This window comes from Taurulus bubalis, assembly GCF_910589615.1.
Source record: "Taurulus bubalis genome assembly, chromosome: 8".
NCBI lineage: Eukaryota > Metazoa > Chordata > Actinopteri > Perciformes > Cottidae > Taurulus > Taurulus bubalis.
Genome location: NC_136596.1, coordinates 2,855,873 through 2,913,372, shown reverse-complemented (window position 1 = coordinate 2,913,372; position 57,500 = coordinate 2,855,873). Strand labels below are relative to the sequence as shown.

At 44.7% G+C, this 57,500-nt stretch overlaps 3 protein-coding genes across 3 annotated transcripts; 2 read left to right on the top strand and 1 right to left on the bottom strand.

Annotated features, from left to right (window-relative positions):
• Positions 1 to 4,031: 4,031 nt before the first annotated feature.
• gcnt4a (glucosaminyl (N-acetyl) transferase 4a) lies at positions 4,032 to 5,324 on the bottom strand (the record flags this gene model as incomplete). The annotated part of the gene is made up of 1 exon (XM_079222258.1): positions 4,032 to 5,324. One exon carries the CDS (start codon positions 5,322 to 5,324, stop codon positions 4,032 to 4,034), a length of 1,293 nt encoding a protein of 430 aa, XP_079078384.1.
• Positions 5,325 to 22,565: 17,241 nt separating this feature from the next.
• LOC306739647 (3-hydroxy-3-methylglutaryl-coenzyme A reductase-like) lies at positions 22,566 to 38,622 on the top strand (the record flags this gene model as incomplete). The annotated part of the gene is given in 20 exon segments (XM_079221685.1): positions 22,566 to 22,730; positions 24,166 to 24,277; positions 24,369 to 24,456; positions 24,548 to 24,632; positions 25,171 to 25,276; positions 26,079 to 26,185; positions 26,281 to 26,400; positions 26,491 to 26,645; positions 27,222 to 27,426; positions 27,428 to 27,482; positions 27,559 to 27,725; positions 29,683 to 29,877; positions 29,962 to 30,120; positions 30,336 to 30,493; positions 30,577 to 30,682; positions 31,172 to 31,342; positions 32,783 to 32,923; positions 33,024 to 33,182; positions 34,716 to 34,870; positions 36,519 to 38,622. Coding segments are annotated over 20 exon segments (2,664 nt in total). The 3' UTR covers positions 36,574 to 38,622.
• Positions 38,623 to 41,606: 2,984 nt separating this feature from the next.
• fxn (frataxin) lies at positions 41,607 to 48,366 on the top strand. Its single transcript, XM_079221669.1, has 6 exons — positions 41,607 to 41,769; positions 42,902 to 42,973; positions 43,072 to 43,163; positions 43,275 to 43,395; positions 47,316 to 47,413; positions 48,076 to 48,366. Exons 1-6 carry the CDS (start codon positions 41,656 to 41,658, stop codon positions 48,212 to 48,214), a joined length of 636 nt encoding a protein of 211 aa, XP_079077795.1. The 5' UTR covers positions 41,607 to 41,655; the 3' UTR covers positions 48,215 to 48,366.
• Positions 48,367 to 57,500: the final 9,134 nt, after the last annotated feature.

Below are 57,500 nucleotides of genomic sequence, written 5' to 3'. Positions count from 1 at the left end.
CTCTCTTTCTTGCTGAAACAGAATCATAAAAACTTGGAGGATGACATAGCACCTCTTTTGGGAAAGAGGTCTTAATGAGCCAGGGGGAAAAGAAGGTTGGACCCCGTCCAAAATACCAGACCACAGAGAAAGAATGACGCTTTTTGTTCACCGTGGACCCGCAGATCGACAGACATGTCGGAGGCGGGGGGGCAGGTTTCGTGTTCACCTGTCCTCTGCAGCCCCTCTGCGCAGCTTAAGAGGGCCATGAATTGGGTTTATTGTGAGGAGCGGGGCAGTATAGACGAGGAGAGGCAGACAGCGAGGCCACTGGTTCACTGTAGCCGCTCTGTGTCCGCTCACACGATACCTACAGTTGACTCGGCACGCACGAGCCCCGAGCTGCTCCTGGCCACTGGGAACACTGGGAACACTGGGAACACTGGGATGGTGACGAAGCATTAAGAGGATCCGCCGTGTCGCACTGCGGTAGATCGGACGGGTGTTTTCCTTCTTTTTTATTTTGTGGTGAAGCTTTTCTTTACTATATTTTTTTAAGTGTACATTATCAGTGAGTGGATCAAACCATCAGATCCATTAGCAGCTGGTTTTTTGGTGATTTCACACAATCTTACTCAGCAGATGGACTTTTTTCCCCGAGCAGGGTTCAGAAAGACTCGTTACCCGGAGAGTTTGGAAGGAGATGTACGTTTATCAAAAGTTACGTTAGCATACTATTAACTAGCGTTTGCACTTCTGTGCTACGTTAGCCACTGAAGGTATGCTGAATGTAAACACATGCTGATTTTGCTTTTTAATAATTGTAACAGAGAATAAAAACCCAACCCGGCTTTACAGGAACTTCACTTTCACACTGTGATCTGTAAACTTTAGCTTCTATCTTTAACTTTTCAACCCCGTTTTCGCAGCTGAATCACTTTCACATCCTGGATATATTCTTCAAACGCATATTGCAGACCCGTCTGCCTGAAATCACTTATTCGATTTCCCCAAAAATGAGATTCAGTCCTTCAGGGAGTGCAGTTAGTGGCAGTGTGGGCTCCTTGGCAGGTCTGGCAGCAGCGGGGGCGGGGCTTAGCAAAGAGTCAAACGTAAGTGACTACTTCTTCTTCTTTTAATATGCTTTAAAGCTTCTCGGCCATGTCCAGTGGGAAAACTGTTCACTGGAAGCACTTTGTGGGCGAGCCAAAGAAGTACTTCCATGATGCAACTTGATATTTTTCATCAGACACTCAATGCTTTCTTTCTTTCAAACTTTACAACTAACATCTGTTGTTGGTTGTTGGTTTTAATGGATGTGACATCATGCTGACATGACGAGGGTTTCATCGGAAGACAAAGCTCTGCCTCAGAAAACATTGCACAACAACAGTAGGGAACTTGTCTTTGCGGCCATATTTATTATTAACAGGCAAACAAAGCCCAAAGCGTGGACGGAAAACCGCAAAATCTACTGAGATGTTAAATGGAAATGTAGTTGACAGCTCCTGAGAAGAAGAGGACGGAAGGAGAGAACGAACTCGGGTCATGAATGCTGAATGCCGCCCTTTTTGAAGGTAAAAAAAAAAAGTGTGTGTGCATTTCCATCAGAATCGAGTGAGCTGAGGATTTTTTTTTTTGACACGTCCTCCATTGTGTCCTTTAAAATCCTCCTGTGAAAGATGACGGGCGCATTAAAGACCTGAAGTGTTTACCTCCCCGGAAACATGAGCTGCTGCTGCTGCTACGCAACCGCCACCTGCTGCCGTTACCACGCCGCAGCCCCTCGACCTTTGTGCCGCATTGCCGTCGAATAAACAACGAGCCGATCCACTTTTAGATGTGGAACGCTCAAAAAAACTAGAATTGAGATGAGAGGAATCTCAAAAGGAGCCGTTCACCTGGCTGAGAATTTGAACACAAGTTATGCAAAGCTTGAACCCCGCCCTGGAATCACGGCCTCCATCTCTGTGATCGCAGTGAAGAGGAACAAGAGGCCGCTCTGTCTGTCCTCCCTGTTCTCCGGCTGCTTCTGTGTTTACGGTATTCTGCCAGACTGAGGAATGGGAGTCGGTGCTTTTCGGGCGGTCCTGAGTCACGGTCGGCCCCGCGCTCATTTAATTTACTTTTCATTGAACGTCTGTGCGCGTCAGCCCTGTTTAGTCATCAGTATTTTAGGAGCCAAGTGCGGAGCCGGCCAAGTTAAAGCGCCACTCTCTCCAGTTAGATGCACTTAGGAAGAGAAGCACAGCATCAGTCTGAGGAACAGCAGGACGTACATCTATAGAGCGAAGAGGAGCCGTTAAACGAGCCCCATTAGATCAGCTGCGTTTTTATCTTTATGCCGAAACAATGCCAGTGGGGCAGGTAGACATGACTCCACTACATCTTTACATGTTGATGCTCTGAATCCCGTATGAAGCACCTTTAAAGACGTCACCAGAGACCCAACCGCCCGTAAGAAGCACCATACTTTTTATTCAAGAACACATAAACCGTCAGAAATCACAAGCTTTTCAATATCAATCCCAATTTTTTTTTTTTTACATCAGTTGCTAAAACAACGAGAACATGGTGGAGCATTTCATTTAGCAGAATACATGAGCACAGCATGAGTCTTTGGTATTTGCTGCTCTCCATAGAAGAGCAGTCTGTGATGTCAAGTAGCAGCTCGCTTTTAGGAAGGCACTTTTTTCTTTGCTGATTAAACTATTTGAATCCCGTAGCAGTATCACATAGTAAAGAGAGTTCATTAAAAGTCCAGCAATCAATGTTAATATTCAATTTTAGCCAAATGTACCATTTGAGTAGAAGTTAAATCAGTCGGATTATCTCCGTATGGCGTCAGGTGGACTAAAGCAATGCACGGCTTGAGGAATCTAAAGTAATTAGAAGCAATCAGAGGTATTTCCCAATGAAATAGGTAGTAGAGGATAACGAAATAAAAAAAATACCAGCCCAGTCCTCAGGAAAAATGCTCTATATTACTGATTTTCTGCAAACCACGGGATGCGTTGAATATCAACGTTTCTGGACCACGAATACCTCACACATCGGCCTCGCGTGACTGACGCTGTGAAACGATTGGTCGGGTTTAGGCCATCATAAAGCCATGACGTCATCTGCAGCCGTAGACAACCGTGTTGAAAATCTACAAAGCGCTGCGATTTTTCCGCCGGCTCTATGACCGCCAGCAGGGGGCGATCCGTGCGAAGATGCGACGCGGAGGCGGATGCTACTGGCTGGAGCCGGCGTGATACGGCGATCTATGCTGCCTTGTTGAAAAATGCTATCGAGTCTATCGGTCAGAGTCCTGTCAGAATATGGGGAGCATATTTTGACAATATTACAACATATGTTTTTATTTCAGGGGCAGTTTTTTCTGCATTTTACACAGACAGCCTACATACAGCTTGTCAAAATAAAATGAACTGATCAATTAGATTTTTTTTTATAGAGGAAAATAAGTAATTTAAATGAATAGACTAATCAGTAAAATTGTCAAATAATCGATTGCAGTGATTTTCGTGAGAAAATGTCCAATTTCACTTAATCGGTCCAAACAAATATTATTTAGTTGCCGCAAATACTTTTGCATTGTTGAGCATCTGAGCCTGCGATATAGTGGCTGGCCGAGTAATGAAATACTCTTCCATGCCAGTAGGTAGCGCAATAATTACCTTCCATATATGCTGTGTTATGCTACAATGTGACATTTTGTAGCTTTTTTGGTTGTTGGTGCGCCGCGAGATTTTTTTATTGCAGAAAATGTGCCGCGGCTCAAAAAAGGTTGAAAATCACTGGATTAGAGAACGTGTTGCTAGCGGCAGAACTATGAAGGTCAAACAGAGATCCATTAATAACACAACAACGTTACCCGGGAATAGCAACAGCCCTTAGCGAACCTTCTTACGTAATGTTAGGTCGTTGAGGTGAAATGAAAACACTCAACAAGTCTGCTTCAGTACAACCATTGTGTTGATGCTCTTTGATGTTTGCACCTAATAAATACGGGAACCCCTCTCTCCTTCTCCCCTCTTCCCTTCTCAGCATCATGTCAGCGCGTACTTTCGTTTCTCCATCAGCTTCTCCTCCAAACACTGGATCAGGACCGGGTCCACTTTGGGGTCGAACTTGTTGGCGAACCAGTGGCCGTAGTTGAGGAGCCAGCGGAGCTCGGCCGCTCCGTAGATGCAGACGCTCCGCATGTGTGCGCCCGTGCAGGCCGGGTACAGGTTCCCCTCCAAGTAGTTCCACTTGACGAGCCGCGTCTTGCTCTTCAGATCGGTGACGTCGGCCTCCGACCTGGGGATGTGCCCGGGCACCCCGGGGACCCTGACGAGGGTGGCCCAGAAGTGTTCGTCCGGCGAGTACGTGTCGGCGGACCACGCCAGAAAGTCCTTCGCCGCCGGGCTGCCGCTGATGTGGTCGACGAAATCGCGCGACAGGACGAAGTACGCGCTCCCGATGAACATCTCGATGCCGTGCGGCGGGGCGTCTTTGAGCGCCGCGGTCTTGACGGGGATGCGGCGGTACTCGAACGGCACGTTCTTCAGCTCGTGCCGGAAGCCGAAGCGCTGCCTCTTCAGCTTGCTGGGCCGGCTGGACTCCAGCATGTTGCTGCCGTTCAGCCGCTTCAGCTCCGCCACCAGTTCGTGGTTGGCCTTGAGCGGGAAGTCCTGGCCGCACAGGTTGATGACGTACCTCCACTTGACCTCTGACCTCCGCAGGTCGGAGAGGCAGTTCAGGTCGGCGTTCAGCCTGCTGATGTGCGCGTACTCCACCGCCTCCAATTTCGAGGCAACGAACACATTGGGAACGCACCGGGCCAGGTTCCGAACGGCCTTTATGAACGCCGGAGAGGACTTCTGATCGTAGTGGATGCAGTAGACGTTGTGGGGCGCGTAGGTGGCGCGGAGGATGCGCTCCACCATGGGCGCGTTCTTGTGCACCACCAGGGAGTAAGCCAACGGGAAGGCCCGCTCCGCCTCCGACACCGGGACGCCGTCGTAGCCCCTCGCTCGGACGAATGCCCGGCAGTCCGAGGTCAAGGCCACCGTGCTGTCGTCGTCCACGTCGACGACCACCTTCCGCTTGATGGCGAGAGTCTTGCCGATCTCCACGGGGTCCAGCTCGTAGACGGCGGTGCAGTTGACGTCGTACCCGAGCTCCAGGCTTCCGGAGAGGCCGGCCAAGACGCCGTAGGGCTCGATGAAGACGCCGTCCCTCACCGTCACCGTGACGTGGACCAGCTTGAGCAGACAGACCGCCAGCAGAGACAGAGAAAACAGGAAGCACCTGTGTCTCACTCTATGTGTGTAGCAGTGGGGACATCGTATTTTCATTCTGGAAGCAAAGGGGTCCACAAATTAAATGAGACATTTTCTTTTCTTTCTCTCACTGGAATGTGGGAGCATTCGACTACAAAATTTGAAATGCCTTTATGTACTTATTTTTTTGTATGTGCCTTGTTCTATCTTATATAACCACAATATAATAAATAAATAGAGATTATTTATTATTGTGTTGCTGTGATAAACGTTCGGTTATCTTTACAATTTGTTTTGTTTGACATTCTTTGAGCAGTTATCTTATTAGGGAGAAAAATAATTTATGAATGGAAATGTATTCCTCCATTAATAATCTACTTTATGAACAGCTCCACATCGGACACGTATTCTTCAAACCCCGATCATGTATCACGACATGTTGAGCTGCACATACTTGGCATTTATGCACTTTCTTTATTGTTTCATTTCCTAAATTATTACGCTTTACTGTATGTATTGAGTATTTTGCATTTCTGATTTTTTTTTTACATTTTCTTACATGTTTTGTGTGTCTTATGTAAGTTGTTTGCTACGGTGACACACGAGTTTCCCCTCGGGGGTAAATAAAGTATACATCTGCCTCTGCAGAAGGAAGCAGCCTCTGCTCACCTTGCTCTCTAAAGTTGTCGTTGGAGCGGCTCTCGCGCCACTTCTCCCGCAGCTCCGCACGAGGACCTGTAATAAAAACAACAACAACAACAACAACAACAACAAACCCCCGTTAGTGTGCGGGTAAATAAACACACACGGACACGTTACCGGGGAGCAGCGGCACCGGGCGGTGCGCGTTACGCACCGGACAACCCGCGCCTCGTCTCCGGCAGGACTCACATGATGAGGCGCAGTCACAGGTACGAACCCCGCAACCTCCCGGTCCGGTGACGTCACCTTTATCGATTAACCGGCGCAAGGGAGCGGACGACTTGTCACACGCGCAGAGGGCGAGAGAGAGAGAAAGTGCCGAGATCCTTCCTCCCTCCCTTCAGTCTGCTGTGGCCGAGACTGGAGGAGGAGGAAGAGGAGGAGTGCCAGAGGGGTTGGAGGAAGAAGAGGAAGAAGAGGAGGAGGAGTGCCAGAGGGGTTGGAGGAAGAAGAGGAGGAGTGCCAGAGGGGTTGGAGGAAGAGGAAGGAGTCAAATATTGGTTTTCCCTGTAGATCAACTTTTTTCACTCAATATTGTCTCTGCTGAGTCAACACACACACACACACACACACACACACACACACACACACACACACACACACACACACACACACACACACACACACACACACACACACACAACCTCACAATGTGGTGTTCAGGGTCCACGTGAGTCTGGAGACAAGGGGATTCAACCTCACAATGTTGTGTTCAGGGTCCACACACCAAACTAGACACCTTTACAAAACAGGGTGATCTTTATTGTTTTGGTTTCACACAACATTTTAAAAAAATATCACATTTTAAAAATGTCTGCACAGACTTTATGGCTGAGGTGTGAAACTACAACCTCCCTTCACGTTGAACATAAAAACTACAAACCAGAGTCACATGGGACGGGAACACTTAAAGGGTGCGCTCACCCTGCAGGAGTGAACTGATGAAAATGAGCGAGTGAGTGAAATCAGTCGTCTGTGGACAGAACAGTTACGATAGATTATCCCAGTCGTCGGGCTCTGAAAAGTCTTTCTTCAAGATGGCGTCCCAGTAGCGGTCCATGATGGCGTTGGGCAGCATCTCCTCGTCGTCCACCAGATGGATGACCTTGATTCCCATCAGACGCCTCATGGTGGCCTCTGCAGAGAAACACATTTATTTTTACATATGAAGTTCCTTTAAAATAGAGAAATAATACTAATAATCTACGGTGTATTTTTTAAAGGCACAGTGCGTTGAGTTTTAGCTTCTCGTGGTTTGTGGCGAGGCGGCAGAAACAAGATGGCGGCTCCCTACGGCAGGGTTCATACACATTCTGACCAATGGATTGCCATGACATTTCCAGGTTTTCCACGACCCTGCTACGTCTTTTTTACGAAGCTATGGAAACATCCATTCAAAAATGAAAAATAGTTGATTAATACATATTCAATCAAATATAAGTATTTTACAGAGGGTACATCACTGATAAAAAGGTTGAGAACCACTGGATTAGCACATAGTTATGAATATTATATGCAATAGCTGTCACAGTGTCCCTTTAATGAGGCGGTTTTGAAACGGGGCTCCAGGCGTGAGATGTACGAGGCAGGTGATTAATTATTAAACTGAAAACAAACACAAACAAACGGGCTTCAGTGGCCGCCTGCCTGCCTGCCCTCTTTACTGCGCTGAAGGAAATGTCATAGGAAGTTACATCATGTAGACGGGAACAACAGACCTGGGGTCAGCTCCGCTAAAGACCTGGCTGCGCCGGGCCGGGCATCATCCACTTTGGGCCGTGTCCGCAGTGCGTCTTCTTCTTCGCCGGCGGCGCTCGGCAAGTAGTGAGACAGAGGCTTGTCGCCGAACGTCACCTGAGGCAAACAGACGGAGTTCATCAGAAATATGACATGTGCGTATATGACTTATTAAAAAGTGTGTCTCGGTGCCCCGGGTGGGAGCGGGTGGGATCGGGTGACCACCCCCCCGTCGGCCTATCGGATGTCTTTCAGCAGCACTCTGGTTCATGGAGCCACTCAACAGGCCGTATGGTTCATTTTCACAATGAGATGGAAGAGGAAGAGGAGTGTATGTGTGTGTGTGTGTGTGTGTGTGTGTGTGTGTGTGTGTGTGTGTGTGTGTTGGTGCACAGCTCGACGGTGAGCACTGAATAATTTACAGCCCAACGTTGTGTCTTGCAGGCAGGAAACAGACGCCACGAGAACCTTGATCCACTTTGACCGTTTAGGAAGGAAGAGCGGAAACGACACAGAAGGGAAGCTGTCGAGCCCAAACTACGACCAACACATTTCCTGCCTCATAAAAGCTGAAATATTTAAAAAAGGAAGCTGTTAAAGCCCCAAATTATTTGCTGCATTGTGAATTTAGCTTTATTCTCACTACCTGAATGTCTTTTGGTTCACTTAGTCAAGTTAACTTCCTGCTGATGAAAGAACAGTTTCACATTTGTCTGCTTTTAATTAACAAAATACGTGGAGCGTGGCTCATTCCTGTGTTTTAATCCTCAATCATTAATGGCGGAAACAGTGCAGACGCAGAGGAGGAATCGGGCGCTGGTGGTCGGCTGGAGACCCGGTGTGAGGTATGCATGTCGTCTCTGTGCCAGCGTCTGTGGGCGGGGGGGTAAAAGTCTCTTTTCTGTCCCGAGAGAGGTGCTGAACTGAAATAGTTTCCTGTGGGAACATCAACGGACTCTCATGGATTTATGTGGAACATTTTTCTTAATATGATTGTGAGAAACAGGGTTCATACACATTGTGACCAATGGGTTTCCATGACTTTCCATGACTTTTAACCAAATTTCCATGACCAAACATGTTGTGAAATCTGGGTGTAAACATGAAAAATTGAGTAAATGTAGTATCTAAACCAGGGGTCTCAAACTCAATTTGGCTTGGGGCCACCGCTGGTATAGTGATCTCATCGAAGGGCCACACAGAAAGCGTGATTCTTTTTTTTACATTCATAACATTTTCGTCAAAACAAAGGCAACCAGCAGTTTCACTACATTTTTATAATAGTTTTTAACAGTGCGAATATATATATATATTTTTTAAATAACTTATTGAAACTGCAACGAACCAACAAATGCATTACATTTGTACTTTATTCTATTTCTTGCCAGACACCTGGCAGCGCTTCTGCTCACACAACTTAGTCACATTGACCCTGATCCAGGTCACATTGACCCTGATCCAGGTCACATTGACCCTGATCCAGGTCACATTGACCCTGATCCAGGTCACAGTGAAACCCTGATCCAGGTCACAGTGACCCTGATCCAGGTCACAGTGACCCTGATCCAGGTCACATTGACCCTGATCCAGGTCACATTGACCCTGATCCAGGTCACATTGAAACCCTGAGTACAGCTTCACGATGGGCATCACTACCTGTACTTGCATTTATTAAAGTTCATAGTGGAGAACGGTTTGATCACTTTTGTCAGCTCAGGGAAGGATGGAGGCAATTCTCTCATAAATGGTCCAGTCATGTCTGGTTTTCCTTGTGCCTCTGAATTTAGCTTTTAGATCTCTGCTGCAAGTCAATAAGTTCCATTTGCAACAGACTCGGGACTGAGAAATGACTTCGAACTACGGATCAAGCTTCATGGGGTGTGTGCACATGAAACATTAATATTACAACAACACTAAACTTTGATGTCAAGTAGCGGGCCACAAAATATCGGCTTGCGGGCCGCAATTGGCTTGAGACCCCTGATTTAAACTAACAATGAGAAGACAAAGCATACAGTAAACCTTAAATGACTCAAATGAATGAGACAATAGTTTGATTAAAAGAATAAACATTTATATAGATGCCTGTATAGATGCCTGCTTATATTCTGAGTCTTTCTTTTAAAAGCATATTCATTATTTCAAACTCAGCGTAAATGAACGACATGAACACATGAATGTAACACATTTACATGACTTTTACAAAACTTTTGGGATTTTATTTTTTTCAAGGACTTTTCCAGGCCTGGAAATAACCATTTTAAAACTCCATGACTTTTCCATGACGTCAGAGCCCTGCTCACCTTGTCCCAGGCGTACGTGGAGCTGACGGGGATGTTGTTCCCCAGGATGCACTCCACCCAGCGCTCGGGAGCCCGGTGGCTCTTGCCTTTGGCGTCCTTTATCGAGCCGTCGGCCGTCACGTGAGCCTGGTGCCTCTGATCCTGCAGAAGAAGAAAGAAATACAATAGCTTAATGCCTTAACACACACATGCGGTGATGCGGTGGCCATGTTGGGTGACGTGGTGTTTTCTTATCGGTCAGAACTGGCCCTCGCTCACAGGACCTCACAAGTCATGTCATAGTCAAATGTCTTTGGTTAATGTTCCAAAAGTAATAGATGTTGTCTATAACTACGTTAAAGGTGCTGAATTCAACATTCAGAGCATTGATATCGCAGCAAACAATCTTTTTTTGATGTAAATATATAGTGGAGACAATCAATCGATCACAGATATGCTGAGTTTAAAATGTAACAACCGTAGGAATAGACATTCCTTATGCCTAATGTAATGTTTCCTGTCATCAAGGAAGACATTCTGTTGAATTAGTTGAGGTTGTTTGGAGACCGCTCTAAAGACAGGGTTCATACACATTTGACCAAAGGGTTTCATGACGTTTTCATGACTTTAAACCAAATTTCTATGACAAACATTTAGTGAAATCTGGGTGTTCCATGGCCGTCAGAACCCTGCAAAGAGAACAAGCTGTTCCTCACCTTCAGCAGCAGCTGCAGGTTGCTTCCAGCCTTCAGGACGCCGCTCTGGACGAGCTGACAGAGACGCGCGCCGTTGTCGTCGTCGTGCGTCTCTATCAGCGCATTTCCTTTCGTCTGAAAGTTGAAGCGTCGCCGAGTATTTTCTGCTCGTGCGGCGCTGCTCCGCACAGGAAAGCCAGCAGCCGCCCGAGTGTTTCGGGGTTTCTTGGCCGTCTGCGGCCTCGCCCGGCGGCCGGGAGGCCGAGCGGACAGCGCGGCCTTCGCGGCGACGAACCGCTCCAACAAACCCGTCTGCTTCCGCAGGATCTCCAACATGGTCTCCTGGCGCGCGGCGAGGGCCACGAGGCGACTTCTCAACAAGGGCCGCCGGAAGTGGACGGGCATGCTCCTGCAGGGAGAAACAAAACGGACGGGAAGGCTGGTCAAGTCTTCTCACAGAACTTTAGGCTGCACAACAGTTCCGTTTTTTTTTTTTTATCAGTCCAATTTCAATATTCTAAAAATGTCACTCTCCATTTGCATTGATCTGGTATTGAATTACAAAGAATTTATGAATGAATAATGAATTTAATTAGTCTAATGAATAACTCCCCGGTTTAATACCATAATGTAAACGTATGTAAAGTATTAATTGTGGACTTGTTTGAATTCTGTCAGTCCACTCAAAGCTGCCCTCAGATATCCATTATGTCTTTCAGATTTTGATCATAATCAATAGGAATGATGTCCAAAAATACGGTTACAAAATATGAATTGCAAAGTCTTAAAATCATTAAAAATAAATGTTTTAACACGCAGTTCAAGAAAATTCCTTAAACGGTAACTAACTTCCACATTTTTCAGCCTGGACCTGGTTTTCCTTACTTACTTTCCACTAATAATAATAATAATAACAACTTAGGTATATCTTATACATAAAGATATCTTATAAATAAAAATCTTGTTCTATCTACGTTATATATATGTCATTCACATGGTTCATACACATTGTGACCAATTGATTTCCATGACTTTAAACCAAATTTACATGACCAAACATTTAGTGAAATCTGGGTGTAAACATGAAAAAGTGAGAAGATGTAGTATTTAAACTAACAATGAGAATGAGCCTGTTTATATTTTGAGCGTCTTTCTTTTAAAAAGTATATTCATTATTTCAAACTCAGCGTAAATGAACGCCATGAACACATGAATATAACACGTTTACATGACTTCTCCAGGTTTCTCCATGACCGTCTGAACCCTGATGCTGAAATAGTGCTCTATAAATAAGGTGTGTCATCAGCATCATCTATAAATGTGATCATTTTGTCATCACTGACCAGCATCTTCGGGCCAGATCGTCCTTCTCCTGTTGCTGTTTGTTCAGCGCCTCGAACAGAACCGGGTTGATCTCTCTCAGAGCGCCGTGATATCGGCCTGAAAACAGAACCAGTGCAGCATCTTTCCTCGTCCTCTACTTGCACCTCATCTCATTTGCGTCGGTACCAGCTGGATGTGCTCTGGTCCTTTTGTCTGCCTCTCTTTGTGTGCACTTCAAACATAAATATGTAAATGAGGCGTCGCTCTACCTGCGTCCTCCTGACTTTTCAGAGACCACACCGATATTTCCGCTTGCTTCCTCCTCACCTCCTCCAGAACCACCGTTAAGTCATCTGATGGACGCTGAGAGAGAGAAAGGGAGGCGTCGAATGATTTGAACGTGTGCCATAAACGTCTGAGGCTCGAGTCAAAAGGCATTCAAAGTGCAAAGAGCTCTCACGTCATGTTCGGTGGGGTCGTTCCCGCCCGGCTGGACGACACCGGGCTGTCTGGCTCCGGCTCGCTCACCCGGGTCTCTGCACCGGGTCTTCACTGGGTCGTCACGGCTCAGCCATTGGACCGCTGGAGACGCGTCTCCTGAAAGAGTCCTAGAATTAAGAGCTCAGCTGAAATCACCACCCTGAGAAAGTCAAAGTCCTCAAGTGGCTGAAAATAACCAGGAGGTCCAACGCAAGTTACGCAATAGATTTATGCCATAAATGTAAGCAGTTCGGGTCAACTTGTGGCCAAAAGTCCCATTCTGTACTTAGATCATCAACTTAAAATAGTTTCAACTCTGAAAGTAAGAAAACATGCGCCTCATGTATACGAATATATATATATATATATATATATATATATATATATATATATATATATATATATATGAGAAGTTCTCCACTGACCAGCTAGGTTTCCAGTATCAAACGCAGGCTCAAAAGGTTGAAATGCATTTCGGACACTTCTTAAGCTCCTCGGCCAACGTTAGCAAAAGAAACGTTTTGTTTTCCAGAATACGGATGTTCCTGTTGGTCGGCTGCTCGTATTTGTCGGGTCGTGAGCAAAACCCCGTTTCCGCTGTGCTTCAAGAGGAAACCAGTGATGTTTTAGAACCAGAAGCGTTGCGAATAATACACATAATATCTACATTACTATATAACTTATGTAAACTCACCAGCTTTTATGTTTATTATTCATGACAGCATCTGTGAAGCCATATCAATACAAACTACTACTATTAGCACCTACAGTATGATTAATAACATAACATGTAATGTTTTCTCAGGCGTGTGAAGGCTACATGTGTCCTGCATAACTGTTAAGAGCCACATTACTAGTAAAGAAACCTTCCTTTGTTTGTTAAGAGTTTTCTTGTAAATGAAATAAAGAACATGGAATAAGTAACATTAAACAAAGTGCATTTATTTGAACACAACAATGAATAAAAAGAACAATAACAATAGTAACAAATCAACAGAAACAGAAACACTGGTTCGTTCCCTGGAGAGATTGTCCCCCAGAGATTTATTCCGAATGTTCCAAATTCAGCCCCGCAGTGCTGGCTTTATAGATCAATTCATGTATCTGAAATTTCACAAATTCTTTCTGCCAGGGTGGCAATCTCTCCAGGGAAGGAACCAGGCTTTTTAAAAACAGTTCGTCCTCCGATGGAGGAGAGGAACTTCTACTCAGGGCGATGAGAAGCAGCTCCTCTACCTCCCTCTCTACCTCCCTCTCCACCTCCCTCCTGAGGGACCGTTTGTGGGCCCTTCTTCTTCCTGTATGAAATGGAAACACCATCACTACAACAGCTTGTCATAGTGAAATACATACCATGAATGCATAAATTATAGTCATACCAAAAGAATATTAACAATGCTATAACCCAAAGGTTCCACTGTAATTACAGTTATTTTTCTGCAAATACGATCAAATTTTTTGTCCTTTAACCCTTTTACATCTGTAATGATGACAGTCCGCCTGGTCCTTTTTGTCTTATTTATCAATAAATATGTCAAACAATTCCCTTTTGGCAAAATGATGTTGCTCCTTTTTTCAGAAGAACTTTTACTTTCAAAATCTGGCAAGTATTTGTCATTATTATATGTTATAAAGGCTTAAAACACTGTAAAAACTAAAAAGTAATGAAACGTATTTGAATTTTCATCATGTTTCTCTTCTCAACAATTGAAGATGAACACGAGCACTGGACTAAACATATATTTTACAAACAGAAATATGATCTGAATTGTGTTTAGTTTACAAGATGGACTTTAGCAGACACTTTAGTCTCGTGTTACTTCTTCAGCCAAATGAATCTTTTCCTTATAACCAGACTGATGTTGCATCTTCACTAGTGGATTAACCTGATGGCCCTGCTGCTGCCTCTGATCCTTCTGGTCCTGTATCGTACTCTGCGGTCCTGACTTCCTCGACCCTCCGGCCATGTTGCCACTCGTCTCCCGCAGTAATAAAGGAGTCGAGGAACGACAGGACCACAGAGTACTTCCACTTTTCTTCTCCATCTCCCTTCTCTTTTCCTTGAGGTATGTGTCCCTCAAGCTCTTCCACTTTTTCCGGCATAACTCCTCTGACATGAAACACATATGGTTGGTTCATAGTAAAAAAAAAGTACAACAAATAGCTAGCATCAAAAACATACAATCAAAACTTACCAGATAGTCCGATGTCCTTGCTTATTTTTCTCCACGCAACATCCTTTTTTTAGTCTATTTCGATACTCGTAGGAAGCAGAATTATAAAGCTCAGAGTTGGAAAACTTCAACTCGCCGCGTCATTCGTGCCGCCCGGCGAAAAATGTGCTTTTCTGCAACCCATCACGTCTGACTTTGCATGTGATCTACTTTTGGTGTGAACGCAGCATTAGTATTTCAGTGGAGAATGACCTAAAGGAGGGAAATGCATTGACTGCGTATCATCTGTCCCATGTGCTAAAATGAAAGCTTGCTCGGATCACATTTGTTTGGAATGTGTGAGGAAGCTCACCTGGTGGTGTGTGAGGAGCGGTGTGTGCTGTGCCTCACCTGGTGGTGTGTGAGGAGTGGTGTGTGCTGTGCCTCACCTGGTGGTGTGTGAGGAGTGGTGTGTGCTGTGCCTCACCTGGTGGTGTGTGAGGAGTGGTGTGTGCTGTGCCTCACCTGGTGGTGCGTGAGGAGTGGTGTGTGCTGTGCCTCACCTGGTGGTGTGTGAGGAGTGGTGTGTGCTGTGCCTCACCTGGTGGTGCGTGAGGAGTGGTGTGTGCTGTGCCTCACCTGGTGGTGTGTGCTGTGCCTCACACGGCTGCTCGGGTGCCCCAGAAGACACTGGGAGAGAGAGCAGCTCTCTGATGTCATCCCTCTTTGCCATGTCCATCGCGCTGAGGCCGGCCTTGTTCTTGTCGCCGGTGTTGGACCCGTACTGGACGAGGAGCTTCACTACCTGCAGCACACACACACACAACATCACGTCAGGGAAGTGGATCACTAATATATATATATATATATATATATCAGAAATACATTAAAAAAGACTCTATGAAGTTCATGAATTCTGGTGTGAATGCTCCTGTGTTGACTGGAGGCATCCAACACAATGCCAGCTCTTTCATTACAAATTCCAGGAAGTGATTAACGTCATTAAAGTGTTCTGGCTCAAAGCCGCAGCCGACGTCACAACTGGCAATTCAAAGCCAAAAAAGGTCCTCTTGCGCATTCCAGCTGATTCTGTGCCTCATTCACGCTGAAGACTGCAGTGGAAAACAGCAAACCCAACATAACGTAAACATTCACAGCGCATTGACATGTTTTAGCAGCTACCGACCCTTGAGAGCCGATACCACTGAGTTACCAAAGCAAGTCTTAAAGCGATGCAAGGACTTTGGTTCTCTGTGGACAGGTGGAAAAGTGTGTCATCTTAAAAGTTCCATTCAGAGTTTCTCCGTCACCTGATGGTTTCCAGCGGAAACGGCGTCGTGCAGCGCCGTGACGCCGTCAGAGCTCCTGGCGTGAACGTTCGCTCCGGCCTTCAGCAGCTCCTCCACCACCGCCTTGTTGCCAAAAGCAGAAGCCTCGTGGAGCGCCATCCAGCCTGGCCATGAAGAGTCGACATTTACTGATGCCGGTCAATCGTTGCTTCAAGAGCGACAGATACGTCAGAGCATCGCAGTGACCGGAGTGAGAACAAGCGAGTGTCTGACCTGCGTTGTCCTCTGCGTTGACGTTGATGCCGGCCTGAATCAGGGCTTTCACTCGCGCCAGGTCACCTCTCCGGCATGCTTTATGGAGATAGGTTTCTCCCCGTCCATCCCTCTTGTTGAGGGTCATCTTCCTCACCTTTGCTGCTGCTGCTGCTGGTGAATAAGATGGAGGAAAAGCAAAAGCTAAATTGCCCTGTCATAGAGACTTCATGTGACCTGAAGTGTGAATTTCTGCAAATCTTATTTCTAAATCAATTCTTTGATTCCCTGGGGAAAAAGTATGGGTTATTGAATGAATGAATGCATTAAAAACCTTAAGTGATAGTTGTGGGGTATAAAATGTGTTGGCCATAAATTAAAAGCGTAGACATGTCAAATCAGACGGGGTGGTCATACTTTACGCATGTGATTGTGACTTTCTTGTTATTACCAGATGCCAAAAATCATTTCTTGTAAACAACACATCACTTTCTCTCATCATATCACTGAACGTCTTAGTTATAAGTTCCCAAAATCTCATTAAAACAAACTTCTTGTTACAACAAAAGTCAGTATTTTATTTATTAAAATGTACTACTTCATAATAACATCTTGCTTATCGCTTGAGGAATGGAATGAAAGTCCTCGTTGCAACAGTAAACTACCCAGAATGCCCTGTTGGCAGCCGCACGCTGCTGTAAATGGATGGTTCAGTGGTTTCTAACTTACCTGATTGAGATGTAGAATCTGCACGGCCGGCTGCAGCCTGGGCCGTGCTGGTTGTGCCTGACTCAGGCGGTTTGAGAGGATTTATCTCCATCGCCGCCTCTTTTACCTGCTCCTTGTTGCCAAACTGTGAATCCTCCATGTCCTCGTCGGCCCCCCTCCTTAGAAAGCTTGAAAAATTGCTCAACAAGCTCAGAGAGTCGACATCTGACTCCGGCGACTCGTTTACGTTGCTCTCGCGCTCCTGATCAGTCATCTCCGGAATGTCTCTGGAAGACGAGTAGACACACACAGACCTGACAGTCAGACAGCGACACCTTTGAAGGTACTTCCAGATTCCTCAACGACTATTCCGCCCAACCAAAACCCAACGAAGCCAAGTTAGCGCCGCGCTCGCTGGACTCGAACGAGGCGACCGGTTTCCCTCAATCTGGAAGTTCGGAAGACGGTCCAGTCGGTCTTCTCTGCTAGTTCATCCACCACCACAACAGAAGCAACGCCAGCCGAGCTAACGTCGCCGTTGCACACTTATTGATGTTATTAACACGCTAAGCAGGACAAAGAAACATAAACACACTCTCTCTGGTTTGTTTAAGTTATTTATTTTGTGTGTTTCACATTGTATTAATTCATCCATTATCTTTTAAATAAATGTTAGTGGAAGAGCATACTTACTGACCTGTTTAAAGTTGCATACGGGTGAATACTGAAAACCTCTGCTATGTCAAGAACTGCAAAATCCCTCAACTTACCATATTAATAATACATATATTGCCGCATGAGTTGATTTAATGTAATACAATCATAATTCATTGTACAAATAAATATGTTTGATAATTACAAATTACTTGTTAGACATATTAATGCCTTTTTGAGCGACTGCAACCACACAATTGAGAATCCCTGTTATTGTCAACATATGCTGATCACGTAATTTTTGGAAAATTGTATTGATACTAATGATTATCTTGGATATTTGCTAATAACCAGACCTAATATCTGAGATCATTAAGGCTTTAGCGTGGCTAACACAGGCCTTTGACTTGGTATTTTCTGTTTTCACCACTTCATCATCTGCTGTTAAATTATTGTCTGCGGCTCAGAAATGACAGACGACATCTACTGAAGTGTTAAGCTGTTGGACAGCCACTGGAGGGAGTGGAAGTGGGCCATGGTTAGTTTCAGATGTAGATTTAGAGTAGCAGCTGCCTTGAGAAAAGTTGCCTCTTTTTGACTCTCTCTCGCTCTGATCTCTCACAAAAAGAAAGAAGCTTTAAATTCAATATCATTACATGTAAACTGTCCATGCAGCAATTAATTTACCTTCACAAGACATTTGCATTCACCAGCTGCAGCTATGCTGTAGCATCAGAGCCACCTGGTGGTCAAAGAACGAACTGCTGTTGCATGTATTCTTCCACCCTCCAAACAGAGAGCTGTTCTGATAGACAGGAATTACAAATAAATAGCAATGCTAAGAGGATTTTCATGTCAAAGCTTTGTATTTGATCTCATTTGTGGGTGCAATATAAATCTTTTTTTATTCTGTCTGTATATATAATACTGCTATTGTAGATTCTTTACTGTTTATTTATATTACTTGTTTTTTTATTTGTATTTACTATGTGTCTCTTGCTGCTGTAATCCTGCAATTTCCCCACTGCGGGACTAATAAAGGTTTATCTTATTTTATCTTAGTGCTCCCAGATGAGCATATTTAAATCCCCACACTAGCCGCTGGTTCACTGCTGAAATGCTTTAATAACACATTTAAAAAAAATACTAATTAATGTATTGCTATGCATTATTCATAGTAATTGAATACTGCAATATACATAATGTAATATTAATCTATTGACGACATATTCCTTGTAAATATAATTTAGTTTTCCTTGAGGGCTACTTTTATATATTAGTTATATTTCATTGCTTTACTGTATAGATTACTTTATAATTTAAATATATATATTTCCAAATATTTGGTGCATGGTGTGTGTAACATGGAGGGTGCTGTCCTGGACTGTATGACAACAGTAAACCCTGGTTGATGGAGTGTCTGAGTTAAGTAATTAAGGATATGAAGTACAGTCCAAAACTTGCCCCTTATAATAAAGCTACACAGGCTGCTGTAAGCCAAAATTCAATGCAATTAAAATAAATGACTGACAGCGGAATAGCTCTGCCTTCAGGAAATGCTACGTGTATCAGAGGTTTTGTTTTTATATAGTTTCCCATTAACTACATTTGTGCAGCTTCACATAGAGGCATCGAGCTGTTAATGTGGATCTGCTCTCAATACAAATGGGGCTCCACATTCACAGTAAAGTCCAAGGTCACAGCTCCCAGACCATGTTAGCTGAGTTAAAACGGTTAGCTTAGCTAAAACAGTTAGCTTAGCTAGCTAACTGGACATTTTTGGTGTGAAGCACTTTTAGTAATATCTCGCTAACGTTAAGCTAGCTGTCGCCAACTGTGATAAAAGCCGTTGAAGCTACATTTTCTCATAAGGACATGATGTTTTCAATAGCAGCTAACGTTAGCGTCTGCTACTTTGCCCTCCTAACCACCATGAAAGCAACGGTTAGCCTACCGTTAGCCTACCGTTAGCCAAACGTTAGCCTACAGTTAGCCCCCCCATTTAACTTTAAAGTGACTAAGCTAACTCATTTTAGAACAGGTATTGTGTCGAGGTCTGTCATTACCTGGCGAAATAAGGTTTGATATCGATGTCCGTCTTCTTCTTCAGTGGCAGACTCCAAGTGATAGAGATTGACGAGTAGCAGTGATGGCGCGCGAAAAAACACAGCGCAAAGTGCGCATGCGCCCCTCGGTGCGCTCTCTGCGGGTATGTCCTCTCCCCAATAGCTTCAAAATGAGTGCTTTGTTAATTAAAGTGTCGTTTTGTGTGCTTATTTTGTATTTCTCTGCAGCATTGTGCAGTATAAGCGATGGAGTAAACCGCTCCGGGGGAAAAAGCTGTTCCTCAGCCTGTCAGACCGGGTTTTGATAGCATGGTGATGTGTTCAGGGACCAAGCAAGGTCTTAAGAAATGTGGACTCCAAGGAATTTCATTGAGTAAAGTATCGATAGTAAAAAAAAAGTAAAATGGCCCCTGGCAGTGTGGTCATATTATCTACAAAATATTGGGACTATTTCTGTTGCATTCTACTATATCTGGACACTCATTCTAAATATAGGGCTGCATACAGAAAGGTGCTTTTCCGTGATCTATAACCATGCATCACATATTGTGCATGTTGTAGGCATTCATAAAATCTGAAACGAACGAATGTGGTGGAGTAAAAAGTTAAATATGGGCCGAGCTTTGAAATATGCATATATAGATTTTGATTGACAATCATTAAACATGCACATAATACTTCTTGACCTTAAGACTATCACATACATTTACACTACACAGTAATAGGCTTGTTTCCATTGTGATCCTCCGCTTAGAGGTCTATTCTATACTGCAGGGCGATGTTGTGTTGGAGAAGAAGTGAAGCCTTTTAAAGTATGTAAAAGTGTTGTTCAAATAACTTGTTGAGTAAAAGCACTTATTGACTTATAATACATCTGCTAAATCCATGAATGGACACTATTGCTGATACTCTCACGCTGAAATTGAGCAACTTTAAAATGTCTTATGCATAATTCATTTTATGTTCATAATTTTGTAAAATTTTAAATAATATAAAGGTGGAGGCTTCAAATATGCCCAGTTGGCTTTTTGCCTCTTCCTGCACTGTGATATTCATATATCTCTGTTGTGTTTATTTTTTTATTTTATTGTTTGAATTGTGCTAAATAAATAATAAATAAATACCTCTATTCAATATCTATACTATTCCTCAATTTATATTAAAAAAATGAAATGGACTTAATAGACACAATATTGTAAAGTTTGATGTCTGCTGAAATTGTTTTTGTCGAAGCCTAAATAACTAAATGAAAAGAAGAAGAAAACAATTAAAAAAAAGACGTTGGAGCTATTGTAAATTAATGTTAAACGTACTAATCTATAAGGCAGCAATATATGACAGGAACCCGCCCCCTCCCTCGCTTTCTATTGGCTACCCGCTCAACCTTCAGAGCGTGTGCGCAGTGGCGAGATTAGGCGTCCTCGCTCTGACCACGCCCCCATTGCTGCTGTCGCCTCGGAAACGGGGCGTGGACTCGTGCGCTCGCGAAGCAGGTGGCCGACGTGATTGGCTGAAGGGTCGGACGATGTCGGCGCGTGCCATCGTTCCATCGGCCCTAGTGAGCCGCGGAGGAGACTCTCTCCGTGTGTCCGTCTGCCTTCACACCGGGAGGCTGCAACCTGGTCCCGCCGCTCCTCTCTCTCCTTCACCGCTCACCGCTCACGGTAAGTGACGGCGTAACTCTTCATTTAAACATTATGTGTTTTAATATATAGTTATATATATATATATATAGTTATATGTATATAGTTATATATATATGTCTGTGGAGATTTGGCCTGCCGAGCCGGTAGACTACGTCACGAACGGACCGCGGAGCCGCGACAAAGCCGCTCCGCGCGCTTACAGGAAATACATTTAAATAAAAAGGTTATTTAACCGCCAGTGTGAATGAATTGTTGCATTTATTGATGTTACAACCACTGAAAAATAAAAGAAATGGGTCATATCGTAATTAAAAGCAACGACGGGTACTAACTGTGGAGTATAGACGTAGTTATGGGTAAATAATGCATATTAAACCTAATATTATGAGGTTTATCAACAACAACAACAATAACAAAAAAGTTACCTCCTAAATTATTAATTCCAATGATATTTCCGTGGCATAGGGAAATAAAAATGAGCGATCCCTCACACACTGGTATTATCAAATATAAGTAATAATAATACTTTAATTTTATATATCGCTTTTCTAAATACTCAAAGAGGCTTTACATAGACAAACAGAACAAAAAAAAAATAGAAAGACAAAGGAACAAAACAAATAAACAGAACATTTTTGGTACATGACATTTTTTTAAATAAATTAATAAATATATTATCTATAAAGCTGCTCTATAGACAATGAATGGGGGACTGGTTTTCTCTCTTTTAATACCCAAATGAGCTTTATTTTGTTGGATTTGGGAGATTAAAAGTCCCCTTTTAACATCCATGAAATGTAGGCTATCAACTTGGATGTATTCCAGTTCTCTGAGATATTCCACGAGTTTAAAAAAAATAGTTAATACAATAATATATATATATATATATATATATATATATATATATATATATATATATATGTATTTTTTTTTATTTGGTTTACATTGTTTTGCTCCTTGCTTGGCTGTTCCTCAGATCAAACTTCTACTGTAAATAATTTTCCCGCTGTTGGTAAGATGTCAAACTAGTCTGCTTTTTGTGCTGTGCCACATATTCACAGTCTGTCCACGTTGCACAGGTTTGAAATGAGTGACATCAGAAGAATAGGGATTGTCTGTGTCATTCAGTTTCTGACAAATCACTCAAATGAAAACCCTCTGACGTCCTTTGTATGGAACAAATGAAAAGATGTCCTACAAAGTTGAAAGTACACACCTGTGAATAGCGTAATGCCCCTTTCCCGTCGCGGTCGTGTTTATCTATGATGTCATGACGCTGCCCGGCTGACCTCGCTCTGCTCCTTGTTGGTGCAGCTCCCCGGTCGCACCATGCTGACCGGTCTGTTCCGCGCGCACGGCCTCCTGGTGGCCTCCCACCCATGGGAGGTGATCGTGGGCACGGTCACCCTCACCATCTGCATGATGTCCATGAACATGTTCACCGGCAACGACCAGATCTGCGGCTGGAACTTCGACTGCCCCAAGACGGAGGAGGTGAGTGGACGGATGTCTTGTTATTTGTGGCGGTGCAGTTTTAAACTATAGACTTAGGGCTCATGTCACACTTTAGTAGTGACATAGCAGGGTTCTATACGGTCATGGAAAACCTGTAAAAGTCATGTACATGTGTTATATTCATGTGTTCATGACGTTCATTTACGCTTTGTATTCTCATTGTTAGTTTAAATACTATATTTTCTTGCTTTTTCAGGTTTACACCCAGATTTCACAAAATGTTTGGTCATGGAAATCAGGTTTAAAGTCATGGAAATCATTGGTCAAAATGTGTATGAACCCTGTGATAGTAATAATAATAACAATACACTTTATTTTTATGGCCTTTTTCAATTGCAAATCTTACAAATTGCTTTGCAAAGTAGAAATGGCAGCCAAAGAATGATACAAAATCATTTAAAATTGTTAAAAAACGTATAAAACATTGAGCAGAAAAGCAACATAGGAGGAAAACAAAGCAAAATAAGAAGAACATATGAATACTACTAACCTCACAGCTCTGACGTAGTGCCCTCATATCAAAATTAATATGCATTGTCATGACCAACGGCGACAAATCCTGCAACACATAATTTCGGAACGTAGAGCCATAACTCAAGGGATGAAAGTCAGACCGAAACATCTCCACGACTACGGGATGGATTAACACGGAACTCGGTGCAGACGTTCACCGGTTAGTCACCTGACTTCTAATCGTCTTCATCGGTTTGCTGGCGACTTCTCGGCAACGACAAGCCTCCAGGAAGTTACGGCTCCCGGCCAAGAAATAGTCCGGCACATAACTAGCCTCCCTAAAAAATCCAGAAGTGAGTGTCTGTTTACAGGTTAATCATCAGCTAGCTGTTACCCGCCGGTCTTAAAGGGCCAGTGTGTCGCATTTTTGTAACATCTATTATAAGAAATGGTAAATCATATTTATAACTATGTTTTCATTTGTGTATAATCAACTGAAAATGTAGAGTTGTTGTGTTTTCCTCTTTCACGGAGTCCGCCATGTTTCTACAGAAGCCCAGAAAGGACAAACCAAACACTGGCTCTAGAGAGAGCCTTGCGCATTTTCACATTACCTGAAGGCCACCGTAGTTCTGCGTGCAAAGCGTGGCGCCGCTAGCCGCTAGCCGCCGTCCGTGATGGTAAAGAATGGCGAACAGCGGTTTCGCTCTCGTCGGCTAACGTCAATCGGCCGCTCGTAGCCACCGAGTCCCGCACACCGGCCCTCTAAGACTTTGTGCCAGGCTAAGCTAACGCGTCGTAGCTTCAGCAACAGACACGAGAGTGGTATCAATCTGAACTTCGTCCGAGCATTTCCCAAAATGCCTTCTAGTCTTCCTCTGGTCATCATCCACTCACCGTACATTTATATGATCTGTGACCTTGCCACTGATCATATTTTCCTCTCTCTTTTTTTTTACAGCAAATTCTGAGCAGTGACATCATCATCCTGACCATCACACGCTGCATCGCCATCGTCTACATTTACTTCCAGTTCCAGAACTTGAGACAGCTGGGGTCCAAATACATTTTAGGTAAAATATTATGCCACGATGTTTTTAAGCTGCTGCGGATCTCCTGGCGGTAGCGGCGGTTTTTAACCAGCCCTGACTTCCTCTCTCTTAGGCATCGCTGGCCTTTTCACCATATTCTCCAGCTTCGTTTTCAGCACGGTGGTCATTCACTTCCTCGATAAAGAGCTCACGGGCCTCAAGTAAGAGCTCACTTCTGCATGCACACTGTCCTTTAGTTTTGACCTCTGTTGAGAAACAACTCATTGCTCATTGCTCTGTCCCGTCCTCCAGCGAGGCCTTGCCCTTCTTCCTGCTTCTCATCGACCTCTCCAAAGCCTGCGCCCTCGCCAAGTACGCCTTGAGCTCCAGCTCTCAGGTAAAATATCTGCTCACCATATTGCAGTCCAGCCCTGACTGAGGGTTCTTAAGGTCATGGAAAACCTGGAAAAGTTTTTAAAATGGTTATTTCCAGGCCTGGAAAAGTCCGTGAAAAAAGTAAAATCCCAAAAGTTTAGTAAAAGTCATGTGAATGTGTTATATTCATGTGTTCATGACGTTCATTTACGCTGAGTTTGAAATAATGAATATGCTTTTAAAAGAAAGACACTCAAAATATAAGCAGGCATACATACAGGCATCTATATAAATGTTTATTCTTTTAATCAAACTATTGTCTCATTCATTTGAGTCATTTAAGGTTTACTGTATGCTTTGTGTTCTCATTGTTAGTTTAAATACTACATTTACTCACTTTTTACTGTTTACACCCAGATTTCACTAAATGTTTGTAATGGAAATTTGGTTTAAAGTCATGGAAAAGTCATGGAATTTGGTTTAAAATCGTGGAAAAGTCATGTAATCCATTGGTCAGAATGTGTGTGAACCCTGCTGACTGAGCGCTGTCACCTTTTCAGGATGAAGTGAGGGACAACATCGCCCGTGGCATGGCGGTCCTGGGACCCACCTTCACTCTGGACGCCCTGGTGGAGTGCTTGGTGATCGGAGTGGGAACCATGTCAGGTACTTGCTGCCATTGGGGAGTTTTCCCTCGCGTCATTAAACCATGACATCACCGCTGGGTGTGTCGACCTCACAGAACAATGGCGGTTGCTCTTTAATCCTCTGAGCCCCCGAGCAGTTTCAGGGCGTCACGTTAAACCTGCTGTGACCTCATTTTACATCTGCGATACACAAGTCCTACACCTCTGAGGAAACATGTGCAATCATGGCTGGAAGTAGAGATGTAGTTGTGATGTAACTTGTACTATGTCAAATGGATTTGTGTTATACGTGACATCGTGAGCACCCAGCTGCCGTGCAAAGTACGAGTTTTAATGCCATGAAGGTAAATAAAAAGAAGAGAAATCTGGAATCTGGGTGACTGTCAGTCCCAGCCGAGTCATTCATGGCTTCATATTTGCGTGGAATGTTTACAAAATATATTTTTTTAATACAGAATCTGCTCAGTGCAGTGATTTTCATGAAATGTCTGTATTTTAAACTTCGATCCGGTTACATTTCCTGATTGGTCTCACATGATGCGTTCAATGACCGTTGGAATGTATGCATTCCGATGATAATGTCTGTTTTGACAGTTTCAGTCAATAATAACTGGTGTAATTTCGGCGTTAAAAACATGCTTTTCTTCAGGATCGCTAGTTTGAGGATCGCTTCATTTTGGAGTCTTTGACACGCGAGTTACAACACCGGTCGAGTCTGCTCAGCTTTCCAGCTGTATGCAGTGGCGGAGCAGTGGCTTTTGGTTTGGTAATCCTGCTGACATGGCTGCCACCTCTCATGTGAGTGTCTTGTGTCTTCTCAGGTGTGCGGCAGTTGGAGATCATGTGCTGCTTCGGCTGCATGTCGGTCTTGGCCAACTACTTTGTGTTCATGACTTTCTTCCCAGCCTGCGTCTCACTGGTGCTGGAGGTAAGGGTCCAGTGTGTGTGTGTGTGTGTGTGTGTGTGTCTGTGTGTGTGTGTGTGTGTATGTGTGTTAATGTCCGTTGTTTTTTGCTCGTGCAGTTGTCCCGTGACAGTCAGGAGGGTCATCCCATCTGGCAGCTGAGCCACTTCTCCAGAGTCATGGAGGAGGAGGAAGACAACAAACCCAACCCGGTGACCCAGAGAGTCAAGATGATCATGGTAACGCGCCTCTTCCTTTTTATTTCAACATAAAAAAAAAAGTTAGCATTTCAACACCACCGTGACCTCTGACCTCCGCTCTGCCTGCAGTCTCTGGGCCTGGTGATGGTTCACGCCCACAGCCGATGGATCGCCGAGCCCTTGTCCACCACACTGGGCGTCCCGCAGGTCGGCATGGAGCTCGACCACCTCTCGCCCCGCAGGATCGACCCGGAGAGACCGCTGTGGCACTTCTACCTCACTAGGTGAGGCTGGCCATGTGCTACCCCGACTTTCCTGCTGCCTTGTCACGCGTGTTCTTCAGAAATGAATGCTATGCATCAAAGGTGAACTGAAAACTGCCTTAGACTTGCATTCTCTCTCCTGACCACCAGGGGGTGACTCCTCTGGTTGTATAGAAGTAAATGCTTCATGCGTTTAAGCTGCATTCTCTCTACCGACCACCAGGGGGCGACTCCTCTGGTTGTATAGAAGTCTATTATTCATGTGTTAAAGCTGCATTCTCTCTACTGGCCACCAAGGGGACGACTCCTCTGGTTGTATAGAAGTATATGCTTCATGCGTTAAAGCTGCATTCTCTCTCCTGACCACCAGGGGGTGACTCCTCTGATTGTATAGAAGTATATGCTTCATGTGTTAAAGCTGCATTCTCTCTCCTGACCACCAGGGGGAAACTCCTCTGGTTGTATAGAAGTCTTTGCTTCGTGCGTTAAAGCTGCATTCTCTCCCCTGACCACCAGGGGTGACTCCTCTGGTTGTATAGAAGTCTATCTTCTGAAATCTCATCTAAAACCACGTTATTGTGCCCCTCCCCACTACAGGATGTTAACCATGGACATAGAGCAGGTGATCTGTCTGGCTTTGGCCCTGCTGCTGGCCATCAAGTACATCTTCTTCGAGCAGGCGGAGATGGAGTCCACGCTGTCGCTGAAGAACCCCATCACCATGTCCGCCCCGACCCTGACCCCACGGCGGCCCACCGAGACCTGCTGCAGGACGGAGCCGTGCCCCCCCCCGCCCCCTGACCCCCGCACCCACCCAGAGCCCGGCTGCCCCGGCACCTTCCATCAAGGCCGAGAGAGGTGCGTCTGATGCCGGTGGACTTGAAGAAGGACTCGAGTAGCTCCGTGGTCTCCAACCTCTGCTTTGTTTCCTCAGACGAGGTCATCCGGCCCTTGTCCGCCCCGGCCTCTGAACCCCGGCCTAAGAGCTTCTTCGTGGCGGGGGAGGCAGAGGAGGGGCTCAAGTCCGAGACGGATCAGCCGAGCCTCCCCCCGAAGCCCAGAGACCTGGTCGAGTGCGTGGCCGTCCTCAACAACCCCGAGGTGAGACACCACATCCGCCTCCCGAGCTCCCTAACCTTTTAAAACTGTAAACCATAGCTTGTTTTATGAAAAGAAGCCCCAAACTGCTGTATTTGGATGTATTGAACACCATGAGTAATATACAAAGTGAAATATATGGTTTGGTACATGAGAACATTCAAATAGCACCAATGGGCCCATTGCACTCCTCGCCTGAATGTTCTCTGTTCTAAACCCTCTCTAACTTAGTTCTGCTTCACTTTTTCAAAGTCAACCTTTGCAGAGAGAATGTTCACATATTGAGCTATGATTTGGGTTAGAGAATGTTCACATATTGAGCTATGATTTGGGTTAGAGAATGTTCACATATTGAGTTATGATTTGGGTTAGAGAATGTTCACATATTGAGCTATGATTTGGGTTAGAGAATGTTCACATATTGAGCTATGATTTGGGTTAGAGTTGGACCTTACAGCTGCATCATTTCAAAGAAATAATCATCCTGAAAGTGATTTTTTTTATAGGCGGACCTGAAACCTTTTCATTTGTTTCTGTGTGTCTTCTTCATTTACTCTTAACCAGTAACATATAGACTGATAGTTACACATCTGAACAAATCTCACATGTGTACCTTTTATTATAACACCAACATTATTCAAATAGCCCTAGTGGTTGCAGAGAAACACCCTTTTTAGTTTGGGGATGACATTTTCGAGGAAAGGGCCTAAAATAGGTGTCTGTTCTCTTGGTTAAGGTGTCTTGTTTCGGTTTTCGAGGCGGTTGTGTGATTCACCTGCGTCGTAATGAGCTTAGTCGCTCCACTCTCTCTCTCCAAGGCTGAACCAATTAGAGCGTGACGCCAGCAGAAAAGACTCTTGCTCTGATCCCGGCTCCCCAGGGCCTCGCAGACGAGACGTAAATCCGCCGACTGCTGCAGAATCCCCTCAAAGGAATTACAGCCATTGCTCATGAAATGAATTTGCTCACACGCAGCAGGCCTGTAATTGAACAAATAACTCCACTGTCGCTTGCGCCGACATATAGAACGTCTATCGATCGCCTCCGCTGCTTTTCAGCACCCGGGACAGCTCCACAGTGACCACACACTCACACACACTCACACACACTCTGTACGCACAACAAGCTACAATAACTCATCATAATTCATGCTGATGCAAAGTGAATAATGTGAGATTAATATTCCTTATTTAATGAGCTGTTGGGCTAAAGAATATAGAAAAAACAACAACAAACCCGCAGCAAATACTTGTTAACATTACGTGACAGTTTGTGATCAATAAGTAGTTTTTATCGTCAAAAACCACTGCAACCCTGTGAAACCACTTTACTGAAACACACACACGCACTTACTCACTCACACACATACACACACTCATACACATGCACAAACACTTGCACACGCACATACACACACACAAAAACACACACAGGCACTCACTCACTCACACATACACACGCACACACACTCGCTCACACACACACTCACAAACCCTCACACACACACACACACGCAGTCACACAAACACACTCACAAACACACTCTCACACACACGCACTCTCACAGTCACACAAACACACACGCACATACACAAAAACACACACACAAACACACACACACACACTCACACACACACACACACACACACACACAATCCTGTGTGAAACCACTCTATTGAAACAAGACACCGTGTTATGATGGATCCTGGAGTTGAAGAGATTAATTTTTTTAATCTTCGAATCTTAAAGTTAGGTTCCAGTCCCAAGAGGGATTTAAATCAATTCCTTCACATTGGAGATTGATTTAAAGATGGCTGTCATGATATTATTGGTTCGCACGAGCTTAAGTAACATGCTATTTTGTGTTTGACGGGATGAAAATGGTTGGGTGTTGGTATAAGAATAGTTTGGACATTCACTGTGAGTCTCAGTGAGTCACTGCATGCCTTGCGTCCTGCAGCTGGGCGCTGGTTTCCTGAGCGACGCCGAGGTGATGCAGCTGGTGAACTCCAAACACATCCCATCATACAAGCTGGAGGCCGTGATGGAGCGACCAGAAAGGGGCGTGGCCATCCGCAGACAGATCATCTCCTCCAAGCTGCCCTCTCCGTCTGCGCTGTCCAGCCTGCCGTACGCCGACTACGACTACTCCAAGGTGAACACACACACACACACACACACACACACACACACGTGTGGCCCTCTGCTTCCTGTCTTGACCTCATCTCCGTGTCTCCAGGTGATGGGAACCTGCTGTGAGAACGTGATTGGCTACATCCCCGTGCCGGTGGGCGTGGCCGGGCCGCTGCACCTGGATGGGAAGCAGTTCCAGGTTCCCATGGCAACCACGGAGGGCTGCTTGGTGGCCAGCACCAACCGGGGATGTCGAGCGATCGCTGTGAGTGTCCGATGTATTGTGAAGCATATGCTTCTATACAACCAGAGGAGACGCCCCTGATGGTTAGGAGAGAAAATGCAGCTTTAACACATGAAGCATAGACTTCTATACAAAGAAAAATGTGTTTCAAAAGAGAAAGTTCCCATTAATCCAGAGTGTATTCTCGTGCTAACGTGCTAACATGCTAACATGTGCTGTCTCTGACTCGCCGTCAGCTGGGAGGCGGAGCCAACTGCCGCATCCTGGCCGACAGCATGACCCGAGGGCCCGTCGTGAAGCTGCCCTCTGCCTGCCAGGCCGCGGAGGTCAAGGCCTGGCTGGAGAGCACCGACGGGTTTCAGGCCGTCAAAGAGGCTTTCGACGGCACCAGCAGGTGAATACAGCACCTGACCCGGTTGTGTGTCTGTCTGCACGGAGTTCTCGTGTGAACAGAGCCCTGTTGGTTGCTGTTGGCAGGTTTGCTCGGCTCCAGAAGCTGCTGGTGGGTCTGGCTGGGAGAAACCTCTACATCCGCTTCCATTCCAAGACGGGCGACGCCATGGGGATGAACATGATCTCTAAGGTAACGGTTAAGACGGGACACGCGTGTGGTTTCCTGCCCTCAGGGCGTTTTAGCGTGACCTAGCGTCTTCAGTTTTGAAAAATCACAATTCTCATTTTCAGGAGAAGGGAAAAAAAGACTTTGAATTGTGTTTTTTCAAAACTAAAACTGTGCTATCTCCTCATCCAGAGTTCCGATTTAATTCATTTAAATTGCTAAAATACTGTAGCCCTTGTGAGAAGAGACGTGTGTTTTAATAATTCCGTAAACTCCTTAAAATGACTAAGCGATTATAACGTTTCACTAAAACATTCAAGATGTGCAGCATTACTCTGTGGGTTGATGGGAAGGCACCGAACTATAAAATTAACAAAACTCTGGGAGCAATCGAGGAGTCATTTTTTGGGAATCTTGCTCAGACTCTTGACTTTTGATCATATTTATAAGATAAGTTTAAACCTAATAAGGGCACCCTAGGGTGGAGCTAAAGGACCGTTTGTCTGCCTGCAGGGTACGGAGCAGGCTCTGAGTCGACTGCAGCAGCAATTCCCAGAGCTGCAGGTGGTGGCGGTCAGCGGGAACTTCTGCACCGACAAGAAACCGGCCGCCATCAACTGGATCGAAGGCCGGGGAAAGTCCGCCGTGTGCGAGGCCACCATCCCCGCTAAAGTGGTCCGAGAGGTAGGAGGAAGATTCAACTGTCGCCATCTTTGTTTCAACTGTCGCAATCTTTGTTTCAACTGTCGCCATCTTTGTTTCAACTGTCGCCATCTTTGCTTCAACTGTCGCCATCTTTGCTTCAACTGTCTCCATCTTTGTTTCATCTGTCACCATCTTTGCTTCAACTGTCGCCATCTTTGTTTCATCTGTCACCATCTTTGCTTCAACTGTCTCCATCTTTGCTTCAACTGTCTCCATCTTTGTTTCATCTGTCACCATCTTTGTTTCAACTGTCGCCATCTTTGTTTCAACTGTCGCCATCTTTATTTAACTGTCGCCATCTTTGTTTCAACTGTCGCCATCTTTGTTTCAACTGTCGCCATCTTTGCTTCAACTGTCGCCATCTTTGTTTCAACTGTCGCCATCTTTGTTTCAACTGTCGCCATCTTTGTTTCAACTGTCGCCATCTTTGCTTCAACTGTTGCCATCTTTGTTTCAACTGTCGCCATCTTTGTTTCAACTGTCGCCATCTTTGTTTCAACTGTCTCCATCTTTGTTTCATCTGTCGCCATCTTTGTTTCAACTGTCGCCATCTTTGTTTCAACTGTCTCTATCTTTGTTTCCTCTGTCGCCATCTTTGTTTCAACTGTCGCCATCTTTGTTTCAACTGTCTCCATCTTTGTTTCATCTGTCGCCATCTTTGTTTCAACTGTCGCCATCTTTGTTTCAACTGTCGCCATCTTTGTTTCAACTGTCGCCATCTTTGCTTCAACTGTCTCCATCTTTGTTTCATCTGTCACCATCTTTGCTTCAACTGTCTCCATCTTTGCTTCAACTGTCTCCATCTTTGTTTCATCTGTCACCATCTTTGTTTCAACTGTCGCCATCTTTGTTTCAACTGTCGCCATCTTTGTTTCAACTGTCGCCATCTTTGTTTCAACTGTTGCCATCTGTAAATGTGGTTGGAACGGACATTGATATTAGGAAGGTAGCTCGCCATCCAAGTTGTGTATCGTAATATTTTGTCACGTTGCCCCATCAAAGCTTTCCCAACCTGTTTTTTAATGGAAAGCTAGTCAGCTAGTCAGCTTGATTTCACGTTAGCTAACGTTTTTGTGGGTTGTGTATTGGCGTTAAAGTTCTGCTACAGTTCAGACTTGCTCGGGACGTCACCTTTTACACCACTTGTGAGTTTGTTGGTATGCATTTGATCGCCTGGTTCAAATCCAGGAAGTTCTGACAGGCCAACAATATGTTATACGAGTAGTGCAGCTCCTTTACGTAAGATCTCAGTATGTAGCCTAGTGTGTGTGGTCGACAAAGAGAGAGAGAGAGAGAGAGAGAGAGAGAGAGAGAGAGAGAGAGAGAATGCGCTTACTGGGAACAGGTGTCTGGATCCACAAGGACGTAACCTGTAAAGTCTGGCTTCCACATCGTGACCCGCTTGTCGCTGTGCCGCAGGTGTTGAAGACGTCGACGGCCGCTCTGGTGGAGGTGAACATCAGTAAGAACCTGGTGGGCTCGGCCATGGCGGGCAGCATCGGCGGCTTCAACGCCCACGCAGCCAACCTGGTGGCCGCCATCTACATCGCCTGTGGACAGGTACGGTGGGGCCGTCGCACGGCGGGTCAGTTTCACATGTAGTGGTGTGTTCCCTGTGGTAACATGTGTGTGTGTGTGTGTGTGTGTGTGTGTCCTGCAGGATCCGGCTCAGTCCGTGGGCAGCAGTAACTGCATCACCCTCATGGAGGCCTCAGGGCCCACGGGGGAGGATCTGTACATCACCTGCACCATGCCCTCCATCGAGCTGGGGACCGTAGGGGGAGGAACCAGCCTGGGCCCCCAGCAAGCCTGTCTCCAGGTACACACACATATACACACACACACACACACACACACATATATATATATATATACACACACACACACACATATATATATATATATATAGACATACACATACACATACAGAGAGACACACGCACACGCAGACACACACACACATAGAGACATACATATACAGAGAGACACACACACACACGCAGACACACACAGACACATAGAGACGCAGACACACACACACGCAAACACACACACGCAGACACATAGAGACGCAGACACACACACACACAGACACATAGAGACATACACAGACAGAGACACACGCAGACACACACACACACACGCAGACACACACACACACGCAGACACAGAAACACACATAGAGACATGCATATACAGAGAGACACACACACACACGCACACACACGCAGACACACACACACACACAGACACAGACACATAGAGACGCAGACACACACACACACACACACGCAGACACAGAAACACACATAGAGACATACATATACAGAGAGACACACACGCACACACACGCAGACACACACACACACATAGAGACATACATATACAGAGAGACACACACACACACGCACACACACGCAGACACACACACACACAGACACAGACACATAGAGACGCAGACACACACACACACACACACGCAGACACAGAAACACACATAGAGACATACATATACAGAGAGACACACACACACACACACGCGCACACACACGCAGACACACACACACACAGACACAGACACATAGAGACGCAGACACACACACATACACACACGCAGACACAGAAACACACATAGAGACATACATATACAGAGAGACACACACACACACGCACACACACGCAGACACACACACACACAGACACAGACACATAGAGACGCAGACACACACACATACACACACGCAGACACAGAAACACACATAGAGACATACATATACAGAGAGACACACACACACACGCACACACACGCAGACACACACACACAGACACAGACACATAGAGACGCAGACACACACACACACACACACGCAGACACAGAAACACACATAGAGACATACATATACAGAGAGACACACACGCACACACACGCAGACACAGACACATAGAGACGCAGACACACACACGCGCAAACACACACACGCAGACACATAGAGACATACACAGACAGAGACACACACACACACACACACACGCAGACACATAGAGACGCAGACACACACACACACAGACACATAGAGACATACACAGACAGAGACACACACAGACACACACACACACACGCAGACACATAGAGACGCAGACACACACACACACACAGACACATAGAGACAGACACAGACAGAGAGACACACACGCCAAAATAAATACAACAACTCATATTTCCTGGAATGAACGCTGTGTGTGTGTGTGTGTGTGTGTGTGTGTGTGTGTGTGTGTGTGTGTGTGTGTGTGTGTGTGTGTGTGTGTGTGTGTGTGTGTGTGTTTGTGTGTGCGTGTGTGTGTGTGTGTGCAGATGCTGGGTGTGCAGGGAGCCTGTCACGACTGTCCCGGGGACAACGCCCGGCAGCTGGCCCGGGTCGTGTGCGCCACCGTTCTGGCCGGAGAGCTCTCCCTGATGGCGGCTCTGGCTGCCGGCCACCTGGTCAAGAGTCACATGACACACAACAGGTGAGCGCAGAGGAGCCTCCATCTATAGATGTTACTGACACAAACACCAATACATAAAAGATAGGCCAACACATTGAAGATCATGAGTGCTGTCAGTACTACACACTGTTGTCAATTACTTCTTTAATTGATTATATTTATTTTAGATTAGTTTCCTTTAATTTATCAAAAGGATGAGGTCTTGAAGGAGAACTAGCAAATGTCAAAAAATCACAACATCGCCTCCAAAGGTCTTGGGAGCTACAGCGAAAAGATCGTTTTAATTTAATTAGATAAAGAATATATTCAGGGTTCTTACGGTCATGGAGAACCTGGAACAGTCATGGAGTTTTAAAATGGTTATTTCCAGGCCTGGAAAAGTCCTTGAAAAAAATAAAATCCCAAAAGTTTAGTAAAAGTCATGTAAATGTGTTATATTCATGTGTTCATGTCGTTCATTTACGCTGAGTTTGATATAATGAATATGTTTTTAAAAGAAAGACGCTCAAAATATAAGCAGGCATACATACAGGCATCTATATAAATGTTTATTCTTTTAATCAAACTATTGTCTCATTCATTTGTGTCATTTAAGGTTTACTGTATGCTTTGGATTCTCATTGTTAGTTTAAATACTACATTTACTCACTTTTTACTGTTTACACCCAGATTTCACTAAATGTTTGTAATGGAAATTTGGTTTAAAGTCATGGAAAAGTCATGGAGATTTGGTTAAAACTTTTAACCAAATCTCCATGACTTTTAAACAAATTTTCAGGACTTTTAACTTAAAAGTCCTGAAAATGTGTTTAAAAGTCATGGAATTTGTTTAAAAGTCATGGAAATTTGTTTAAAAGTCATGGAATTTGTTTAAAAGTCATTAAAAAGTCATGGAATTTGGTTAAAAGTCATGGGAATTTGGTTAAAAGTCATGGGAATTTGGTTAAAAGTCATAGGAATTTGGTTAAAAGTCATGGAATTTGGTTAAAAGTCATGAAAAAGTTATGGAATTTGTTTAAAAGTCATGGAATTTGGTTAAAAGTCATGGAAATGTGTTTAAAAGTCATGGACATTTGGTTAAAGTCATGGAAAAGTCATGGAATTTGGTTAAAAGTCATGCAAAAGTTATGGAATTTGGTTAAAAGTCATGGAATTTGGTTAAAAGTCATGCAAAAGTTATGGAATTTGGTTAAAAGTCATGGAATTTGGTTAAAAGTCATGCAAAAGTTATGGAATTTGGTTAAAAGTCATGGAAATTTGTTTAAAAGTCATGAAAAAGTTATGGAATTTGGTTAAAAGTCATGCAAAAGTTATGGAATTTGGTTAAAAGTCATGGAATTTGGTTAAAAGTCATGGAAATTTGGTTAAAAGTCATGGAATTTGGTTAAAAGTCATGGAAATTTGGTTATAAGTCATGAAAAACTTATGGAATTTGGTTAAAAGTCATGGAAATTTGGTTAAAGTCATGCAAAAGTTATGGAATTTGGTTAAAAGTCATGAAAAAGTTATGGAATTTGGTTAAAAGTCATGGAAAAGTTATGGAAATTTGGTTAAAAGTCATGGAATTTGGTTAAAAGTCATGAAAAAGTCATGGAAACCCATTGGTCAGGTATGAACCCTGCTTATCACCAGTGTGAACAGGAGACTGATCTAACTGTTCCGTCTGCAGATCCAAGGTGAACCTCCAGGAGACTCCAGGAACCTGCACCAAGAGGGCCTCCTGAGGGCCCGGCCTCCTGAGGGCCCGGCCTCCTGAGGGCCCGGCCTCCTGAGGGCCCGTCCTCCTGAGGGCCCGTCCTCCTGAGGGCCCGTCCTCCTGAGGGCCCGGCCTCCTGAGGGCCCGGCCTCCTGAGGGCCCCGGTTACCTGACGGAGCAGTAGACAATGTGAAGGGACTAATCATTCATCAAGACCTCCGGCGTCTTCCACGTGCTTTCAAAGGGACACTGGAGTTTATTAATTTTCTATTTCACGGGGCTCCGAGCAGAGCAGCTAATTACTTCTGTCTTCTTTTACTTCCACATGTGAGAATGCATGGACACTTTGGGTTCAAATGAAATATTTCCGCTGCCAACAATCGAAATGCTGCCGACCACGGACTCTTCCTCATGTCACGTCTTCGTCGGTGTGTGTGTGTGTGTTTGCGAAGCTAACGAGGGCGCGCGGCGTACCGGTCGTGAGACCGAGTTTCAGCCAGAGGCGAGACGGATTTAACGGAATGAATACATGAATGATTGATTGTCTGGATCCAAGAGGCACTTTAAAACCGAGACGGCAAGCCTCACCCAAAAGTGCTGAGTTCATTTCCCGAGGAGGACAAAATCAAGGAGGAAGATGAATAAATAATGCGCCAGGGGCTTGTACTGCTAAGGGGACCGCGCGACAAAGTCTTTAGCTCGTTCATGTTGGGATTAAACTGTACCATCATCATAAAGAAACAAAACCAGTGGCTCAACAGAACCCCCAAAAATGACTTTGAAGAGCAGAGTTTAAGATACGCGTGTGCGTGTGCATTCCATCACACTGTCTGCTTTTAATCACGCGATGTCGTCGCTGTGCGCTGATGCTAACAGTCCGCATTTTAAAGTAAATTACGCCTCGTTCCCACGTAGCTCTGCGTACGAAAGTGAGTCAGCTGGTTCCATTCGGGGGGTTCGTCGAAGAAATACAATCTCTTGCAATCGGGTTTGTCATAAACCGGATGCAGTTAGCATGATGTGCTATCTTTCTCTTAGCATGAAATGCTATCATGAAACATCAACATGAAGCGCTATCTTCCTGTGGAATTAGCTTAACTATTAACCGCTCTGTGAAAGTTCGACGGCACATTTAGCGAACATTGCTAGCATGCTAGCTGTGTAATGTATAGACAGCATTGCACGCGTAGCGGTCTGTACATCTTTTAAAAAAAATACAAAATATCTTCAAAGTGGCAAAGAAACGAACAAAATTAGCTTATATACAACCGGAGGAGTCGCCCCCTGGTGGTCAGAAGGAATGCAGCTTTAACACATGAAGCATAGACTTCTATACAACCAGAGGAGTCACCCCCTGGTGGTCAGTAGAGAGAATGCAAGTTTAACACATGAAGCATAGACTTCTATACAACCAGAGGAGTTACCTCCCTGTGGTCAGGAGAGAGAATGCAGCTTTAACACATGAAGCATAGACTTCTATACAACCAGAGGAGTTACCTCCCTGTGGTCAGGAGAGAGAATGCAGCTTTAACACATGAAGCATAGACTTCTATACAACCAGAGGAGTCGCCCCCTGGTGGTCAGGAGAGAGAATGCAGCTTTAACACATGAAGCATAGACTTCTATACAACCAGAGGAGTTACCTCCCTGTGGTCAGGAGAGAGAATGCAGCTTTAACACATGAAGCATAGACTTCTATACAACCAGAGGAGTCGCCCCCTGGTGGTCAGGAGAGAGAATGCAGCTTTAACACATGAAGCATAGACTTCTATACAACCAGAGGAGTCACCCCCTGGTGGCCAGAAGAAAGAATGCACGTAAAAAAATACAAAATATCTTCAAAGCGGCAAAACAACAGACAAAAATAGCTTTGAACACTAGGGGGTGACCTCCGTATAAATACCGCGTGCCGAGCCACCGACACACAGGCGAACCGTGGAAAACGAGGAGTTGGCGCTTGGAAATGCATTGTGGGTAAAAGTGAAGTCAGTGATGATGAGTCTCCTTTTTGTAACAGTGGATGGCAAATATTTTGGATATATATTTTGTAATAAACACAAACGGACTTTGCAAACGACAGGTTGTGCTGTTTTTTTGATTCACGCCCCGCGTCACAAATTGCACGTAAACCAGAAACGTATGGAATTCACGACGAACGGGACAGCGAACGCACCACGGCCTTGGGGGTGGATCCATCTCTCCTGTTCGTGCCCGACTCCGTGGAGCTCGTCGTTATTGATCACCGCTGATTGTCTCCTGGGGAAAGCGAGCCGCACATGAAGTGGTGTTTATTCATCCGTGTTGGGTAATGTATTATAATATAATATAACACACATTGATGCATTCAAATAAACAATAAAAAAATGAATCAAACTGCAACTACTTTTCTTGTTCAGGGATGCATTTATAATAAATAAACACAATACACGTTTAATACATTTAGTAATGTACCACGTTCATTATTAAATGATATAATAAATGCTTATTTTGCTTATTTGCATACACATATGCAATGTGTATTAATATATTATTATTATATTATACACACACACACGCAGACACATAGAGACCTACACAGACAGAGAGACACACACAAACGCACACACACCATAATTAATACAACGCATAATTCCTGTCATAATAAACGCTGAATGAATTATTCATTATTTATCGTTGCAGTTTAGGATGAACGTGGTTCTTTACGACACATTTTTGCATCACATTTATTCTCCTAAATAACTGCTGAGCAGTTCATTCTCTGGTGCTTCTTCTTGTTCTTATTTAAAGTTTCACAACTTACATTATGTTCCATTAAACTTCAGTTTGTAATATTTAAATTGTTTTAATTGACAACCTAACTAATTCACTACACATTTAAAGTGGAATAGGGAAAAATGCAGCTCTGTTTCCCTCACATAACATGTGACTGTTCACAGCAGGGTTCATACACATTCTGACCGATGGATTTCCATGACAAACATTTAGTGAAATCTGGGTGTAAACAGTAAAAAGTGAGTAAATGTAGTATTTAAACTAACAATGAGAATACAAAGCATACAGTAAACCTTAAATGACTCAAATGAATGAGACAATAGTTTGATTAAAAGAATAAACATTTATATAGATGCCTGTATGTATGCCTGCTTATATTTTGAGTCTTTCTTTTAAAAGCATATTCATTATTTCAAACTCAGCGTAAATGAACGGCATGAACACATGAATATAACACATTTACATGACTTTTACTAAACTTTGGGGATTTTATTTTTTTCAAGGACTTTTCCAGGCCTGGAAATAACCATTTTAAAACTCCATGACTGTTCCAGGTTTTCCATGACTGTAAAAGAACCCTGTCAGTAACCGGATTACATCAGTCTTTAGGATCAGTTGCAGCCAGACTTAGATCTCGTGTGTGAATCCTCTGCAGGCCGGCTGTGATTTATGAACTACGGTCAGTTAGTGAGAGTTTCACTTGTAATGCGATTACAGCTTTAACTCCACCCTGCCCACTGCGTCCCCTCAGCAGAGGTCTGGGCCAGAGATCCACCACTGATCTCCCAGCGCTCTCCTCACCAGAGACGCTGCCGGCCAATCGGACGAGGGCCCGACCCGTCTCACCGGCTGAGAGGCCACTGATTGGCTGACCGGCTGCAGAGGCAGGGATGATGTGAGAAGTCTGGCCTGCAGCCGGGTGGCAGATATTCTCCTCCAGGTACATTGTGACATGAAGAGGAGGAAGTCGTGGTGGTTTCAGGTGCACATGAAACTGAGACTGACTTTGTGATGCTTTCGCTTCTCTTTGCAGTTACTTTGTGTCTCTTTTGGTCGCTTTGTATCTCTTTGTAATATGTTCTTTGTCTTTTTGTTACGGATATATAAATATATATATATATATATATATATATATATATATATATATATATATATATATATATATATGTGTGTGTGTGTGTGTGTGTGTGTGTATGTATGTTTGTGTATATGCATGTTTGTGTATATGCACCCAAACAAATATGTATACACACACACATATATATATATATATATATATATATATATATATATATATATATATATATATATATTTATATATCCGTAACAAAAAGACAAAGAACATATTACAAAGAGATACAAAGCGACCAAAAGAGACACAAAGTAACTGCAAAGAGAAGCGAAAGCATCACAAAGTCAGTCTCAGTTTCATGTGTATGTTTTTGTGTATACATATCTATCTATCTATATATATATATATATATATATATATATATATATATATATATATATATATATATATATATATATATATATCTATATACTGTATACGTATATATATGTGTGTGTATATATATATATATATATATATATGTATATATATATATATATATGTATATATATATATATATATATATATATATATATATATATATATATATATATGTATCATTTGTGTGTATATCTGTGTGTGTGTGTAATAAAGTGATTGACCATTTTTTATCCTGTGTCATTTTATATATATATATATATATATATATATATATATATATATATATATATATATATATATATATATATACAGATACAGATACAGTATATATATATATAAACAAATATATATGTATATGTTTATATGTATACATATATCTATCTATTTATATATATATATATATATATATATATATATATATATATATATATATATATGTGTGTATATATATATATATATATCATTTGTGTGTATATCTGTGTGTGTGTGTGTGTGTGTGTAATAAAGTGATTGACCATTTTTTATCCTGTGTCATTATATATATATATATTTTTTTTTTTTTTCCTAAACCTGGAACGAATGAAATAAATAAAAAGAAAAGAATAAGAAGTGGAGGAGACCAAGAAGAAGAAGAAGAAGAAGAAGAAGAAGAAGAAGAAGAAGAAGAAGAAGAAGAAGAAGAAGAAGAAGAAGAAGAAGAAGAAGAAGAAGAAGGGTTTACCCTCCCATCCACCAGGTGGCAGTGTGGCTATTGAACGTTAGGTTGCGCTTTACCAAAACACACGAAGAAGAAGAAGAAGCAAAACAAGGCAGAGGAGAGCGGCGCGAGCTCGGCGCACTACCACCATGTTTTCTTTCACTAAGACGCGTTGTATTTATGCGCACGTGACATGTCAGCTCGCGAACACGCGCGCGCTCAGCACGCTGACTCCGCAGGGCACGAGGAGCCTGTTCCACCAGGTAACCTTAGCGTACCAGCTGCTGGCGGCTAGCGACGCTAGCTCACGGCGTCACTGAGCGCACGATGGCGGTTGCGTCATATGTCATAGCTCACGAGCTGTGTGTGTGTGTGTGTGTGTGTGTGTGTGTGTGTGTGTGTGTGTGTGTGTGTGTGTGTGTGTGTGTGTGTGTGTGTGTGTGTGTGTGTGTGTGTGAGAGAAAACAGTGTGTGTGAGTGAGTGACAAAAGAGTGTGTGTGTGTGTGTGAGTGAGTGACAAAAGAGTGTGTGTGTGTGAGTGAGTGAGTGAGTGAGAAAACAGTGTGTGTGTGTGAGTGTGAGAGAGAGAGAGAAAAAAAGAGTGTGTGTATGTGAGAGAGTGAGTGTTTGTGTGTGTGTGTGTGTGTGTGTGCGCGCGAGAGAGAGTGTGTGTGTTTGTATGTGAGTGTGTGTTTGTATGTGAGTGAGTGAGTGTGTGTGAGAGAGTGAGTGTGTGTGAGTGAGTGAGTGTGTGTGTGTGAGTGAGTGTTTGAATGTGTGTGTGCGAGAGAGTGTGTTTGAGTGTGTGTGTATGTGAGAGAGTGAGTGTTTGTATGTATGTGAGTGTGTGAGAGAGAGAGAGAGAGAGAGAGAGAGAGAGAGAGAGAGAGAGAGAGAGAGTGTGTGTTTGTATGTGAGTGTGTGTGTGTGAGTGAGTGTTTGAATGTGTGTGTTTGTATGTGAGTGTGTGTGTGTGAGTGAGTGTTTGAATGTGTGTGTGCGAGAGAGAGAGTGTGTTTGAGCGTGTGTGTGTGTATGTGAGAGAGTGAGTGTTTGAATGTGTGTGTGTGTGCGAGAGAGAGAGAGTGTGTGTGTGTGTGTGTGTGTGTGAGTGTGTGTGTGTGCGAGAGAGAGAGAGTGTGTGTTTGTATGTGAGAGTGTGTGTTTGAATGTATGTGTGTGTGCGCGCGAGAGAGAGAGAGAGAGAGAGAGAGAGAGAGAGAGAGAGAGAGAGAGAGAGAGAGAGAGAGAGAGAGAGAGAGAGAGAGAGAGAGAGAGAGAGAGAGAGAGAGAGAGAGAGAGTGTGTGTGTGTGTGTGTGAGAGAGTGTTTGAATGTGTGTGTGTGTGTGTGTGTGTGTGTTGACCCGCATCTTAACGGTATTCAATATTCCAGCTCAGGAGTTTGTCTCACCTGACGACTCGTCCGCTCACCTCTCTGCGTCTCGACCGTCAGCCTCCAAGCAAAGTGAGTTCTGTTCTGCTTCTGACCAGAGAGGAAATAACTCATCTCCATGCTGTCGTCTGGCATGACGGTGACTCGTGGTCGTTGTTGTTTCCCCTCAGAGGTTGCAGAGCAGAGTGGGCGGAGTCAGCTGGAGGAGGAGCTTCCACCTGACGCCGCTCCGGCTGGAGGAACCCGCCGCTGTGCCGACCAGGTGAGCCGCGCCTTCGTGGTCTCGGCATCGCCAGTCCTGAGTTGAACGTTTTTAAACTTGTGTGTGTGTGTGTGTGTGTGTGTGTGTGTGTGTGTGTGTGTCCTCTACAAGTGAGCTGTCTGAAGCCGCGTATGACAAGCTGGCCGAGGAGACGCTGGACGCCCTGACCGACTACTTTGAGGACCTGATGGATGAAGCCTTCACTGGATCCGAATACGACGTTGTGTACTCCGTAAGTCTGTTGCATTCTCTCTTCTGACCACCAGAGGGAGACTCCTCTGGTTGTATAGAAGTCTATTCTTCATGTGTTAAAGCTGCATTCTCTCTCCTGACCACCAGGTGGCGACTCCTCTGGGTGTATAGAAGTATATGCTTCATGTGTTAAAGCTGCATTCTCTCTTGACCACCAGGGGGCGACTCCTCTGGTTGTATAGAAGTATATGCTTCATGTGTTGAAGCTGCATTCTCTCTCCTGACCACCAGGGGGTGACTCCTGTGGTTGTATAGAAATATATGCTTCATGTGTTAAAGCTGCATTCTCTTTCCTGACCACAGGGAGGTGACTCCTCTGGTTGTATAGAAGTCTATGCTTCATGTGTTAAAGCTGCATTCTCTTTACTGACCACCAGGGGGTGACTCCTCTGGTTGTATAGAAGTGAGTTTATGTCTAACGACTTGCTACAGTTACATCATAGTTTTATTGCCTTCATCTGAACGTCTCATGCTTCTGGAAACCTTCGCCGTGTAAAACCATATTCTTTCAATCAAAAGCGGATTCGGTTATAAAAGAAGAGAAAAGGAGCAGTTTTCTGATGATTGTAAAAAGAAAAGGAGGTGGATCAGCAGCTGTTGGTCGTCACGCCTCTCTGGGCTCCGTTGCCTCTTCGATTTCTCACCCGGTAGATTCGACACGCTTTGGAGCCCAAAAGCTCTCATTGCGACCGGAGGCTGGAACACTAACTCTCAGAGATGGAGACGGAGACGAGGACAGGAAGCCAGGACCGAGGGACAGGAAGTGAGGACCGAGAGACAGGAAGTCAGGGACAGGAAGCCAAGACCGAGGGACAGGAAGTGAGGACCGAGGGACAGGAAGCCAGGGAAAGGAAGCCAGGACCGAGGGACAGGAAGTGAGGACCGAGGGACAGGAAGTCAGGACCGAGGGACAGGAAGCGAGGACCGAGGGACAGGAAGTCAGGGACAGGAAGCCAGGACCGAGGGACAGGAAGTGAGGGACAGTAAGTGAGGACCGAGGGACAGTAAGTGAGGACCGAAGGACAGGAAGTCAGGGACAGGAAGCCAAGACCGAGGGACAGGAAGCCAAGACCGAGGGACAGGAAGTGAGGACCGAGAGACAGGAAGCCAGGGACAGGAAGCGAGGACCGAGGGACAGGAAGCGAGGACCGAGGACCGAGGGACAGGAAGCGAGGACCGAGGGACAGGAAGCGAGGGACAGGAAGCGAGGACCAAGGGACAGGAAGCGAGGGACAGGAAGTCAGGGACAGGAAGCCAGGAGCGACGGGAAGTCGGGACCGAGGGACAGGAAGCCAAGGACGGGAAGTCGGCACCGAGGGACAGGAAGTGAGGACCAAGGGACAGGAAGTGAGGACCGAGAGACAGGGAGTCAGGGACAGGAAGCGAAGACCGAGGGACAGGAAGTGAGGACCGAGGGACAGGAAGCCAGGGACAGGAAGCCAGGACCGAGGGACAGGAAGTGAGGACCGAGGGACAGGAAGTCAGGGACAGGAAGCGAGGACCGAGGGACAGGAAGCCAGGGACAGGAAGCGAGGACCGAGGGACAGGAAGCATGGACCGAGGGACAGGAAGCGAGGGACAGGAAGCATGGACCGAGGGACAGGAAGCAAGGACCGAGGGACAGGAAGCGAGGGACAGGAAGCGAGGACCGAGGGACAGGAAGCGAGGGACAGGAAGTCAGGGACAGGAAGCCAGGACCGAAGGACGGGAAGTCGGGACCGAGGGACTGGAAGTCGGGACCGAGGGACGGGAAGTCAAGACCGAGGGACAGGAAGTCAGGGACAGGAACTCGGGACCGAGGGACGGGAAGTCGGGACGGGAAGTCGGGACCGAGGGACAGGAAGCCAGGGACGGGAAGTCGGCACCGAGGGACAGGAAGTGAGGACCAAGGGACAGGAAGTGAGTACCGAGAGACAGGGAGTCAGGGACAGGAAGCGAAGACCGAGGGACAGGAAGTGAGGACCGAGGGACAGGAAGCCAGGACCGAGGGACAGAAAGTGAGGACCGAGGGACAGGGAGTCAGGGACAGGAAGCGAAGACCGAGGGACAGGAAGCGAGGACCGAGGGACAGGAAGCCAGGGACAGGAAGCGAGGACCGAGGGACAGGAAGCATGGACCGAGGGACAGGAAGCGAGGGACAGGAAGCATGGACCGAGGGACAGGAAGCAAGGACCGAGGGACAGGAAGCGAGGGACAGGAAGCGAGGACCGAGGGACAGGAAGCGAGGGACAGGAAGTCAGGGACAGGAAGCCAGGACCGAAGGACGGGAAGTCGGGACCGAGGGACGGGAAGTCAAGACCGAGGGACAGGAAGTCAGGGACAGGAAGACGGGACCGAGGGACAGGAAGTCAGGACCGAGAGACAGGAAGTCAGGGACAGGAAGTCAGGACCGAGGGACAGGAAGTCAGGACCGAGAGACAGGAAGTCAAGACCGAAGGACAGGAAGTCAGGGACAGGAAGACGGGACCGAGGGACAGGAAGTCTGTCAGTCATAAGATTTGCTCTGGGACGTCCACGCTGTGGATCCACGTGACCGTTACCGTCCTGTCTCTTTATTTTTTTCCAGCCGTCTTCACCGTCAGTGGTCCACAAGAGGTTGATTAAGTGTGTGTGTGTGTGTGTGTGTGTGTGTGTGTGTGTGTGTGTGTGTGTGTGTGTGTGTGTGTGTGTGTGTGTGTGTCTCTAATCGTTTTGGTTGGAAAGCGGCTGTCTCTGCGGGCTCTGACTGATTGGCCTGTGTTCCAATCTTGGCAGCTCGCCCTCTTTTTCAACTAGCTGCAGTGACACATGGGGCCATAAAACACACACACACACACACACACACACACACACACACACACACACACACACACACACACACACACACACACACACACACAGCAGAATCAAGAGATGATGGGTGTGTTGTTCATGTTCTTGCCGTGTGTTGTTCATGTTCTTGCTGTGTTGTTCGTGTTCTTGCTGTGTTGTTCATGTTCTTGGCGTGTGTTGTTCGTGTTCTTGGCGTGTGTTGTTCGTGTTCTTGGCGTGTGTTGTTCATGTTCTTGCTGTGTTGTTCATGTTCTTGGCGTGTTGTTCATGTTCTTGGTGTGTTGTTCATGTTCTTGGCGTGTGTTGTTCATGTTCTTGGCGTGTGTTGTTCGTGTTCTTGGCGTGTGTTGTTCATGTTCTTGGCGTGTGTTGTTCATGTTCTTGGCGTGTGTTGTTCGTGTTCTTGGTGTGTGTTGTTCGTGTTCTTGGCGTGTGTTGTTCGTGTTCTTGGCGTGTGTTGTTCGTGTTCTTGGCGTGTGTTGTTCATGTTCTTGGCGTGTGTTGTTCATGTTCTTGGCGTGTGTTGTTCATGTTCTTGGCGTGTGTTGTTCGTGTTCTTGGCGTGTGTTGTTCGTGTTCTTGGCGTGTGTTGTTCATGTTCTTGGCGTGTGTTGTTCATGTTCTTGGCGTGTGTTGTTCGTGTTCTTGGCGTGTGTTGTTCGTGTTCTTGGCGTGTGTTGTTCATGTTCTTGACGTGTGTTGTTCGTGTTCTTGGCGCGTGTTGTTCATGTTCTTGGCGTGTGTTGTTCATGTTCTTGGCGTGTTGTTCATGTTCTTGGCGTGTTGTTCATGTTCTTGGCGTGTTGTTCATGTTCTTGGCGTGTGTTGTTCATGTTCTTGGCGTGTGTTGTTCATGTTCTTGGCGTGTTGTTCATGTTCTTGCCGTGTGTTGTTCATGTTCTTGGCGTGTTGTTCATGTTCTTGGCGTGTTGTTCATGTTCTTGGCGTGTGTTGTTCATGTTCTTGGCGTGTTGTTCATGTTCTTGCCGTGTGTTGTTCATGTTCTTGGCGTGTTGTTCATGTTCTTGCCGTGTTGTTCATGTTCTTGGCGTGTTGTTCATGTTCTTGCCGTGTGTTGTTCACGTGCAGAGTGGAGTGCTGACGGTGAACCTGGGCAGAGACCACGGCACCTACGTGATCAACAAGCAGACGCCCAACAGACAGATCTGGCTTTCTTCTCCCACCAGGTGAGAAACACACACACACACACACACACACACACACACACACACACACACAGCTTTCAGAAGCAGAATGGTAAAAAGCTGTTGATGAGATCAGATTGAACTTTATTAATCCTGAAGGAACTTCTTGAGCCAGAGTTTCATGAATTACCCCAACAGGAGAAAAGTAAAAGGGACGATCATTTTATACTTTTTTGAATGAAAATGATCTGTAAACGGATATTTGTGTTTGGTTTTTATTCTAATAAATAGTTGGGAAAGTTTAAATAAGCTCAAGTTCCACCAGCAGCCAACTTCTCAAAGATAAAACGTTATATTTTATACTTGTGTTTGGTGCCACAGAAGCAGAAGGCAGCGTTTCACACATGAGTTCCCATATTAAAATACAGCGTTTCCAGTTGCAAGTGAACTCAATTTCCCGGCATTTTAGTTATAAAATGTGGTCTGATAAGTCTTCACATTTACTATAATGGACGAGCGCCTGGAATAGTGACATAAAAACAATAGCATGTTTTATTACTATTTATTTATTACCATTTATTTATTTAGATAGTAATTTCTCCTCCTCATCAGATCAGTTATTCCACCTCTGACGCAATAGTAAATAAATACATAAATGTAGGTCATTTCAGAGGTTTCTCTTTTCTTTTTCTTGAATAATAAAGCGGACCGAAGCGCTACGACTGGACGGGGGCGCGCTGGGTTTACGCCCACGACGGGGTGAGCCTCCACCGGCTGCTCTCACGGGAGCTCTCCCTCATCTTCAGCACCAGCATGGACCTGTCGGGGCTGCCCTGCTCCTGAGCTCCTCCACCGGGGGAGACACAGTGTATATATGTGTGTATACATATATATAATGTACCACAACTATAAGTTATCTCTACGTGTTGTTACCTACATGTTCTATGATAATAATATAATGTACATATGTATTTCATGTTTTCATTAAATATTTGAAAAAACAAGGTTTTCTTTTCTTGCCAAACTAAGACGTGGCGCCCGTGTTCCTTAGCCGTTGTTACCAGTTATACCTTCTTTGATTCATTTCTGTCGGACCTGTTTGATGGAGACGGGCGCTTTAAGTGGCTTTTAGTTAGATTTCTTTGTAAATACTTTCTTTATTCAAATGTTTTGATTGAACGAAGGTTGATTTTTAGGATAGAGTTCATTGTTTACTTCTTCCTCTTGTGCGTATGTGGAGGCTAGCCTCAGGTTATTTCTCTTTTATATAACCAAAAAGATCTCAATTTAATCATCAATTAAAATGGCTTTATCTACAGAGCAACACTATATCATTGCATAAACACATGAAGTGTCAGGAAAGCAGTGAAGACGCAGCTTTCTTTATGAATGATTTAATATTAATATACATATCGGCTCCACAAACAGGACTCGTGAGGGCCTGTGCTCTGTGTTTCATATTTTATGACTGAACTTCGTGTCTGTGCTCAAGACCACACGAGTCTGCGTTGTTTTGTCCGTCCTTAAAGCCTGGAGACGTGCTTCCTGTTTGGCTCTTTCACATTAAAAGCTCCAGAGATTGTCTTTTCAGCCCCATTGCCTGACAAAAGTGTTAACAGGAGTCTGGATTAATGTAAATTGCAAGTGTTTTTTTTAAGAGACAGAGCCCTCTAGTGGCCGTTGTAATTATGACGGGAGCAAAGGAAGAAGTCATGTGATGTTATAGAGAGCGACCGTGGAGGGTCGGGGTCACCGAAGCGTCCATTTCCTGTTTCTTACCCACCGTCCATGTTTGTTTCTTCTTAACATGTGTTGGTGGTCACTCCTGAACCTTAACCGAGTGAAACCACGGCAGTAAGATGTGGGAAAAGGAGCGATGAGCCCAACGTTTACCGTTCCCAGGTTTACCAAAGGGCATAATAGGCCCTCATGGGCACCCGTAGGTGCATGTGACGTAATGCAGAAGCAATGACAGATAAACAAAAAGAAAACAGTATCAGTAATGTTCACAATGATCAATGTTGTTGTTTTTTCTCTCTGGATGCAATGCTACTAATTAATATCCTTCACCTGGAACATGGATTTTAAGAACAATTCAGATTGATTATTTTTTAAGAGCACGTCAGTGGTCTGCGACGTACTTCTTGAAGTTTCTCTTCCTCTGTACAAATTTAGAAGAAAGAGTAACGGAACATTTGTGAATGTGGCCCACTCTCTGACGTATGAATATCCCAATAATGCGACTTTAAGCGCTAAGTGGGAAGAACTTTTCTGTCTTTCAACAAACACGGACTGGAAACTGTCATCTTTGAACACCGCTAACATTATGCATGTCATGACATTCTGCTTTATTATATTCTGCATGCTAAGACACCACCCGGTGGTGTGCGTTACTTCAAGATTTAGCCGACTATAGTGTTTTTTAAATGAGTGTTCATTGGAGCCCTTCCCATTTTCAATAATCTCATGCTAATTGCGAATGCTAATTAAACAATTATGCTTGGGTAAGGCTGAGAACGGCCTATTAGGTGAAAATACAGTTTAAATTCTTCATATACATTTGTGAAATTGAGTTGACGTGCAAGGCTGGGATATGCTAGCGATTCACACTAGCGCTAGCTATTTGTGTGCTATCGGTTAGCATACGCGATTAGCATTCGCGATTAGCATTAGCGAGTAGCATTAGCGATTAGCATTAGCGATAAATTATAGGAGAGTCATTGTGGGTTTGTTTGACACAGTTCTAATGGGATTGTTTCCCAGACTAACATGAACTAATCTGATGTAGAATTGACTTTTTCCCCTTTTGACTAGTTAACCCAATGCGTGTTTTTTAAACATGATTTTGCACCAGTAGGCCTCCTCCTCTCAGGGATCACCAACACTGGATCCAGACCACGGTGATGTCACGGCGACATGAATCGGGTCAAAGGAGCTTATGATGCAACCATGACACAATCCCACACAGCACCAGTCCTCCGCCTCCTCCTCCTCATCCTCCTCCTCCGCCTCCTCCTCTTCCTCGCCACAGAGTCCAAGATTAGGATCATGCCTCAGATAGCAGGCCTCACTCATGATGTGTGTGTGTGTGTGTTTTGCCATCCATCCATTTATGACAGTGATATCCCTGTTTTCATTAATCTGGCCGGAGTAATGGAACAAAGCTGTCCAAAAGGATCTTTTATTCTCATCCGGGTTATCTGGCGTTTCATCCTCCCACCGGGTTTCCTCTGTGTTCTCAAACCTGCACGGGTAAACGAATGAACGCAGGATTTATTTCTTTATTTTTCATTTTAATGCCATTGAAACAGCTTCCTCCTCGGCGGATTATGCAATAACAAGGAGCCTAAAATGGGAGGAAAGTAAATGATCAAATTATCCACAGATTCCTGATGAACGTTGTGGTGATGTCTGTGGATTATCCACGGCAACAAAACAGCCCAAATCCCTTCGAGATTTACAGCCGCCGATAATCATTACGACCCACGGTGAGCTCAAGCACAAGAAGAGGTTTTTAAAAATGACAACAATGAATATTCCCAGAGGATCGCTCATTCATTCATCTGTCTCAACACAAAGCCCTTTGCCTCGGCTTTATTAGCACAAACTTGACCAATGCATTGCACAAACTGTGTGTGTGTGTGTGTGTGTGTGTGTGTGTGTGTGTGTGTGTGTGTGACAGCTCAGACTGATCTCAGACCAGCAGGAGCTCCAGCTCCTTCTGTAAATGGCCTCCTGCCTCAGGCAAACTGTCCACTGTTAACGTCCAGCTGCACCCTTTTGGATCACACTCTGTGACATCTGTAATGTCGATGACGCATTATGAGCGTATAATACGTTATAATCTGCTCATCCCACAAAGATGGCAAAGGTGAATTTTGTGCGTGGGGAATTGTTGTCTTTGTTTCCATCAGCGGTCGCAGTAAAGATAGCAGACGCATCAGACGTTGAAGAAAGAGACCATAAAAACCCTTTAGAGCTGTGTACATGTAAGGAATATATGATGTTTACGTGAACCATATCAAATTGGGAATATTGTCATATTTGGAATAATAGTGGAACATGAGTGTGCATGTCAGTGTTTTTTATATTATGTTTATCCTCAAAAGAGAGATCACAGGATCATACGCTGTCCTTTTCCATTTCCCCAACAGAACAAGTCTCACTGCCAACTGTCAGAAAGCCCACTACAGTATTAATAACTCAAGAGGTTTACACAAAATAAATAAATAAAATACAGGAGGGTATTAAAGAAAAACATATAAACAAGTAATGAGTTTTTACAATTAAAAATTCAAATTAAAAGAAGCCCACGGCATTTGAGTACATGAAATCATTTTAATTGTATTATATTTAACCGTGCACACAAAGAGCCGTTATTGATCTGAATCGGGCCTGGTTCCAACATGAATCCGGTATTCTCATGTCAAGTTATTTTTTTTCAACCCACTTTGATTTTGACGGCCTCATTAATTGAGTTGATGATTTGATATATTTTGGGATATAACTCGCCAATGTATCCCGGGAACTTCCAAACACCCCGCCAATGTATATATGACATGTGTTGGAAATGCCATCTTTTTTAGGCCATGGAGAGAATGCATAGTCTAGTCTGGGGAAAGAGGTGATTATCGTGGATAAATCTGTGAAGCCACATTTTTTTATGAAATTGTGCCAGAATATAAATGCCCAAAACTGCTGTATTTGGATGTAAGTAATATACAAGTGAAATATATGGTTTGGTACATGAAAAAATTCCAATAGCATTCAAATAATCCAAATAACCCCAATGAGACCTCGCCTGAATGTTCTCTGTTCTAAACCCTCTCTAACTTTGTTCTGCTTCACTTTATCAAAGTCAACCTTTGCAGAGAGAATGTTCACATATTGTGTTATGATTTGGGTTAGAGAATGTTCACATATTGAGTTATGATTTGGGTTAGAGAATGTTCACATATTGAGTTATGATTTGGGTTAGTGAATGTTCACATATTGAGTTATGATTTGGGTTAGAGAATGTTCACATATTGAGTTATGATTTGGGTTAGAGAATGTTCACATATTGAGCTATGATTTGGGTTAGAGAATGTTCACATATTGAGCTATGATTTGGGTTAGAGAGTGTTCACATATTGAGTTATGATTTGGGTTAGAGAATGTTCACATATTGTCTATGATTTGGGTTAGAGAATGTTCACATATTGAGTTATGATTTGGGTTAGAGAATGTTCACATATTGTGTATGATTTGGGTTAGTGAATGTTCACATATTGAGCTATGATTTGGGTTAGATGATGTTCACATATTGAGCTATGATTTGGGTTAGAGAATGTTCACATATTGTCTATGATTTGGGTTAGAGAATGTTCACATATTGAGCTATGATTTGGGTTAGAGAATGTTCACATATTGTCTATGATTTGGGTTAGAGAATGTTCACATATTGTCTATGATTTGGGTTAGAGTTGGACCTTACAGCTGCATCATTTCAAATAAATAATCATCCTGAAAGTGATTTATTTATAGGCGCACCTGAAACCTTTTCATTTCTTTCTGTGTGTCTTCTTCATTTACTCTAAACCAGTAACATATAGACTGATATTTACACATCTGAACTAAATATCACATGTGTACCTTTTATTATAACACCAACATTATTCAAATAGCCCTAGTGGTTGCAGAGAAACACTTTTTTTAGTTTGGGTACGCAATTTTCGAGCAGAGGCCTAAAAACAGGTGGGTTTTTAAAAGGTTTGTTGTAATAACTTTCGGGTCGGATGAATACTTTCTGTCAGTTTTAGCCACTTTTGCCGTCGCCTACTTGACAGTCGATGAAAGCCGCTGACAGTGAGGCCTTAATTTAAAACACAATGCTGAAGGTGTACACAGAAACAAAACACGACTTCCTCTTATGTATCCACAGCAAGTCATGTCGGTCTTTCTTGGTCGGGGATCAATGTGTTTTTATTTTTTAAAGGTATTATACGTATTGTTACATGACACTGACTGAGAGTTTTCACCCCACACACACACACACACACACACACACACACACACACACACACACACACACACACACACACACACACACACACAAAAGAAAGAAAGAAAATGAAATGAGGATGATGTGGAGGATTACCGCTCTAAGCACCCAGCGGCTTAGTGCCACTATTATCCTGCTGTGGTGGGATTTTATATGTGAATTATGTAACAGTGCTTCAACACAAATCAGTACACGGCTGTTTTGTCTTTTGGCTTACCCCCCCCCTCTCACCCCCCCCTCACCCCCACCTCACCCCCGCCGCTCTGTCTGGTCCGGGCATCCTCAGCTCCCAGACGCTCGGCGCCGGCAGCCTGCAAACACCGACTGACTGACAGGGAGAACGGGTGCAGCATCCGACCGGAGGCAGGTGTGTGTGTGTGTGTGTGTGTGTGTGCCCATGGCCACCGATTGACCAACACCCTCACGGAGCACAGATGAGCGGCACCATGAAGTACAAGAAGTTCATCACCATCATGCAGGTGGCCCTCGGGGTGGCCCCCCTCAACAAGAGAGAGCTCATCCCGCCGCCCAGAAAACTCTGGAAACCCGCGCGGTGAGTGTGTGTGTGTGTGTGTGTGTGTGTGTGTGTGTGTGTGTGTGTGTGTGTGTGTTTGCTGTCCTGGATCCTCAAAGGTGGAATGAGCTCCTCAACGACATCAGGACAGCAGGAAGTCTCTACATCTTCTGCTGTGAACTAAAAACACATCTTTTTACTTTAACTTGACTAAGGAAGGAAGGTATCACTTTAGTAGCACTTAAAGTGCACTTTGTAGTTTAACTTTATTGAATACATTGTTATGGAGGGAGGGAAGGAAGGAAAGAAGGAAGGAAGGAATGAATTAGGCAGCGAGGAAAGGAAGGAGGGATGGAGGGAGGAACGGAGGAAAGGAAGGAAGGAGGGAGGGAGAGAAGGAAGGAGGGAGGGAGGGAAGGAAGGAAGGAAGGAAGGAGGAAGGGAGGGAGTGAGGGACGGAGGGAGGGAAGGAAGGAAGGAAGGAAGGAAGGAAGGAAGGAAGGAGGGAGGGATGGAGGGAGGGAGGGAGTGAGGGAGGGAGGGGAGGAAGGAACGAAGGAATGAAGGAAGGAGGGAAGGAAGGAAGGAGGGATGAATGGTGGGAGGCATGGAGAGAGGGAAGGAAGGAAGGAATTAGGGAGCGAGGGGAGGAAGGCGGGATGGATGGTTTGAGGAAAGGATGGTGGGAGGGAAGGATGGAGGGAGGGAAGGAAGGAAGGAAAAAAGGAAGGAAGGAAGGAAGGACGGAGGGATGGAGGGAGGCACGGAGGAAAGGAAGGAAGGAAGGAGGGAGGGAGGGAAGGAAGGAAGGAAAAAAGGAAGGAAGGAAAGAAGGAGGGAGGGATGGAGGGAGGCACGGAGGAAAGGAAGGAAGGAGGGAGGGAGAGAAGGAAGGAGGGAGGGAGGGAAGGAAGGAAGGAAGGAAGGAAGGAAGGAGGAAGGGAGGGAGTGAGGGACGGAGGGAGGGAAGGAAGGAAGGAAGGAAGAAAGGAGGGAGGGAGTGAGGGAGGGAGGGGAGGAAGGAACGAAGGAACGAAGGAAGGAGGGAAGGAGGGATGAATGGTGGGAGGCATGGAGAGAGGGAAGGAAGGAAGGAAGGAATTAGCGAGCGAGGGGAGGAAGGCGGGATGGATGGTTTGAGGAAAGGATGGTGGGAGGGAAGGATGGAGGGAGGGAAGGAAGGAAGGAAGGAAGGAAGGAAGGAAGGAAGGAAGGAGGGAGGGAGTGAGGGAGGGAAGGAAGGAGGGAGTGAGGGGAGGAGGGAGTGAGGGAGGGAGGGGAGGAAGAAAGGAAGGAAGGAGAAAGAAATTGTACTTTCTTGATTCTTGTTGTTCTGAGTTTGTCCTCATGGTTGAACGCACTTATTGTGAGTCGCTTTGGTTAAAGCTAAATGAAATGTGTAGGTGTGTGTGTGTGTGTGTGTGTGTGTGTGTGTGTGTGTGTGTGTGTGTGTGTGTGTGTGTGCAGTGCCGGGGTGGTCAAGAAGATCCGTGTGAAATCAAAGAGAGTCTCTTCATGTTAATGAGCCTGATCTCCTCTGGAGCGCCAACATGAATGTTTAACTCCGACCCTTCAACCACTTACATGTTTTGTTTTCCATCGCCGTCCTCACGGCTCCCAGAGCTGAACAACGGCGTCTTTAATGCTTTCATGAGGAGAAGTCTCACCGGTCGACTCTACAGCATCATGGGGATATTCATCAGAAGAGAACCTCACAAAATGCGATGATTTGATGAATTACCGGCAGATTTATTGCTGAAAACCTAAAAATAATTAACATTGAAGCAAGTTAAAAACTCAGCATGCACCATGTGTGAGAGTAATCGTAGGACCTTCCAGTGTCTGTGCTTTTGCAGGTAAATGCAGTGTTTTGTCCTCGTAGGGATCCCGTAAAAAGAGGGACGTTGCTTTTGCTCACATGTGACCGATTGGTGTTTTTTTTATATGTTTGAATTCATGAACCTGAACAGCTGCTCCTGGAGGTGTGGTCAGTCTGAGCTGAACCCACTAATGCTGCCACAGGACTTAAACTGACCCGCAGATCAGGATCCCCCTTTGTCTCTGATAAGAGTCATATATATATATATATATATATATATATATATATATATATATATATATATATATATATATATATATAAGCTTGTAGTTTGGGTTAAAATAACGTGGACTGACCGGACAGCAGGGTCATGGGTGAAAGATTGCTTTTTGTTGAACCCCTCTCTGTGTGGGCTTCTGGTGGAGCTGGTTCATGGGGACGTGGAGTACATACAATTTGATTTCATGGGATATCGAAGGAATTACATGGCATCATTTTTTCGTAGTTTTAGCTACGAGCGCTGGATGGGACCTCGTCTTCTATTTTCTCTTTCATAACATGTCCGAGGTAGATTAAATGTCTGGCTTCAGATCCCTTTCCTTTCTTAAGGTCCACTTCTCCTTTCTGTTACCGTTTAACACACATACAGCCCGTAACCTCCGGTCAAATGCAGGTGAGGCGATAATCGAAACATTGCTCCAAACCTCACAAAAATAGAAAAATATTAAGTTTTTTTGCCATGCATGCAGCGTGTCGGGACATCTTCATTGGGAAAACTGAAACAATCTGGCGTTCGCTTGTATGTTTTTGTGTCCAGGAAGAAGAGGTGGGATGCAGATCTGCGTGAAGTGAATGCTATAGCATTTGCTTGTGCGCCAAAAAAATTAGAGATGAAATGGATTTTTTTGACCGCAGCCTTTTTATATTGACCAACATGTAAAATGTAGAGGTGCAACCCGACCTGCAGCCTGGCTGGCTGAGTCCACATGTTCACCAAAAACCAGGGAGGGGCTCACAAACAGCAACGCCTTGGAACGGAGATTAAGAAATAGAGAAGCAGCAGAGAGGCAGTGGGCAAATTAATGATGAAAAACAAATGCGACAGCTCGAAGCTGATCTAGCAGTTTTACCGCTAGATTGTTTACATCTTAAATAATGTTTAAGGCATGTTTTTCACACAAAAAAAGGATGTGCGTCTTTTCTGCGTGGCCGTAATTTGTTTCTGAATAGAAATGCAAGATGACGACGCTTTAGTGCCTTTTCTAAGAGTTCAGACTAAATTCACGCCCCTTTGCTGAAAGGCACTGTGGGAAACGTCAATGACGACATGAACACAACAAGAATAACTCCTTCGATGCATTTCACAGCGGAGTCGGAGCTCAAATGTTTAAAATGACCTCAGGGTGTGTGTGCGTGTGTGTGTGACATTACTGATTCAGCGTGGTAATGTCTGAATAATGAATGGATTCAAACTGCTGAATTTATAATCATGTGTGCATAGGAAGTGCACATATTAATGTGTTTGTACAAGGGCAGACTTTCCTCTGGGGACTGAGGGGACATCCTCCCCCTCACCTTTCAAACCCCTATTTCTGGCCCTTTCTTATCTCCTATATTGATACCGGGCTACCGGGTCGGTTACCGCGAGCCTCTCTGTCCTCGCATCACCAATACGAGCTGCGTCTGCAGTCCTGAAAGGACGTCAACCCCGTTCCCAGTGGGCTTTCTGCCCTGCCAGGGTTATGCCCCGTCA

Bases quoted from the DNA above. Each gene is read 5' to 3' on its own strand.
- fxn (XM_079221669.1), top strand. From the start codon at position 41,656: ATGTTTTCTTTCACTAAGACGCGTTGTATTTATGCGCACGTGACATGT. The intron at 43,396-47,315 runs GTAAGTCTGTTG...GTTCACGTGCAG, and splicing joins AATACGACGTTGTGTACTCC to AGTGGAGTGCTGACGGTGAA. The intron at 47,414-48,075 runs GTGAGAAACACA...TGAATAATAAAG, and splicing joins TGGCTTTCTTCTCCCACCAG to CGGACCGAAGCGCTACGACT.